The sequence below is a fragment of the Miscanthus floridulus genome, chromosome 2 (genome assembly GCF_019320115.1).
Source record: "Miscanthus floridulus cultivar M001 chromosome 2, ASM1932011v1, whole genome shotgun sequence".
NCBI classification, from domain to species: domain Eukaryota; kingdom Viridiplantae; phylum Streptophyta; class Magnoliopsida; order Poales; family Poaceae; genus Miscanthus; species Miscanthus floridulus.
The window spans coordinates 147,595,447-147,667,535 of NC_089581.1; the positions used below are offsets into that span (position 1 = coordinate 147,595,447).

Genomic DNA, 72,089 nt, shown 5'->3' on the forward strand with positions numbered 1-72,089 from the left:
GTCCAATTCCGTCTGAGTTGACTAAGCTGGCAGGTTTGGGCTATCTCAATCTCTCTTCCAATGGTTTTCGTGGCGCGTTGCCTTTGGGTTTCCGGAATTTGAGGAAATTGAAGTACTTGGACCTTCACGGCAATGGCTTCACCGGCAAATTGGGCGACGTGTTCGCGCAGCTGCAGAGCCCAGTCCATGTTGATTTAAGTTGCAACCAGTTCTCGGGGTCCTTGGCATCGATCTCTGACAACTCATCTGTGGTTAGCACGCTTCAGTACTTGAATGTTAGCCACAATGTGCTGTCAGGGACATTGTTTGACAGTGTTCCGATGCCTTTGTTCGACAGCCTTGAGGTTTTTGATGCGAGTTTCAATATGCTCAGTGGCAGTATCCCGCAGTTCAGTTTTGTGATCTCCCTCAAGGTGCTGCGCCTGCAGAACAATAATTTTTCTGGCTCCATCCCAGAAGCATTCTTTAGGGAGACCTCTATGGTGCTGACTGAACTTGACCTTAGTTGCAACCAACTTACAGGTCAGATAATTTTCCTACTCTTAGTCTCATGCTTATCTTAAACATTGCATTCAGCTCGCTCTTATGCATGTTTCTTTCCCCATAACATTTTCCTAATGCTTAAACCAGCATATTATAATGAGACACATGTAAAGGATTGATGTTAAATCATTGACCTGCCACCATCTTCTTTTTTCCATAGGCAGTATACTTTTGTTTTGCGACTAAACAATATACAATTTTAAAGCATACAATAAGTGTGGATCAGCTGAAACATCTATTACACATGAAGGGAAATTGCTCATTTCCTTCTTCTGAAGTCACCATGAAAGTTTCTAACTCTAGTTTACTGACTACTGGTATACTAATTGCCATTATACTCCAAAGATACATTTGCTGTTAGTGATTGTTCAATTTTGAGACTTCCAATGTGCACAGCTAAAGCTATGTTTTTCAGCTAGTTGTCTCACATTTTATACTCCTCCTCCTCCTCCTCCTCCTCCTCTCTAGATCAATGACATCGAAAGAGAATATATTTGCTGATCAAGTTTGGTCATTCCCAGCTATATCATAATAAATTAGTTAGGAAAATGGCAGTAGGAAATTTAAGTTCTTGACAACATTTTCCCTGTGGTACCTTGTTGTTTGCATTTTTTTTGGAGGTGTTGATTGCACGTTTCAATAAGATAGTTTGTGAGATTCGTAAATCTTTTTCGTTTAAATGATAATTTTTTATTTAAATTCCTAAAACATTTCTTGCCTAACTTTGGCACTGGCATGCATGCTACGTTTTCAACCATTTATAAAATGTATAGCATTTAACAATCATAATGCTGGTTGCATCTATTTACTGTGTCCCCTTTTTTTCTTATACAGGTCCGATTAGACGTGTGACATCAACAAACTTGAAGTACTTAAACTTGTCACACAATAGTCTTCAGGGAACTTTACCAATCACTTTTGGAAGCTGTTCAGTAGTTGATCTGAGTGGAAACATGTTATATGGGAACTTATCAGTTGCCCGAACATGGGGAAATTATCTCCAGATGGTTGATCTGAGCTCAAACAGATTAACAGGAAGCTGGCCAAATGAGACAACCCAGTTTTTGAGGCTGACATCTTTGAGGATTTCCAACAACTTGCTATCAGGAGAACTGCCAATTGTTCTTGGAACCTATCCAGAGCTGATTTCCATTGACCTCAGTCTTAATGAGCTGCATGGACCTTTGCCTGGAAGTCTGTTTACGGCGGTTAAGCTGACTTTTCTAAATCTTTCAGGCAACAGTTTTGCAGGGACTCTCCCACTTCGAAATTCTGATACCAAGAACTCGACTTCTATAGACCTGTCCATTCTTCCTGCGCAAACTTCAAACCTCTCATATGTTGATCTTTCAAGCAATTTTTTGAATGGCTGGCTGCCAGTGGGCATTGGTGATTTGAGTGCATTGACATTACTGAACCTTCGTCAGAACAACTTTACTGGCCAAATCCCAAGAGCAATCACCAAACTGAAGAATTTGTTATTCATTGACTTATCAAGCAACAATTTCAATGGTAGCATACCTGATGGCCTCCCTGATGATCTGGTCGAATTTAATGTTTCCTACAACAACCTGTCTGGCTCTGTTCCAAGTAATTTGTTGAAATTCCCAGATTCATCTTTCCATCCAGGGAATGAATTGCTTGTTCTTCCTCGCTCCGAATCACCAAATGGCTCTGACAAATCAGATGAGGGCAGACACGGCTTGAAGCGTGGGATTCTATATGCATTGATTATCTCTGTCGTTGTATTTGTTACTGGGATTATTGTGCTTTTGCTTGTTCATTGGAAGATCAATAGCTGGAAGAGTAGCGATAAAGGTACTGGCCAAGGTAAACAACATGTGAATCAAGGCCAGAGTGCTCAGAGTCAGAGAAGTGCAGAAACTTCAACAAGTGGAGTGCAAGATGTAACATTAGGATCGTTACCTTCTGCAGAGTATGGAGCTGTTCCATTGCCTGGCAAGGAAAGACAGCATGAAGCCCAAGATGTGCCAATTGATGCTGCTTATTTCAATGAACCAGCAGGTAGTAGCTCAGCCATTAAAGACAGCACAAAGTCTTCGATGCCTTCTTTGTCATCGTCACCTCCTGATGCGCACTCCCAGCATCATCACTGTATCCTTAGAGTGCACTCTCCTGATAAACTGGTTGGGGATTTACATCTTTTCGACAATTCAGTTGTGTTCACGGCTGAAGAGCTCTCTCGTGCCCCTGCCGAGATAATTGGCAGGAGCTGCCATGGGACATCCTACAGGGCTACTCTTGACAATGGGTACATGCTGACAGTGAAGTGGCTGAAGGAGGGCTTTGCTAAGAGTAAGAAAGAATTTTCCCGTGAAATAAAGAAGCTTGGTAGTGTACAATATCCCAATCTTGTCCCGTTGCGTGGTTACTACTGGGGCCCCAAAGAGCACGAGAGGATCATGATATCAGACTATGTAGATGCGACATCTCTGTCTACCTACTTGTCTGGTAAGATGGTTCCTTTCCTTCACCCCTTTACTCAACATTTTCTGTTTCGTGCTCAATATGGACGTTTTCTGATGCATATTTCTTTCTAGAATTTGATGAGCGGAATCTCCCACCCCTATCAGTTGGACAGCGGCTAAATATTGCGATCGATATTGCCCACTGTCTAGATTACCTGCACAATGAGCGGGTGATTCCACATGGCAACATCAAGTCGTCTAACGTCCTGATTCAGAACTCCACTCCATCTGCTCTGGTAACTGACTACAGCCTTCACAGGCTGATGACTCCGATTGGCATGGCCGAGCAGGTCCTAAACGCTGGTGCCCTAGGATATTCCCCACCTGAGTTTTCAAGCACCAGCAAGCCATGCCCATCTCTGAAGAGCGATGTGTACGCTTTTGGTGTCATTCTGCTGGAGTTGCTGACAGGGAAGATTGCTGGCGAGATCATCTGCATGAACGACGGCGTGGTCGACCTGACCGACTGGGTGAGGATGCTGGCTCTGGAGGAGCGTGTCTCAGAGTGCTATGACCGGCACATCATGGATGTTGAGAGCTCGGAAGGCACCCCGAATGCGCTGGATGGCATGCTGCGCATAGCGATCCGGTGTCTCCGGTCCGCATCCGAGAGGCCGGAGATCCGAACGGTGTTTGAGGATCTCTTGTCCCTATCGTCGTGACCGTAGTTCTTGATAGTGTACATCTCGTACTTACATGAGCTTGTGGAAACTTGGAGGGTATACTAACAATTGCTAGGATTTTGGGGGTGATGTGTGTGTAGTCTCCTTGAGAATTCATTGTTTGGGTCGCTCTTTCTGGGAATAGTTGATTCGTTTTTACCTAGTTCACAATTTTAGCAGTAGATGATTGCGAGAATAAGTTTGTGCATTGTGATTTCAGACATCAAAAAGGAAAGGAAAATAAAGAAAGTCTTATTGATTTGTTGCTCTCCCGTGGTATGTATTCGTATGTAACAGTAATCAAATTCCCAAATATTTACAGTTAGATATTCCAAGATTCTCTTTCAGAGCATGAACTTGTAATTCAGAAGCCAGCGCCTTTTGTGAATATAATATATTTCTGACCTGGAGCCTTCAGCAGAGGGCATATCATCTTAATAATGTTGCTTGATGCTTCCATGTATCATCTTAATAATGTTGCTTGATGCTTCCATGTATCTGATTCTTACAGAAACGGGCGATTCTTGCTTCACACATAATCAAGGCTGGAGAGGAATGCAGCAAGAAGATATGCTTTTTCAACAGAGAGAGGGAGGTTGGCAAAAGCACTGCCCATTTTCGAATTTGCTGAGAGAGGATCGAGCTTTGTTCCTAGATGTTGCTAGAGGGCTCTGCTCCCTATGTCCCAAAATATATGTCGTTCTCACTTCCTGATAAATAACTTTAACTAATTTTAAATAAAAAATATTAATATTTATTATACATAATTAATATCATTAGACAGATCTTTAAATTTATTTTTATAATAAATTTATTTGGAAATATAAATGTTGCACGTATTTTCTATAAATCTAGTTAAACTTGTGGTACGGAAACAAAAAACGACAAATAATATGGGACCGAGGGAGTAGGTACATTGAGTTGATAGTGCCAAGATGAAGCTCTACTAGTATTGTTGCGCGCGCATTCGCGCGCCCGTGGTGAAGTAATGGTAGACATGCGAGAATAAACATATGTACCAACATATCTTATATGTTATTGCTGGCTCTAGTCTTAGGTTCATTGGTCCATTAGTATAAGGGGCGCGCCCATTCTGGAAAGCGTGAAAGCGTGTGGACTCTGTCGTCAAGTAGCTAAATAACGTGGTTTTGCACCTGGTATTTTTTTTGACTATTTGATAAATGAAATAATCTCGATATCCATATGACAAAGAATAGATGTGACTCGAAGACATAATATTTGGTGGTGGCACATTACAATAATATATAATAGATTGACATAAACACATGTTACATCAGAGAAAATAGAACATACATAAGCTGCTCAGAGCATGGCTACATTTTTTTTTTTTGACTTAGAACAAATTCTACATCTTGTGCATGACTACAATAACCTTTAGTTTACAGTCTTCAAAGGGCTGGAAGAGGCCTTTAGGCTATCCACAATGTCAGTCACAGATGGCCACTGAGATCATCAAACCAAGCTTGCTCAAAGTCAATTTTGGTACGGGCAGCATAAATAAAAGCTCATTTGAGCGCCTGCTACATGCTGCAAGGTGAAAAGCTAAAATAGAAAACTGAGAGGAAACTATGAATAAAACTACAGTGTACATCTAGTAACTATAGCACTCTATCTAAAATGTACTGGCTCATCTAGGTACCAAGCTGCCTAGGTATACACCAAGCTGCCTAGGTACACACCTGAACTGGAGATTGGAATCACAAAACTTGCTTGGATCATCAGAAAGTCATTGGATTAATATCACAGTTCACTCAAATCTGACTAAATTTTGGTATAAGTAACATAGGTGAGCTCATCATTTCATCTATTTCATTTATATAGAGATAGGATTATTGTCCAAAAAAACCGCCATAGTCCAAGCATCATGTTATAGGAAGTTCGCACTGAACTGAAGCTTCTCTTGGCCATCATAAGTGCTTCAACAGGTGTGGAAGTGCATTGAGCTGGGTAACTGGACAGAACTGCTATGAGCAATATAAAATAATATCCTAGAATGAAAAAAATAGCAACATCGGTTGAATAAAATTAAGAGACGAGCTTAAAAAGTGAAACAACATATACAAAAAAATGAGCAGATAAATGTCTTAAGCAGAACAATGAAGGAAAAATTGTATACCATTTGTTCATGTAGTACACAGGTAGCATGGATGGAAGTACTAACTGACCTCCTAAAAGAAGTGGTAATCGCAGAGGTTAACAAAGGTTTTCCCATCGCTGCCCTATTTCATTAATTTTCTCACAATCGTTGAGGCCATGAAAAGCCCCTGAAGTGACTTGAGCAAAATAATTGTCTCATCCATGTCCCATATGTAACTTTGATGACATCCATTTTGCTCGTATTAAAAGACCAGACAGCTGTAATCCAAAATTACAGGCAACTACCTAAAATCACATGAATTTTATTTAGCATATAATGAAAACAAGGCCCCTCAGGATCATAAAGAATACTATTTTTTGGCAATATATTATTGGCTGAGCATGATAGAGCTGTTAATACCTTCCTTTCCCCACTATTTGCATAGGACTGCTACATGCAGGTGCTGGTGTTTAACCACCTGCCATAACCATGGTTTCTAACAACTAAAAGCAGTCTCGCAATAAGCAAGGACCAATTTGCAGTAAATACTAAGGGACAGGTAACTACATGAATATATGTAATCTATATGATCACGATGATATTAAGATGAATGACAAAAACGAAGTACAATTAATTTTAGGAGTGCCTGGTGGAAGAGACACCTTCCAACATAGCTCAGTTTCATATTGGATACAATTTACTTACATAGAGTGCTGTCATACTATAATTATCTTGGTGAATAACTTGCATGAAACTGAATAATGATGAATAACTATGTAGGCAACCTCCTTTCGTTAAAATTCCTTCCAACAACCAACCAATGCAAGATGAGTCCAAATTGTTTCTACATGCAATATTTTCCAACAGGCCGGCCAAGTACTATAACAATGTATTTTTCTCACAAATTGCTCATAAATCAATACACTTAGCACAAAGCATGAAAAGTAATGTGGGACAAGCAAAGGTAAAATGCATAAATAATAGTAGACAAAGGAAACCTACGAAAACAACACATGCCGCAACCAACCATGAATTATATAACAGATTGAAATTAACCAAGATGGCAAGTGGACATCGCCAACACCGAGGGCTTGCCAACACCGCTGGTCATCCCAGCTATTTCCCCGAGGGGGTCCTATCAAGCTACGACGGGCCGAGAAAGAAATGTTATTTTGTAAGAAAGCCAAGTGCTGATAGCAGTATCTGACACATTGTCCATGTGTCCATCCCTAAGAGATATACTCCTAGACTGTGGAGTGCAGAAATAATTTATTTAATGTAGCTCAAAGTAGAAGTATTATCCCAACCTTTCTTCTTTGAACGACAACAACTATTTGGCAGCTCGCTTCCCAATGCCAAGATCATGGTGATAGAATCGGCAACATTCAGCAGACACACCTATGCTACTGCTGCTGGGGAAGCAGCTGCCTAAATCAGTAGAGAAGAAATGCTCATCAGACTGAACGCTTGGAATGAAAGAGATGGTAGATGCACTAAAGAGAAACTGTAGGGTCAGAAGCATATTACTGAGGGATACGTTGGCTTAGAATATAAGGAGAACTTTCTTGGTTGCCATCTAAACTTGGGAAAACTACCATAATTCCAGTCAGGAAAAGATAGTTCCTCTCAAACTGCTGAGAACTTGAGATTGCTAGGTAGCACATACTAAATTACTCAAATCGACAACAACAGATAATAATAGAAATCTGTAAAACCTATGCAATACGGCATGTTAGGGATCTTCAAAGATAATGAGAAATTCAATAGAGAAACTGATACTGAGGGTGTCAATGTACAAATGCAATGCATTTGGAATTATAAGTTCATCAAGGAAGCGAACAGGGCAGCAATGGTGTAGTACCTTGTAAGCATTATTTTTAGCCTCGAAGATAGCGCACCGAAAGTAGACCAGGTAGGTAACCAAGGTTGACGTTGGAGCTTAGGAAAATCTATAGAGAGGAAGGTAGCTCCACTTATCAAGATCATATCCTACATAGCAATAGGGAAATGAGAAGTACAGTTAGGGAAAACCGACATTGAATAGCGCAGATCCAAATTAATTTGTGATCAAGCACTCTGGAAAGCTCTTTTTCATCTCTCATGTCTTTCAAATGAGAACACAGTGTGAAAGCATTAGTAAATCTGAGTAAAGAATGCACCATGTTTAGGCCAAGCCAAAAGTATGTCAAAAAGCTGATTCAGTAGAGACAGGCTGAGGCGATTCCACGTGGAGCAGCTGACTTACCTAAAAACCAAGTTGGCTAAGCTTTTAAATGGAAACGTATTTGTACCACAAGAATGACCGGTGCTTTTTCACAAAAGCGCAGCTTGCAAAATAGTAAGTAACACCCCAAAATTATCAAGGGAACATGAAAAGATGGAAGACCGGGAGTAAACCAGACATCCAATTATTAACTGTAAATATGTGCTCACTAAATATTTGTCGGTTGAAACAACCAATTAGCAGGTAAAGGTGGCATGAGGATATAGACATAGAGTCTTCTTCCCAGAAAAATATATATTTTTAATAGTTTTTGATATCTGATAGAGCAGAAGGAATGGAATAAGCTGTGTAGACCCACTTTAAGTTACTATAATATAGCATGGGGAATGAATTAGGAACCCCAGAGCCATCAACATGAATTTAGGAGCACAAGATGGAAGCGGCAAACAATATAGTAGTAATGATAACAAATTAATCTCCACAACATACCTTGCGATGTGCTGCTCAGCTGAGTCGCAAGAAGTTTGGGGGTTAAGATGTTTACCTGCAATGCAGAGAGGAAACCTGCATTATGCCAAGCAATGAGGTAACTGCAGTAAAGCCAAGCAGCTAACAGAAAAGGGAATCGCCCATCAAAATGGAAACTAAAAGCGTGAACCACGGCCTCTTTTTTTTCTTACAGAAACATAGCAATATTATCACAGTCCATGAAACATCTATTCAAATGTAATTTTACAGTAACAATATTATTTGTTCACAGAAACAAAAGGTATGTTGGCTTATTTATTCAAATGTAATTTTCCAAGGTATCAGAGAAAAACATCTATGGAAGAGATGAATTTAGAATTAAAATAGAAGGAAACCCGAGTCTGCAAGACAGGGTCAGACTGGAATCTGAGAATTTAGCTGGGATATATGGAACTAAACTTATAATTTGGAATTAAAATAAAAGGAAACGCAAGCCCACACTACAGGGTCAGACTAGAATCTGAGAATTTACGTGGGATATATGTAACTAAACTTACATCTGATCTGTAACGGACTGCTATAAGACTGCCCAACCCAAAATTCCTTTCTGTACACACATCTGAACCTTCTAGAGATCACTGCACGCTGACCTGAATAGTCACCAAACTACATGCAAACTGTAAGCTATCTCAGTTAATGCACTTCCCACTGGTTTCTGTAAATATTTAAGAATCTAAACCAGGTTGATGTCTAATTAGACACCAATACGACTATGGCTTCTCACACACTGTTCTTCTAATCCCTCTTTGATACAAATTACCATAGCAGAAAAATGCTCGCAACCACATAAACACTAATAATAAAGAATGAGACAGATGTCTTGTTAATTTAGTTTATCTGCAAACACACTTCAAAGTAAAATATAGACAAGACAACTGCACTTAACTACAAGAATAGAGATATGTATATTAGGTAGGGTGATCACAAGATCAGGCACAAACCTTGAAACATTATGAAAAATTCAGGTTTCAATTTTTGAGATCCAATAGCTATTCAGAGCAAATTGAGCAAGGAAGACATTTCATCATGAGGGACGGTAGTATGAGGCCATCGTTCTCTGCAGTTAGCAATCATTTGGGACATCTTAGATTGGAACCCATGACTATGGAAAATCAGGAAAGGGTTAATTCAAAATTTTCAATGAAGCCTATATATCTATTGCAAAAGATGAGGAGGGCCTAAAAATCATTAACAGATGCTGCTGCTTGTATACCTTTACTTATGCATAATCTGTCGCTGCTGTAAGTAGGTATTCCTGCTCCTTCTTTGCCGCCTTTGTTTTGACCAACGCAGAACCAAGATTTGTGCCCCATGGGGTTCCCAGCTGCTGTTACGAAATTCATCAATTACTCTCAGCAGTTTCGCATCCACTTGTAATCATGCTTGTTCCAACCTGAATGAAAAAATGGCAGGTCCATTCTAATTAATAGATATCCTCATGGCCAACCAATCAGGCTAGAAACACATGCTATAGGTTTTCATTCTTCATACGAAATTGTTCGCTGCTATAGAGTACACTGGAAAATTTGGTGGCAGACAAATTGTTTACTGACTTCTTTTGGTAGCTGTCCAAATTAAACAGGAACTTAATACTTGGAGCTATGTGAACCATGGTGTGCATTTTATCAAACACGCAAGCAACTATTGTCCCATTCTTACGCTACAAACAACAAAATATGCAGAACCATGATCTCAAAGAACCAGCCCATAGCATAGTGCTTCATTGAATCATCAAAAACATAAATGGCTCACATCTATACTGCAGATGAACTCTGAATATTCGTGAAAAAAGAGCTCGAATTGGTTAGTACCTAGAGAGATAAGGCCATTGAAGAGTCGCTGAGCATGTATGACGCAATTTCTGTGCTAAGCTGCCTTATCCAAAAATTAGAGAAGTTTAAGGTTTGGGTGCTCGGTTTCGCGTAGCAGGAAGGGAAGCGAAGGGGCCGATGTACCTGGATACTCGTCGGCGGCGAAGGGCGCGATGAAGAACAGGACGCCGAGGAGGTTGCGCGGCGCCTGAATGCCGTCTGGCCGTACAGACAAACCCTAGGGTTTTGTCGGGCACAGGAGAGTGCACGGGACCCATCTGAGGAGTCATTGAGGAGTCCTCGCGGAGGATGGGGGGGAGGAAGGGAGCCACCGGGCTCCAACCGTGCCAGCACGCCGCCTGCAGGCAAGCATCGGTGTCACGCGCTCGCCACCGTCTCGGGAGGGAAGGGGAGAGGGGAGGAGGAGACGGATGAGGAGGAGGAGGAGGGAGGGAGGGAGGCCGCGGCGCGGCGCTAGCGCACGGCGCCATCGTCGTCGCCCCTGTGGGCGTCGGAGAATGAGGGAGAAGAGAGGGAGGAGCTGTTTTTTTTTCCTTTTTTATGGATGGATCGGTAGGGGCAAAGAAGTATCTGAACATTGGAAGAGAAGGGAAGCTGAGTATATATTCATTTGCCCAGATTCTGACAAGAAGCAAGAGTAGGTTGATTCTTACGGAAGAGAGAGCGGGTAGAAGCTGTACAGTAAAAAGCAGAAGCTGATTTGGTAGAATCTCGCGGGAGCAACCTAAGCCATCGGATTGCAAGATCCAACGATGGAAAAAACTACGGCGACGTGGATGGCGCTCCCGGCGAAGGAGCAGGGCGGCCTTGTCTAGGTAAATATCATCCATGAGTAGCCTACCTGGTTGATGAGATTGGATAGGCTTAGTTTTCTATGGAGCCCGAGCCTAGGGCTTTAGGTTGGACCAGAGGGCTTGTTGTTGGTGGTGAAGCTCATTATCCTTTCTTCATCTTCTCCACCAAGCTAGAGGGTGGGAGGCCCCTCTAAGCTCAAACCATGTCCAAGGGGAAGACCTTGGGGCTCCTTCCATCAGCTTGGTGGTCTTTTTGGCGAAGGGAAAGACACGTAGATGCCTGGGATGTACGTCATTCTCAAACGATCCTTTTCTAAAAGCTTCTCTTCGTACATACTCCCTCCGTCTTTTTTATTTATTTTGTTACTCTCACTTCTGTAACAGAACCGACCAAATTATAAGGACGTAAGTACAAAAACAATCACCGAAGTGATTAAATCCCTGTACTTAAGCTCCCATAATTCCGGTAGTCCAGAAATCACGAAGGACTTCAAACAACTCCCGACATACAAACCAAGACCGTAGTGATTCAACACAACACATCATTCGTTACAACATTTCACAAGTGGCATTCGGATTACATCCATTAGAGTTCAAATAAAATATTACAAACCAAGTTCAAATTTGCGGAAGCAACATAGTTTAGTACATAACTTCATAGTTTCAAATACATTGCCAGATCTTAGTCCTATCTCACCAAAAGCATCTTCAGGTACGAGAACTAGGAGAGACCACGCCCAACGGTCTAGTCTTCATCCCTAGCCAGGAGAAGGCAATACTTACAACAACTAAAGTAGAACTAGTCATCTGCAACAGGTGGGAGATAAACCCTGAGTATGAGAAGGTACTCAGCTAGACTTACCCATCAAAACCAGAAATAAAGGACACCAAGGGTCATGCAAGGCTTATGAGGTGGGCTAGCTTGACACAGTTGCATAAAAGAGCTTATGAATATAGTGACCAATTTAAACTTAGCATCAAGTTTATCATCATTTACCTGTCCACTAGATTAGCACCTGTACTAGAGCACTCACTTATTAGGAGCAACCAATATTAACCATATCAGGTATAATAAGGCTGTCATCATCATACCATCATTCCTGAACCATTATGTTATTTAGTGTATCTACTTTGAAGATAAGTCCGTCAAGTTCTCACTAACCGGTGAGAGACGGTGACTCGAATCAAATTACAACTCAGCTGAGGGGGTATTCCTAACTCTCACCCTGGCATACTTTGCAAGGGTAGCCGTGGGTCACCTTTGGTACAACTCAGGAACCAAATTCGCGGGTTCGATCAGCGCCAGCACTCTCAGGGATTACCCTTCTGCCAGGACGATTAGGACTTTTAAATCACCTGCCCTTGGACTCACGCCTACGGCTCCCTTTCGAGACATACTTTATACTTATCGACTCTTGGCCTGAGTTGAGCTACTCGGCTTCATGGTCAGTCTCCAGACCCGGCTAACTAAGAGAGAGGCATGCGTTCAACATGAACAAGAAAGGCTCCAAGATTCGGTCCTTAAGCGACATAGACAGAGTCACTATAAACCGGCAAGCCTCCGCCCGGTCTTCAATTCAAATTAAGACAGATTCTTTTCCACGATAGCAAATATAGCCAACCATGCCATATGTATATCCCTATAGCTTCCAGGTGACAGGAAATCACCTGACTTCTACCGCGTTTAAGCAGGGCTAAGCACTACACGAGCCTAAGCTACATAGGATTCAGGGTATCAATATCTAGACAAGGATTGGATAACCAATGCAGCAAGTGTTTGCATCCAACACCTAAACTTAATGCAACAATATATATATAACAATAATACTTTAATTGCATTTCAGAAGTTAAGAGGCTTAATATGCTCTAGGGCTTGCCTTTCACAAAGTTGCACAGACGGTGATCCGGGCACTCAACGACGACCTCGTCTGGCACTTCTCCCGAGGTCTGCACCTCCTGAACCTTCGGTGTTGGCTGTTACTGCTCCCCGCTCGGTTCCTCGAATTCTAGCAGTGTCACTCCTTCTGGTATACCTATTGCATGCAGATGCACAAGATAAATATCATGAATGCATAAGGAATGACATGATGCTCATGATGAATGGATAACAATAAGTATTTAATGAAAACATCACTGGACACTCGTTTACCGATTAAGAATAGCTCTATTCAAATCACTTTAAAACATGTATCTAACTTACTCGAAGAACAAGATCAACTTACCTAACTTGCATAACCTAAGATAAAGATGCTCATCTTCAGTTAAAGGCCTAACACCTAGGAACATTACCACAAGCTTAGAAATAGTAAAGGCATACTTAAATCAATAGTTAAGGTTTCATATGCAAATGAGCAGTTCCTTAATTCAATCACAACAAGAGTTCTACAAATTCAAATGACTTGCAAGAGGACATTCTGAAAAGCTTATGAAATTCTCTACAAATCATTTGTAAACATCAAAGCATGATTCTTACGTTAACCAAATTGAATTAAAGTAAACATAGAATCTGTCCAGAAATGACAGGTTTACTAAATTAAATATTTAGTGATGATGCAAAAGCATAATTGGACTAAACCAAGTTTACCAACTTGTTGTGCATACCAGAGGAACATCAGAAAGTATAGTGCCAACTTCTAAATAAATTATTTAATGTCCTTTTCTAATTTATTTAGTTAATTAGGTGATTAAAGCAACATATAGTAACACTATACAGAAAAATCTACAAAAATTACAGTAGCTACCTCATGCTTCACATAGACTACCATAAAATTTTCAAAGCAATTGGAAAAGCAGAACTTGCTGTATCAAAAATAACAGATGGCAGGTCTATTTCTAGCATAATTAGGAAACCCTATTAAAAAGTATCAAGCAATAGATTTCACATTTTTGCTAGTATCATTCTAGCATAATAATAGCACTCACCAAATTTTACCTTTACTGGATCTATAGAAAAATTATGAAAATTCACACAAGATCCATCCATGCAAACAAAAGAATTACCTAACTCCTACATATAGTGTCCAAAGTGTATGAAAATTTAACTACAAGCTATTCATGATATGAGCAGTACACCATAAAAATTTTATGCCATTTGGAGCTACATAGAAAAAGATATAATTACCCCTATTTCCCATATGGTTAAAAGAGATAATTAACAACTTCATTTTTCATAACAGAACATGGCATAAATTATATTTTTAGTATAAACTAGACATTACCAGGGACTCAACAAAATTGGAACAACATCATTTGGATCTACCAACCAAGAGATATACATTTTTGAATCTGTACCCAAATCTGTGAAAAAGAATAAAACAAAACAAAATGGAAACCCTATCCACTACTGCTGGGCTGGCCCAGAAAAACATTGCGGCCCGCAACGCACGCGCTCGCACACGCCAGCGCGGCCCAAAAGCACAGCGCGGCCCACGGTCGGCTCCCGCCCGCGCGCGGCTGCTGACAAGCGGGCCCCGCTAGTCAGAGAGAAAGATAGGGGAGGGAAGAAGAGCGACGACGATAGCTCGTCGCCGGTGGCAGCTCCGGCGAGGCCACCGATACCAGTGTGTTCACCTCACCTGTGCGCACCTAGGGGTACCATCAATTGCAGCAATTTCGGTGGCTAGGGGGAATGGCGACGGCCATGACGGCGCACGGCCGCGGGTTGGCCAGCTCCGGTGAGCCAACGGCATCACGGCCCTAATGGCCTACCCTACGAGCATCAGCATCACTAACTGGACCTAAAGCAAGGGAAGGAGGGGGCAGTAAGAGGCTCAAGCGGCACAGCCACGTGCGAGCTCGGCCGGTGGCGAACATGGCGACCCGGTGGAGCCGCCTTCACGGTGAGCCCTACCTGAGGCGAAGACGAGGTTACGGTGAGGTCGAGGACGTGGAGGGGCTCACAGTGGTGCTGTGGTTCAGGGGAATCGAACAATGGCGCTCGGTTTAGGGTGATTTGGCTCGGTAGCGTCACGGTGTTCCCGGTCACCGCGCTTGTGTGGAAGAGAACGGCAGAGGGGGAAATGGCGAGAGGAAGAGGGAGTGAGCGAGGCGCTGGCTTGGCTTTCATCTAGGAACACGGCTCGCGACGTGGAGGCGCTAGCTGAGCATGCACGCCACGCGGTGGCCAGCCTCTGAACCGGTCGGCCACGGCGTTCACTGAATGTTTTCTGAAACGCCTGAATCAAGGTCCGGTGGCACGACTGACAGCGCCGATTCATCGCCTCAAATCTCATAATCCAGCCCGAGTTAACGGTAGGTAGTAACAACAAATTTGTAGAGCTACAGGAGTACTACAACATTATCAATTGGGGCTTGGACTAATTCGGTCTGGATTGGGAGATACACGGTCGCAAAGAGGGGCTCATGAAACTGTAAGTCGGGGCTTGACTGAAGAAAAATTTCTAAGTCTGAAATCAGCAGGGAAACCTGACTTGTGGGCCCTGTTTGAGCATGTTCTATCCATTTTCATGAGATGGTCATATTGAGACTTTTGTTCCTTGATAAATTGGCTACAACTTTGGTAAAGGGTGCACATCCATGCAAGGTCTCTAGGTTGGACTTTTTAATCAGTCAAATAGAGTCACTCTATAGGTCATCCTATAGTCAAACCTCCACCTAGAGGGCAATTTAGTCATTTTGGTCCTCATGAACAATGTCCCATCAATTACCCTAAGTGTAGTTAAGGTGTATTAGACCATAATTAACCACTCTACACAAGTGCTACACCAACTTCTAAGTATCACATGTGATGAAACAACAAAACACTCAATTTACCCTAATGTTGCAATTCCATGTTTCACATGTTTCATGACTTTGTTGTAATTTTAAACTTGTCGTATTACTACCATGTTGCCATGTTTCAAGGTATGAGAAACTCATGTTGCATTCACATGTTGCACTAACTATCATTCACAAGCAATCAAGTATGAAACAAACATAATTGAGAATGTTGCATATACATGTTTCAGTAACAATGGCATGATAAGATAGATGATGCACATGTTTATGAAATGAAATGCAATTTATGGGAGCCAAACACCTAGGGTGTTACAACTTCTCGAAAAAGCAAACATACTCAACTTTGATCAATTATATAAAAAATATTAATATCTATAGTACATAATTAGTATCATTAGGTAAATTATTGAATCTATTTTCTTAATAAACATATTTAAAAATACAAATGCTGATAATATTTTTTATAAATCTAGTAAAATTTAAGAAAATTTGACTGACGTGAGTATCGTAGCGGCAGATAAAAAGGGTAAGAGGGACTACACACTCACCCTCTCCCCCGAGGGATGCAGCTGATCGCCTATGTGTCCAAGGCATTTTACATATCAATGAAAAAAATATTTAGCCAAAAATAGAAACGATTGTGTTATTACTTTGTGGTACGAATCTTATACTGTACATTCTACCATAACAAATTTAACCAATTGAGCTCAGTCTGTGGTCAAACGGTTTCCAAATATAACGAATTCATATTCATAGGGATATATAAAAAAATAAATATTACTGAAATATGCAGAAAAGAAAAATCCCTTGGATAGTTTATAGTTAGACACCTTTGGACATTGCTGCCTAGACAAGTAGACAAACGATCCGTATCTGTCGCGTGGTAATATTCGCCCTTGTTCTTGAGAACACGCAAAGGCGCAAAGGCATACTTAAATTCGTTAAAAAAAACAAAAACGAATGCTCACGTTCAGCTCGTTTATCCCTGGAAGGCTGGAATACGTCAATTTCGCGGCAGACGCCCTCAAAACCCCCACAAACCCCCTTGGGCCTTCGCCACCGGCCATCCTTTCCTTTCTTTCCTACTCCAATCCGGCAATCCCCCGCACCCTCCAGGAGTCCGGGCTCCGGCCTCCGCCCCTCCACCACTCCACCCTCTTGTCCCCGGAACCTTCTCGATGCTTCTCTCGCGAAGGTTCTCCTGCGCCCTCGCCCGCGCCCCCTCCCTCGTACGGGGCCGGCCCCTTCCTCTTGCGCCGCCCGCACCACCCCTCCGCCCCCCCGCCCCCCGCCCCGCTGCCTCATGTCTTCCTCCTCCGCCGGGTGGCAGCACTCCTCGCACCGCCCCCCGCCGCCGCCTCCTCCTCCTCATCTCGGCGCTGACAAGGTATTTGGGTCACATGCTTAGATTATTGACAGTTTTGCCCCTTGGACCGCCTAAGCGCCTTGCGTCCTGTCCTGTGCCACTGCACTGCAGGACCAGCTGTTCAGGGGGCTGGAGGCGGCGCTGGGCACCACGTTCAGCTCCGAGCCGCTGGCGCCGCCGCCGCAGCCGATGATCCTCGTCATCAGCGGGCCCAGCGGTGTCGGCAAGGACGCCGTTATCAAGGTCACACTTCATTGCGATCCCTAATCCCACTCACCTTTGCTGCGGGCCATTGGTTTCTGATTGGCTTTACAATGTCGGGTATGGGTTGTTCTGCAGAGGCTGCAGGAGGAGAGGGAAGGGATCCATTTCGTTGTCACCGCAACGAGCAGGGCGATGAGGCCAGGTGAAGTTGACGGGAAAGACTATTACTTTGTCAGTAAGGAGGAATTCCTGACGATGATTGAGAGGGAGGAGTTGCTTGAGTATGCACTTGTTTATGGGGAGTACAAGGGGATCCCCAAACAGCAGGTATTTGATCGTGGTTATATCATTACCTGTTTGCATCAGGACGATTTCTTGCCTGCAGATTGGTGTGCATACACATGCTGGATAAGTTAAGATTTAGGAAAAGCAGTACCTAACGGTTTACGATTACCATATGCACTAACAATGGTTTACTTATGCACTTATGATGTTATGACTATTCAGTACGAACAACTCAATCTTCTGTATCATTGCGGAAAAATGTGTTATGGCCTTGTGGGTATGAGTGGTGTGGCTGGAATTTTGCCAATGGCACTGCAGACCTAAGTGATGTGAATAACCATAGAAGTTAGAAATTCAGTGGAGAAACCATCATATCGCTATCAATTTTTTTGCCCCAAAAATTAAATGCACACGAATTTGTACAGTTGACCTGATGCCTGGTAAAAATCAACTTATATCACACAATAATTAAAGACCGTAAACATTGCCTGGTAAAAACTTGTTCCATTATCTTTATCTGCTTGGTGCGTTGCTACTTGCTAGGTTTGTTTAGTGCTTTATATACAGGGATAGTTACAGTATATTTCAGAGCTGTCTAGATTAAAATATTCTTATGGCTTACCCAAGCTCATCCCATAAAAAACCAAGAAAAGGGCACACTCCACTTTATATGCGAAGCAGAGCAGTTCAAAGTTCAAACCATGTAGGTCACAAATATCACTACAGTAGAATATGTTTGCAAATGTCAGCTGCCTTATTTGCTACATATGTCAAGTGAGTTATGGGGTACAGCAGGGAATACCATACCATGACTTGAGCATGCTGGTGACTAGTACATGTGCAATGTGTTTAGTCTGCTGTTTGATTTTTGCCTACTATAAACTGATCACTTGGAAGGGCGGGCCTGGTGCAAGCAGTAGAGTCTTACCGCCTGTGACCGGAAGGTCCCGGGTTCGAGTCGCGGTCTCCTCGCATTGCACAGGCGAGGGTAAGGGTTGCCACTAACACCCTTCCCCAGACTCCGCACAGAGAGAGCTCTCTGCACTGGGTACGCCCCTTTATAAACTGATCACTTGAATTTGATCTATGGTGCTTGATTGAAGGTTCAAAAATCTCAATGTCTTATAGAGTATTGCTTTAGTTCTATGGATTTCTGCAAAAATGTTGCTTACTGGCTTTCTAGTTTCACTGTCTCTAGCATTCTGTAGTGCTGTGTGTCGTTTACTCACTTTACTCAGTTTCAGTTACATCGACTTGATTGAAAGAATCTGCTAACATGTATTGACGTTAATTTCATAGGACTCCCTAGAAATGAAATGAAAATTGTGTATTTTGGGTTAAAAACCACAATGGACTGAATGCAGTCCACCTACATATTAGAGCCAAAGAAATTATGTCCGTATTTTGGGGTAAAATTCTAGACATGTCTGACGAAGTGGTCCTTTTTTTGTGCGAAAACTGAAGACATGGTCTACCTACAAAAATTTCTCATACATGTTCCGTTTTTCATCTAGATTCGTGACTACATGGCTAAAGGCTGTGACATTCTTCTGAGAGTGGACATTCAAGGAGCAGCAACTTTAAGACAGATACTTGGTGAATCTGCAGTTTTCATATTTTTAGTTGCTGAGAGTGAAGTGGCACTTGTTAAAAGGCTAATCCACCGTAAAACAGAAACATCAGATATGCTTCTTGTCAGAGTTGCAACAGCCAGGGAGGAGGTGAAACGCATGAAGAATTTCGACTATGTGGTTGTAAACACTGAAGGGAAACTTGAGGAGGCTGTTAAACAAGTGGAGTCTATCATTGATGCTGAGAAGGCTAAAATTCACAAGCGGCATGTCAATATCTAAGCTAAAAATCATGTGATTTATGCCTAGTGTCTTCATCTGTTTGAAGGAAATTATCTGTCCAAGTTTGCTGAAGTGTGAAGAAATGACTTGGTTTCAGTAGCCAGAAAGTTCAATGGATTGCTGACATGTTCTATTTAAGGAATTTCCCTGACCACAACCAGGGCAGTGCACACTCTCTGGGATATATACACGATTCTCTTGTTATTTGTCTCTCTTTTTTTTCTTTGATTTTTAGCTCTGAAGGGAGGATCTGAAGGGCTGTACCAAACTAGTTCTGGGTGAATCTTAAGTGATGGACTATCCATCTCAATTTCGTACTGACTAGTGTTGTTGGGCATGCTCAAGAATTTTTTTTGACTGTCGCATGCTCAAGAAATCTGTGCCCCAAATAGCAAAATTGCTAGTTTGGCTGCAAATTGAATTGCCTTGTTTTTTCCCAGTGCCAGAATAGGTGTTGCTGGAATTCTTCCTCTTGCTCAATGTGCTCTTAATGAAGTCTTGCATATCTGTTGGGATTTTTTTTTTAATTTTAACCCTTTGTTGAATATAATTTTAAATCTAACACCGTCGGTTTTTTTTAAAACTAACACTTTTGGTCGTCTATTGCCCTGGCGTGACAAAATGTCTGTGCCGCGCCATGCATAGTGGCGTGGCATAGGGCTGACGTGGCGTGGGCCGGCCTGGGGGCCCGATGATGTGTGGGTCCTGCCGCGTCACCGACCTTGGCGCGGCAGTGCCGTGCCTTGATCCGTGGCGCGGCTGGACCAGATATATACCGCGTGCGAGTCCGCCCGCACGCACCCCTGCTCTGCCCGCCCGAACGTCGCCGCCAGCCGCACGCGCTCGCCCGACCTCGCCTCGCCCCGCACGGCACGGCCTCGGCCGCTCGCCCACGCCACGCCCGGCCACTCCTGCCGCGCAGCGCCCTAGCCAGTCGTGCCACGAACGCCGGCGCGTCAAGGCCGTCCGCTCCTAAGGTATCTTCCTCTCGATTTCATATTTTTTATTATTATTATCTAGTATAGTTAGTATTTTTTGTATCCCTACGGTACCCCCACGTGTCCTCGCAATCCTCGAGCGGCCGGCGCAGAAGCAAAAGAGTTGATGATAGTCTGCTAGTACTAGCATTTCTAGGAGCATGTAGGGGCATCGAGGCTATTTTCATTGAGTATTGGTGTCTTTGCGATATCTTAGAACGACTATTGTTATGTGACGGAGGAAGTACCCCTTCCATCCTAAATAAATGCACATCTTGCTTTCTGAAGTTAAATTTTTTAAAAAATTTAACCAAATTTATATAATAGCATACTAATATTTATGATACATAATAGGTACTATTACATTAAGCATGGAGTATACTTTCATAATAAACTTATTAGGAGATACAAATATTGATACCGTTTTTTTAGTTTTGATCAAACTTAAATATATTTGACTACTTGAGAAGTAAGATATGTATTTATTTTGAAACGGAGAGATTACTTGTAATTTTAGAACCAAAGTTTTATATGGATTGATTATGTATTTATTATCTAGTATAGTTAGGATTTTGGGTTTAGGGATTTAGGCTAGTTAGGTTAGTCAATTTGTTTGTGAACTTACTAATGTTAACTTGAATTTTGTTAATTTAAATACTCTAATGCTTTGTTTATCAATTTGTAACAGGATGGCCCCTCCCACGCAGCACATGTTGTACCCCATTCTTGAGGTGGAGTACGACGACCAGCACCGAGCACACATCTTGAGTGACAACGACGCAGAGGTGTCCTTTGCCTCCTTTGAGGCTCCGCACTCACACCAGGGCGCATCAGTGGGACGAGCGTTATACGTCGTACATACGGCGTGCCGGCTTCCTCGAGCTTGTCCATGTTGTCAATCACGGTCTTTCGCCCCTTGACCTAGCACTACTTACTACAGCTGTAGACAGGTACGAGTGCATTCTTTATATATAAACTTTCTTGTAACAAATTGGAGGCAACTAACAGTCGTTCTATTCTTATAACAGGTGGAGGCCTGAGACCTACACGTTCCACCTACCTTGTGGCGAGATGACATTGACGTTGTAGGACGTGAAGACTATTTTAGGCTTTCGGTTGGGGGGACTTCCAGTGATAGGGATAGTTGACAACGATCACTGGAGGGAGCTGGTGGCTCAGTTTACTGGTTTTCTTCCACCGGACGACGATGCTTCCAAGAAAAATAAGTGAGTAATTCAAGCCTATTTAATACTTGCATTGGTTTACAGCTGGCATCGAGTCTTATTTTCTTTGATCAATTACAGGAAAAGTTCCGGTGTTTCATCGTCCTGGATCACAGAGCGTTTTGAGTACTTGGACCCACAAACTGAGGAGGCACAAATCGACAGGTTCGCTCGAGTGTGGCTCTGGCACTTTCTTGGTGCTTTCCTCTTCCCAGACGCCTCGGGCAATACCATTAGTTGGATCTTTCTTGACATACTTCGCCAGCCGTGGGAGAACATAGCGGGGTACAGCTGGGGCAGCGCAGTCCTGACATGGACGTATCGACAGCTATGCGTTGTCTGCCGTCGCACCTCAGGACATGCGAACCTTGAGGGTTGCTCCTACCTACTCCAGGTTTGGTGGCTCTATGTGGGGTCCGAGGAAGGGTGTCAGTGGCAAGTCTTACCCTCGCCTGTGCAATACGAGGAGACCACGACTCGAGCTCGGGACGTTCCGGTCACAGGCGGTAAGACTCTACTGCTTGCACTTGTCTCTCAATTTTAGTCTTTTGCTAAGGAGCATACTTGTATGGCCTCACATTGACTGGTTGAGCTCCTTGAATTAGAGTGTTTTGGTGATCATAGGCTCTAGAAGGAGGCAACTCAGTTGGCTCTTGAAACAGCTTATCATACTTCTGAATGACCACTGCAAGTTGATCTTGAAAGCCAGACTGGTCAATTACAGATTCCATTAGTGCACTGCTGGGGGAAATAGAGTAAATATCCAAAGGAATGACAGCTTGTTGTATTTCTAGCATATGAGTGACTAGATGATGGAACAACATCCTTCACACCACTCAAAGTGATTCTTCTACCCATGTGTGTGAATTTCATGATTTTCTTTTTCCAATGAAACAACATAGGGCTATGTGCCTCCAACCAATCAGCTCTAATGATCATGTCATAACTATTAGTCCATAGGATCACTGGCTCAGGTGAGTCGACCACTCACTAGTCTTACCGAGCACGACCGAGGATATCTGACCACACACACTATGGCTAGAGGTAGAAGAAGAGGAAGAACAGAGTACACACACGCAGTACAGGCACCAGCGTTGGCTAGAGCCCAGTATAGAAGATGGTAAAACTGAACTCTCTTTGTTGAGTTGCAGTGACAAACTATATATATAACTCTATTCATCTAGTCCTAGTACAGCGCATATGCTGCAATAGTAACTAGATAACACAGTAGGACCGACTTCTGCGCCTGTCCCTGTATGTGGCTATAGTCCGGCAGATGAGCTGTTCGGCGCCTGCCTCTGCAGTGGCTACAGTACCATAGCAGGGGGCCTTTTCAGTGCCATCTTCCCTTGCTGTGTGTTCACACAAAAAGCAGTAGGTTATCTAACAATTCTTTCCCTAATCCTACTGCTATCCCTTGTACCCTCCATGCCGATCATCTCCTTCAGCTCCGTGAGTCGAAGACGTTCGAGCGGCTTGGTGAGGACTTCCGTGAGTTGCCGACCAGTTTCGACGAACTCGATGACGATCTGCCCTCCATCAACACAGTCCCTGAGGAAGTGGAACTTCACGTCGATGTGTTTGCTCGGGTCGTGCAGAGCCGGATTCTTCGCGAGGGCGATGGTGGGCTAGTTGTCCACCATCAATGCTGCTAGGTGAGCTTCCGCACCGATCAGCTCGCCCAGCAGCCGGCGCAGCCATACAACTTGGCACGCCGCTACGTACTCTGCCTCACACGTAGATAGCGCCACCACCTTCTGTTTTAGCGACAACCATGAAATTAGAGCCGATCCGAGGAAGACGAGCACGCCAGAGGTGCTCCGTCGTCCGTCGATGTCCCATGCCATGTCTGCATCACTAAACATTGTGAGCTACAGCCTACTCCTGCTAGTCTTTGGAAAGATGGTCCCATGATCTACCGTCCCCTTGACGTAGCGTAGTAGCCACTTTACTATAGCCCAGTGATCCTCTCTGGGATCCTCCATGAAGCGACTGACGTAGCCCATGACAAACGCAATGTCTGGCCTCATGTGGACTAGGTAGCACAGATCGCCGACGATGCTCTAGTAGAGTGTTGCATCCACCTTCGTCGTGGTGCTGGCCTTCGTCATTTTCAACCGCTCCTCCATTAGAGTCACGCATGGCTTGCACTCAGCCATGCCGCTCCGCTCCAATAGCTTGAAGGCATACGCGCTCTGACAGAGCGTAAGTTCCTCCTTCCCCTGCCTTACCTCAATGCCGAGGTAGTAGGAGAGTGCGTCAAGATCGCTCATTCGAAAACGAGTCGCCATCTCGCGCTTGAAGCTGTTGATGTCCTCCGTGTGCGCGCCAGTGACGATCAAGTTATCCACATACACGCTGACGATGAGCTCCTTCCCCCGTCGCCGTGTGTAGAGCGTGTGCTCGGTTGCGCACCGCTGAAACCCAAGCTCGTCCAGCGTGGCATCAAGCTTGGCGTTCCATGCTCGTGGGGCCTGCCACAGCCCGTAGAGCGCCTTGCGCAGTTGGAGCACCCTGTGCTCCTCTCCCTTGACGGCGAAACCTAGGGGTTGCTTGATGAAGACCGTCTCCGCTAGCTCGTCGTTGAGGAAGGCCAATTTAACGTTCAAGTGATGGACGCGTCAGTCCTTTGCTGCTGCCAAGGCTAGTAGCAAACAGACCGACTCCATGCGCACTACTGGCGTAAAGACCTCCTTGAAGTCTATGCCCTCGCGCTGAAGAAAGCCTCGGGCGACGAGGCGCGCCTTGTGCTTGACAATGGCGCCGAGCTCGTCCCGCTTGACCTTGTACACCCACTTCAGGCTGATTGGACGGCATCCTGGAGGTGGATCGACGAGCTGCCATGTCTCGTTTTCCTCGATCGCCTTCATCTCCTCCAGCATCGCCCGTCGCCAGTTTCCGTCGCGCTCAGCTAGCGCGAACGTGGGTGGTTCCTCTGCACTGACGAGCAGCAGCTCTTGGTCATTGAGCAGCCAACCAGCCAATCCTGAGCGCCCCTGTGTCGTCGACGATATCGTCCAGCCTACGGAACCGCACCTCCACACCTTCGTGGAAGGCATCCACAAACTCAGTGATGTCACTTGGAGGTGAGACGAACTCAATCAGTGTTGATGGAGTTCCTTATTCTGCCGGTGTGCTCAGCACTACTTCTAGACAACTCGTCACTACTCCTGCAGTGCTCGGCACCACTGTAGGAGTGCTCAGCCTCAGTCTTGGAGTGGTCGGCACCACTGCAATATCTCTTGGCTCTGTCACGGGAGTGCTCGACACCCGTCCTGAAGTGGTCACCACCACTGTAGAACCTCCCGGCGCCACTCCTGGCGTGCTCGGCATCCTTCCAGTAGTGTTCGACACTCCTCCCTGAGTACTCGGCATCTCTTCCAAAGTGCTCGGCTCTGCCGCAGGAGTGCTCGGCACCCCTTCTAGAGTGCTCGACACCTCTTCCCCAGCGTCTCCACCACCGTGGATGACCAGGTGCTCGACGACAAAGGTGCTAGTGAAGCCGCCAGCTTCCCCCGTGCTCGGACTGCTCCAGTCCCAAGCCGCCTTCTCGTCAAACACGACATCGTGCGAGACAAGCACCTTGTCTCCGTGTGGGTTGTAGAGCTGGTACGCCTTGGTACCCTCCTCGTAGCCCAGGAACACTATCAGTGTGCTCTTGTCCTCCAGCTTGGTGAGGATCGGCTTCGTCTTCCTAACGTGGTCGATGCAGCCGAATATCCGGAGGAAGGACACGCTCGGCTTGATCCCATACCAAGCTTCGAACGGTGTCTTGCCTGTTAGGGCCTTGGTCGGAGCGCGGTTGAGGATGAACACCACCGTAGCCATCGCCTCACCCCAGAACCTTGTCGACATGCCTTTGGCCTTCAACATGGATCGAGCCATGTCGACCACCATCTGGTTCCGCTTTTCCACCACACCATTCTATTGTGGCGAGTACAGCGCGGTGTGGTGTCGCACCACACCATGATCCGCGCAGTACACATCGATCTCCACCGAAGTGAATTCACAGTCATGATCAGTCCTCAGCACGCAGAGCTTCTTACCGCTCTCGGCCTCCGCGCGCATCTTGAACTTCTTGATCACCGCCATCGCTTTGTCCTTGCTTGTCAGGAGTTGCAGCCACATGTAGCGACTGCAATCATCCACGAACAGGAGGAAGTATCGCTGACCACCGTTTGTAGCTAGCGTGATCGGCCCACAGAGGTCACCGTGGACGAGCTCGAGAGCGTCCTTCGCACGATACTTGGCCACCTTTGGGAATGGTAGCCTCCTCTACTTCTCGGCCAGGCAACTATCACACAGCTCGCCTCCATGCTTGATGTGGGATAGCCCTTGGACCATCTTCACCAGCCGACCAAGCGCGTCGAAGCTGAGATGTCGGAACCGGACATGCCACATCCACGGTTCCTCGGTGTGCCTTACCGCCAGGCACACCGGCTGCTCTACCTTTAGGTCGTGCAGGTACAACCGGTTCAGGGACCTCTTCACCTTGGCAAGAAGTCGCTGCTCCCAGTCCCTGATCCTAAGGACTCCGTCTTTGATTAGTATCTCGCTACCGCGCTCATCCAGCTGACCAATGCTGCTGATGCTGGAACACAACTGTGGGATGTAATATACATCCGTTAGCGCGCAGTGCTCCCCGTTCTGGCACTTGAAAATGATGGTGTCGTGCCCTTAGATTACCACCCATGTGCCATCACCAAACTTCACCGTACCGGTAACATCGCCGTCGAGCTCAGAGAAGGATGCCTCGGAGCCCATCATGTGGTTGCTGGCACCAGAGTCCAGATACCACCGTTGCTCCTGGTCAGCGCCCACACGTTCGAGGTAGACATGGGCGCGTGGTTTGTCGAGGTTGACAGCCTTTAGGGCCTTCCTAGGTCCTTCTACCGTCGTCGTCTCTTCCTTCTCCTCGGCCTCGATATCGTGCAGTGCATAGAACGTCGCCATCAGTATAGTGGCCTCATCATCATCATGAGCTTGCGCATCAGCCTTCTTCTCCTACTTGCGATTTGGGCACTCCCGTGCCCAATGGCCTGTCTTCCCGTAGCGCCGACAAGTGTTGGGGTCGACCTAATTCTTCTTCTCTGAAGAAGCCTTGTCGCGGCGCTTGCCATCGCCACCATAGCTGGAGGAGGCTGCCTTCCCAGAGTTTCTCCAAGTAGCCCACTCCTTTTCCGTCAGCAGCAGTTTGCCGCTGTCCTTCGTTGTTGTTGCCTGCTCCAGGCGCTCGCCCACCGCCCACAGACGGCCTGTGACATCCTCAATGGTGAGGGTGGACAAGTTCAACATCGTCTCTATGGAGAGAGCGATCTAGATGTACTTTACCGACACAGAGTGGAGGTACTTGCAGACTGCCTCATCTTCGTTGATGGTGACGTCATGGCTCTTCAGCTTGCTGATGAGCGTCTGCAGGCGGAGGGAGAAGTCCTCCACCGTTTCACCATCCTTGAACTTGAGGTTGGCGTACTCCTGCTTCAGAAGCTGGGCCGTCGTCTTCTTTGCGCGGTCGGAACCGACGCGCATTACCGCAATAGCCTCCCACGCCTCCTTAGTTGAGCTCTTCGCCCCCAACGGCTCCCTATACTCCGCCGGTACAGCAGCGAGGATAGCCTCCAACGCTGACATGTCATCTTCCTCATTCTCGGTGCCCTTGTCAACAACATTCCAAAGCCGTCGGGCTCTGAGCTTGACCTTCATGGTCACCGACCACTCTCCATAGTTGGTGCGAGTCAGCGTCGGCCAACTGGTGCCGCTGACCTCCTGTACCGTACGAACAATGACCTCCGGTCGTGGCTGGGCAGCCACAGCAGTGCCACTGCTGTCGCTCATTTCTGAACCGCCCATCATCGCTAGCGGTTAGTGTGGCGATGACGCTTGTACGGCTCCGATACCACTTGTTAGCCCACAGGATCACTGACTCAGGTGAGTCGACCACTCACCAGTCTTGCCGACCACGGCCGAGCACGACCGAGGCTGTCCGATCACACATACTGTGGCTAGAGGTAGAAGAAAAGGGAGAACAGAGTACACACACGCAGTACAGGCACCAGCGTTGGCTAGAGCCCTGTATAAGAGATGACAAAACTGAACTCTCTTTGTTGAGTTGTAGTGACACTATATATACAACTCTATCCATCTAGTCCTAGTACAGCGCAATGCTGCAACAGTAACTAGATAACACAGCAGGATTGACTTCTGCGTCTGTCCCTGCATGTGGCTACAGTCCGGCAGGTGAGCCGTTCAGCGCCTACCTCTGCAGCGGCTACAGTACCACAGCAGGGGGCCTTTTCGGCGCCGCCTTCCCTTGCTGTGTGTTCACACAAGGAAGCAGTAGATTATCTAACAATGAACTCCATCTTCTTGTACCTATAACCATAGTGTGTGGTCGGACAGCCTCGGTTGTGCTCGGCCGTGGTCGGCAAGACTGGTGAGTGGTTGACTCACCTGAGCCGGTGATCCTGTGGGCTAACAATAACAACTTAATGGAATAACTCTGGTGTCATACTGGAAAGTGTGTCCTTGAACATGCCAATGCAATTTTGGAACAACACTATCAGATACCATTGGTGGCCCATCAACAGCAACAAAATTGAGGGTTTCACAGTCTTTCAAGGAATGTTGCAGCTTAGAAGCCACCTGGGTGCTAATGAAAGTTGCAGCACTCCCAGAATCAACTAAAATGAGAATCTCTTGGGAGCCAATGTGACCTCTCAGTCTCAAAGTCCTATTCCTTTTCTTCACATCAGCAATGGAACTAGCAACTGGCTTCACTGCCATGACCACCTAACCAGCCTGTGCTTCAGAATCCTCCTCAGAAGAGCTGTAATCCTCATCAGGTTCTACTTGTACTGCCTCAAGCAATTCTTGGATCACATGCAAAGGTATTTGTGTGGGGCATTTATGATTTCTCCCTGTCCACTTCTCCCCACAAGTGAAACAAAGATTGTTAGCTCTTCTATGAGCTCTAAGAGCCAACAGCTTGTCTGAAGTAGGATTGGGCACAGAATTATCAACTGCCTTCCCTTCCTCCTTTCTTTGCCTTGATCTATCTGAGCTGTTACTGAACTTGAACAGAAATCTTCCAGAGTCCCAATGATCAGACTTGAACTGGGATTTGCCCCTGGCTGCTTCTAACTCAGCTTCCTGCAGTAAGGCCAGAGTACCTGCTGTCTCTAAGTTGGGTGGCCTATGCAATGTGATGGGAGCTCTGATTTCCTCCTTCAATTCTCCCAAAAACCGAGTGACAAAGAAGACATCATCATAAGAAGGATTGTACAACAAAATACTGTGAGCCAATTGGTCAAAGCTCTTCTGATAATCTGCTACAGAGCCTGTTTGACGAAGGTTCTCCAGTTGCTTCATGTGCAAGGGGTACTGATCTTTGTCAAAGTGGGCACAAACCGCTGTATGCATAGCCTCCCAATTCTGAAACCGTCCTCTCAACTGAGCAGTCTGAAGCCAAAGAGCTGCTGAGCCGATGAAATTCAAGGTAGCAAATCTTGTCTTCATTGCTTCTGACACCCCATAGATCTCAAAATACACCTCGCACTGCTCACGCCATAGCCTTGGATTGACACCATCGAACTTGGGGAAATCCATCTTGGGCGTGGATCCGGCATGACATGTATGAGAATGCGAACCAGGAACAAGATTTGCAATATGAACAGAGAGGTCTGGAATCGTACACTGGGTGTTAATCGGCAGAGGGTCGGTTCCCGGAATCGGACCGAGAATCCCTCTGCCCGCGCCGTGCCCGTTGGGCTGTTCCTTAGAGGAAGCAGACGGGTGCTCCCCTGGCGATGGATCGCGGTTGAGGTCGACGCTCCCAGCAATCCAGCCTGCCGGTGGAGGCGGCGGGGGAGGCGGTGGTGGAGTCGGGTTCGGCGTCTTCTCCAAGTGCGTGATCCTCGCCGCCGTCTTTGGTGAGCAACGAACCGAGCGAGGTGTCGGTGGTGGCTCGCCAGGCCTCGAACTCCGTCATCTTGTCGAGCATCTGCTGCATCATAAGCGTCAGGTTGTCGACGTTGCTCGCCATCTTCGCCTGCAACGATGGAGCTCTCTTCTTCGGCGCCAGACCGGATTCAGCGACCAGATAATCGGGGAAGAAAAAATTCCGCCGAGGATGATGGCTCTGGTACCAATTTGTCACGAACTAGCACGGATTTGGAGGGATTGAGGCAGAATCCGGGGTAGGATAGCAAGAATTTGAGGGAGCCGATGAGCAAGAACAGCAAGAACAGGGGGCGAGCGGGATAGAGGATTGGGGAAGCAATTCGGAGTTCTGTTATTCGATAACCGTTTCAGCTACAGCTACAAGGCATATATGCCACTCCACCGCCTACCAACCTGGGCCGAGCCCCTACACCTACTCGGGCCAAGCCCAGAACAAGACAACCCGCGAGGCCCAACTTCTCTTAGCCACTTGATTTCTTCCTTCTCCTTCCCGCCTTGCTGGTCATGACACCCAAGCCTCTAGGCTAGTTGGCCGTCAGTTGGGCCAATAGCCCAACCTCCCAAACATTTACGTTTCTCAGGCCTGCTTGCATAAATACTGCTCGCGTGACAAGGAAGGAATGACAAACGCGGCACGGGCCCAACCTGACCCAACCCAACAACGCTGCCGGGCCCGGTGCCAGTTGCGGCTGGTTTACGTTACGCGCAGGCGCAGCGTGCCACTTTTTTTTGCCGTCTGCCGCTTTTGCGCTGCCACTCGCTGTCGCCCGGCTTGGCCGCGCCCGGCTGCCGACCCTGGTCCAAACCGCAGCAGCCCCTTTCCCTTCCACCTCCGTCTCCGGCTCTCCGCGTGCGAAGTCACCGAGTCAACAGCAGCACCTACCCCGCCTCCTTCCACCTCCCAAAACCCAAGTAGGCTTTGCCCTCGCGGTCGCAGCCAGCGAACCCTAATGGAGATTGCGGAGGCCCTGCAGGCCTACACGGGCCTCACGCCCGGGGCCGCCGCCACCATCCTCGCCCTCATGGTGGCCACCTACCTCCTCGTCTCCTCCCTCTTCGTCGCCCCCGCACCCGCGCCACCTCCCAAGCCGCCCCAGCAGCAGCGCGAGGGGGAGAAGGCACAGGAAGGGAAGGAGGAGGAGGAGGAGCCGATGCCTTTCGTGTACCCGGACCCCGTGGAGGTGGGCGAGGTCACGCTCGAGCAGCTCAGCGCGTACGACGGCAAGGACTCCGCCAAGCAGATCCTCATCGCCATCCGCGGCCAGGTCTACGACGTCTCCCGCGGGAGGTGAGGATTGCACTCCATTCTGCTCCCTCCGATTTGGTCGGGATGCGGCCTGATACGCTGCTCATCGAACAGAATCTGCTACTGTAACATGATTTCGTTTCAAGCGGAAACTGTTTATAAGAATCCAATACGTAGTGCTAATTGCACAAACTAGTTAATAGTTATGAGGTGGCAATGGCTGATCTACGTTTGACGGTGAGATGGTCTGCATTAAGGTGAAGAGCTTGAGCTGCTGTGTGTAGTTTTTAGGTGGATTGTGATTTGCCAAACTAGTGACGCGAATGGTCCATTTGATCCAGAAACTGTAAGGCATTAGTCTGATATAAAAAGCACCATGAGGCCTGAGCTTATATTAATTCAAATGCGGAGCAGGTGCAGACATATAACTATATTGGGTGCTACTTAGACCTGTGAGTTATGGTTTATTAGTACATCATGTGCCTGAGCACATGCTCAAATGGTTTGGTTTAACTAGAAAATGAGATGCAGATATTATGATATTATGTCAACGGTGAGTATTGTAGGCTGTAGCTCAATTTTTGTTATGGAATGACATACAGAGATGCACCAGTATCTAGGATTCTAGGTTAGATGTTTCATGTTTGATGAGAAATATGCACCAGAATCTAGGTTAGAGCATCTCCACCAGACCTCTTATATTGCATCTCCTATAAATTGCTTCAAGAGAGTACCCTAAAATCAAGTTAGGATATAGGAGATTATTGCTTCCGCAGATTACCTAAAATTTGTCTCCTATATTTCTTTTAGGGATAGGGGAGAGGGGGTTGTCTCCTTTATTTAGGAGAGAGGGTGCTTCTTTTAGGAGATCTCTTAAAAATTATAGGTATAGGAGATGAAATAGGAGATTTGCTGGTGGATATGCTCGATCTTTCATTTTGATGTAAAATATTTTATCAGGTCCAGTATAGCTATATTCTAAAATTAGTCAAGTATTAAATCTAGTACATTAGTTTCCTTGATTGTAATACTCAGTGGATAGATATTTAGCATTCATCTTATGGAAGCTATCAGTTTAGAATTTAACCTATAGTGCAATGTTAGGGAGGACAACACCTTGTTTAGCTTCATTATAGAGAAATCGGAATTGTAAAACAAAAACAAGTTTTATGCTTACCTTGTCTGGCTGAACTACTTCTAGCAGCTCTGAAGCTAAACTCCCTTGTTTACTTAAGGGCTATCTGGTTTCTGTACCTTATAATATTTTGATGAAGTTTTCATTTGGACTCCAATTGATGCTTTCTTCTGAAATTACTGGGTCCAAACACCATCATATTTAGTTTACACTGCATTTTAGTTTTGTATCTGTTGCTATGGTATCCTGGTGTACCAAACTCCTTTACTGGTTTTCCCCTTATCTTCTGCAATACCGATATTTACATATCTGATTGCTTTATGCATCTTGTTTCTTCAGTTCCATTTGTTTGCTCGTTGCTGTCTGGGTGATATAGTTTATCATGTGCCATCTCACCCCTTTCAGCCCCACATTTTTCTAGAGTGTAGTACTGTATTAGTGTGTGGAATCATATACTACTGTAGTTTGGTCACTATTGTTTATCCTGTAGCCTGCAATCAGTAGTGTATATAGCTACTGTCGGGTACCCTTGATTCCTTGCTTTGTTTAACTAGGCTGCTGTTTCAACAGGCAACAAGCATATTTGTATTTGTTGAGACTGTCTAGATTCTAGAAGTGATACTGTGGTTTTCTAGTGGGGTGTTCTTTTGGCCCATATACTGCCAAGGAATTAGGTATATAGGACTATGTCCTTCAAATAATTTTCCACAAAATGCTTCTGTTTGGATTCCAATTCTCAGGTTTGAGCTTGACACTTGTGCAATGTGTTCTGAACATGCTTCCTACTGGCAGATGACATTTGTACTAAGATTTGTTTATCACTTTATGCACAAGCAGAATGTATGCATCTTACCAGATTCTTCAATTTTCTCTGATAACTTTCATACACAGTCTCGTTCGCTGGTCTGGACGGGTTCAGCCAGCCGGCTGGTCCCCCTCACGCGTTACTGTTCATCAAACCAGCCGAATAGTGTTTTTATCTTACAACAAACCAGCTGGAACAGTGTTTTTCAGTCAAGTTTCAGACCAGCGAACGGGGCGGGCTAGGCTCTGTTGCAATAAGACCATTCGTCATTACCGGATATATATATATATATATATATATATATAAAACGTGGTTTTCCCCCCTTGTTCACAGAGTCATGATTGTGTTCCCTGATATTTTTCCCTCAGGCTCTTTTATGGCCCTCAGGGACCATATTCCTTGTTTGCTGGGAGGGATGCAACCCGGGCCCTGGCATTGATGTCATTTGACCCAAATGACCTCACCGGGGATTTGGACGGCCTAAGCCCCGATGAGCTGGAGGTGTTGCAAGATTGGGAGGAAAAATTCAAGGAGAGGTATCCGAGGGTGGGTCACCTTGCCTGTCAAGACGCAGCAGGCAGCGGTCAGAACACTGCTGGGCTTCATCACGAGGAAGGGGATGCCTAACTCTACTGGTTTGTCTCGCGCTCACTTGTGGGTGACGCCGCTGTCGTAATCGGTTGCTGTATATGTATGTGCGATTACTAACTAATGTACCTGCTATGTCCCATTTCTTTTGTGTCTGTAGCGGCTAAGGAAATTTTGAGTGTCAAAAAAATTGGAGACCTAAGGAACAGCCCATGTTCGGCTCTTGGTTGTATATTCGTGATTTGCGTCATGATTCGTGGCTTTGTTGTTCATATACAACAACAACGATCCTGCTGTCAGCTAAAGCACCATAATTTGCGGCCTATGCATAGCCTGATTACTCTTTTAGCGTTGGCGGAAAACAGCATCAGCATGGCGTCCATTCTTTTGCCAGATTCCCTCGCTTTTCCACGCATATGATGCGTCTGCGATTGATGGTTGTTTGAGTCGGCCGGCTCCTTCCGCCCCCAGCTCGCGGCATTGACGCCAAACTGTCTGGCCCGTTTCTTTCTTTTGTGGGTGCTGGAGCCTTGGGGGTTCGTTTCGTTCGTTCGCTCGTTTATCTCCGTCTTGCTTGCAATCTTGAGCCCTGTAGGGGGTAAATGCAGTGTGATGACCAGCACGACGCAGGGTCGGGTCCGGCTAGCTACACCGTGTCCACTGACTCCCGCCGTGGTCCGGGGCGGAGCAGAGGAAGATCGGGAGGCAGGGGAGCGCACGTCTGCTCACATGGCGTGTCTCAGGGAGCACGGGCCCCGTCTCTCCCTTCTCTTGGCATCTACTCCTATGTGCCACAGGCGTTGGGCAGCAGGCAGCGCTATCCATCTATCCGTCGCGTCATGTGGCGGCAGGGCTCGGTCCAGTACAATCTGGAGCCCTCTCGCGCCATAATCCACGCTACGTTGCCAGCGCCACCACTCGCTCGGCCGGCTCAACCACCCCTCGTCCTCTTCTCCTCCTCTGTTGTGCCCTCGCGCCATAATCCAAGCGGACGGAGACGAAGGCAGTCGCGAGCCAGCCAGAGAGGACTGATTACTGGACAGGAGGGCCGATCCGGAGATTTTACACACCATCTGCCTGTGCCTTTCAGTGGCCGACCTACCAGACGTACGTTCTGGGCATCCCTTGCCCTCCGGAGTCCGGACCCGCGAATTTTCTCGAAAACTTGCTTGCACTTGGTCCTCCCCAGCGAGCGACCCAGCGCCAGCTTCTTTTTTTTTTTTATCCAACGTACAAGGATACCATACAGGGACTCGTACAAATATAGGCCCTGCTCGGTTTACCCCATATTCGGTTTGTTCGGTTTCTTTTTTTAGCCGGAACAATGTTTTTCTCTCACAACAATTCAGCCAGAACAGTATTTTTAGCCAGTTTCAGCCAAGTTTCAGACCAGCGAACGAGGCCATAGATACGTTGACAAAGGATACAGAAGACAACTGTTCCGAGCTAAAAGCACAAAGGTCCCTAAAAAACAAAGAAATTACAAACCATTCCTTGGAACCCCTGCAGCCCAAATCCTCCCGATTCCATCGCCGGAAGCCAAACGCCGCCAACCACAGGTCAACCAGAGCTCCATCGCCAGCAGGCTTTAAGAAGAGCTGCAGTAGACACCCGCCATCTTGGACGAGATGAAGCAAACGCTGAGGATCCACCGGCCGGGGACGCGCCCCAAGATGCAGACTCGACATTGCCGCCTTCCGCACAAACCGAAGCTGCCTCTCCATCCTCAGAACACAAGGCCAGCGAACTCACCTCCCGACGAGCCGCCAGCACCGAACTCCTATACAGGGGATCCACAAAGGGAACCCCTCCTCCACGCCCTCGTTGACGGCACCGGAGCGGAGCACCACCAAGACAGGAAAGAGAACGAGAGGATCTTATTCCTTGACACCACCGTCGAAAACCTAAACTTAGATCTACTAGAACCTACACCTCCGACCGGCAGGAGGCTAGCAGTCTCCACCACCTCGTAAAAGACCGAAGGCCGTCGGAGGCGAGGAAGACCGCCGGCTTCTAGGCGGAGACCGGAGCACTCACTTTCGCCTCTCTGGATTATAGCAGGATGAGAGAGTTGAGACGATCCGAGTCGTAACCCAGCGCCAGCTTGGTATGGTAGGATCTCGCTCATTTGGTAGATCGACCAGAACATGTTGAATTAGGAGGGTCCAGGTTGCCATTGTTGCTACAAAATATCGTGGCAGGCGTCGGATGGATGACATCAATGCCGCTCCATGCTTTGGGGTATCAGGATCGCACGGTATGGCTCCGACATTGACGTCTTATAGTACTACATGGCTATACACAAGGTGATTCTCCGAATTTCTCCTAGCAAATCCTGTCGTTTTACACGAGGCGACGAGCTGACGAGGCTCTCTGCCTGTCCATGCTGCTCCATGTTTTCGCTGGTCTAAAACTTAACTGAAACTGGCTGGTTTTATAAGAGAAAATGTTGTTTGGCTGGTTTTGATAAACAGTAAAATAAGTGGACATCCAGCCGGCTGGTCTGATTTTTTTCAGATCAGCGAACACGCCCGATCTATAAAATAGCAGGGAAAAAAGTGCCATCTGCTCGTCGCTTATTATTAGGAAGGGATCCTCAACGCCATTTCTCATTGGTATCCCTAGATTCAATTCAATGCTTGGCTGGCCATCTTGCACGGACAGGCTGATTGCCTGACTAGTAGTTTTCGACATAATAATGCATCAAAGTGCACTCTGGACAGCCCTCGGAAACGCTATACCCATATCCGAATCTACGTCAGGGAAGAAGCCCACAGGTGCCGGTGCCGGTGCCAGCGCCAGCGGATGAAATGAAAGCAACGCAGGACCCCTCAACAATCCTAATTGAAACAGAGATTTCTTTGTGAGCAATTAAAAAAGATCGTAATTTTCTGTGAGCCACTGAAAAAGTTCAGTGGTCTTCAGCGCCACTGCTCCGACTTTTTTTTACCCTCCATACCACTGGCGTCAGATTGGCTCATAACGGTGTCAAACTGCAGGTGTAAAAAGTCAAAAATACCCTTAAATCTAAATATATCATTAATTTTTTTAAGCATCATACATTCTAACGGTGGGTTATATATATATATATATATATATATATATATATATATATATATATATATATATATATATATATATATATATATATATATATATATATATATATATATATATATAGCACTGTTCAGAGCAGTTGTTGCATTGGCTGGTAATGGTATTAGCACAAGTACGGACAGTTCACGGCTAATCATACAGCCCATATCATGAATCATGCATATATATAACCAGTGTCGTGTTGTGCTGTAGTATACATGCATGATATGCATGTTCTCCCAATCATACGAGAGTCAGTAGTGGACCGTGCATCTGATGGCATGTACAACCCACCGAGCTACCGCATTATTGGAGTTGTTCTCGCGCGCCCTGCGTGCAAAAGCTGGCCACGGGAGGACGAGCACGGCCACGACGACCTGGCTCCTCGTGCGCAGTTGCACGCACAACGCAACGCAACGCAACGCAATGCCAGGATATTATTTTCACGGGTGGGTAGGTTTTTCGTTTGTTTTATACCCCGTATATGTTGAAATGTATGCATGAAAGAGTGGGCTGGCCATGGCCTAGAAATTTTCTGGTTCCTAGCATTGTTTTCACCAAAGAATTGAATTGTGCAATCCCAATTCACCTATTCTAAACCGAATGTACCTATCAATTAAAGTGCGCTCTGTTAAACTGCATGCACCGATCAATTTATCAAAAAAGAGAAACCTAATCTAACGAGAAAGATTTCTAGGTGGTGGAGCTCTAGAGTTCTGTCCTGTGACTGAGAGAGCGAGGCCCTGTGTTTTGGCTGTAGACTGTAGTCGTGTTTTGCTCGTTTGGTGGTTTATTCCTCCTCTCGACTGGACCGCGATGCACGGCTCCGGCTGCCGGCCGCCCTTCCTTTCTTCGTCCTGTTAGTTATACACCGAGCGAATTGAAACGCAGAGGACGAAGCAGGAACCGCAAAGTGAATGTCGTGTCCTGGCAAAGCAGGAACCGCAAAGCGAATTGCTTCAGCCAGCCCCTCACATAGACACTATTTATATAAACAGCCAGCAGTATTTTTCTCTCACATAAACGAATCAGCCAACCGAACCAGCTTGATAGGTTGGTTGCGTTACTTACTTTCTTTCTTTTTGAAAGCGGTTGGGTTACTTTCTTTGTACGGGGGGTTGGGGAGGGTGCTGCTGCTGCGGTGGAGTCGTTGGGATGGAGACCTGTCAGTCGTGCAGAGCAGGCCAGCCACGGTCCTTCCATGACCATGCACGGTACCTGCTCGCCTCCAAGGCTCCAACGTACGGCGTTCGTATCGCATCTGCCGAAGGAACCAACGGAGAATACTCGTCCGTGAGAAATTATGGCCCTAATAATGCTCACCATAGTGAGTAGTGACAATGTGTTGAGCCGAATACCTCAGGAATGTGTCAATGGCAGTCGCACGGTTTTGCTGCACACTGCGTGACAATGATTTCCTAAACTAAATACTATATACTCCTTTTGAGTATATCGCAAAGGCCAAAGGCTAGCTGTTCTTAGGCCGCCTTAATTTGCTTGCTAGGGAGAATGGGAGATTAAAGGGCCTCTCCCTTCCGTTCAAATAGAATACGGTTAAAGGACCCCATCATCCTGTTCAGTGCAGCATCAACAACTCGACTTGGTTTTGGTTAAGAGATATGATTAGTGGGAGGGCCGCTTTATGTCGGGGAAAAAGGCTGTACATTCGATCTCATAGATCTCGTTGTCGCTCTACCCCGTCCCCTCTCAAGTTGTTTGCAACTGAAAGCATCTCGTATTGTTTGCGCTTTTTGGTTGCTCACTGCTCTGCGCTCTGTTCTAAATTAGAAACACGTTGTCCGTACCGGCTGGGAGGCGTCGTGTACCCGAATGCTGATTCTCGTGCGCGTGAATAAATTTGGTTAATTGCCGTTCAAAATCTGTAAAAATTGACTATTTATTAGATAACGACTATGTCTTCCATCCGTCATTAACAATTATTTCTAAGTTAAGTAAAAAAACAATTATTCTAAGTCACACCATTCTAAATTTAACCAAACCTGTATAAAAAAAATAGAGCATCATTTTGTTAAAAAAACAAAAAGGCCCCCACAATTCAACGGGTGATACAAGCAATGACGGAACCCTAGCAATGTCAGGTGTCTCTCTTTCTACCCTCCCCAATGTCAATGTCTTTGCCATCAGCGGAGCACACCACTAGTAGCCTGTGCAGGTGCTAGGATGACAGCGGCGGAGCTACATCTCCTCGAATCAAGGCGATGAAGATGTTGCGTGTTCCCAACTCCCTTGGGGTTGCATGGGCGGCGCCAGTGATGCTCGGATCCATCCATGTGGGCTCGGTCGGCATAGATCTAGCAGTGCATGCCCATGGCAATAGTCGCTGCTAGTGGTTGCACTAACAATTGTGGCATTGACAGTGAATGCAGTGATGTGCCAGACTTAAAGAGGTGCGGTGGCATCGAAGGAGGCCGTGCACAATGGCGTGGTGGCATGGTGGAGGTCATAGCACCGCTGCATTGGAGGAGGCTGCGTGTAGTGGCTTGGCGGTAGGGTGGAGGTGGCCACTTGCGGAGGTGCGGTGGCATCAAGCTAGGTTGCAAGGCGTTATTGATGGGGTAGTCGTTGTCTTTTTATTGTGGCAATGGCGGTGTTGTGGCATGTATTGTGCTGTGTTGGCAGGATAGCTGTGTCCTTGGTGAGCGATGGACCTAGTGGTGGTTTTCAACCCAAAGCTAGGCCAAGGTTTTGGACCGGGCCAACAATGACGATGTTTTGGACCACTTCATTCCCCTTGGAGGTTGGAGCGTTGCTGAGGCACCGTCATCTCTTGGCGGGATCTGCTTGGTGACAAACATGTCTGAAGTCTCTTGGCTGCAATGTGTCTTTTGGTGTCACATTTCTTCCATAGAGCATCACTTTAGGGGTTCAGGTATCCTATCTTTCCACTTTGGTGGTGGCGCATTCAAAATGGCGGTTGTGCTCTCAGCTGTCACATCGATTGCAAGTTCTGTATGAGGGACAAGTGGATCCATCTTCTCTCTGTCTCTCTCCATTTGCACTCCTAGCCCGTGCATGCTTCTGGTAGTCCATGCACTGTGGCAAAATCGCCCGAAATAGCATGCTTCCGGAGATGCTCGTCTTCCACCAGACACTAAGCTCCCCGAGAGTTGGCTACATCAGACAGTTTTCGTCGAGCACACCACAAGGGAGAACTCGAATAATCCACATTTTTCCTCCAGGATCCAATAATGAGAACGAGTTTACAATACTTAGTCCATTTCATATAACAAGAGTTCTTAGAAATACATTATTACAATACTAAGTTCAGAGTGTGGAATTTAAACAGCGGAATTACAATAAACATCTAATGGTAGAATATAAGGATCCATCTGTGCCCACCAGAAGAATCCTCCACACAACAGTTACTCTTCAAACTGCACCTGCAACAGGGGTAAATAAACCCTGAGTACACAATGTACTTGCAAGACTTACCTGACTAGTGAGAATAATTTCCCGACTTCAAAGGATATGATAAGCTTTATGGTTTGCTAGGTTTCCTTTTTGCGGAAAGCAATACTAGTACTAAATCCTTATGTATGTTTCTTATTAGCGGTTATGATTAGTTCATTATCTAACCATTTTATATAAGCACATGTTCTACTTTCAAGTAAGAGTTGAGCAAACAGATTCATTTCACCATCTTTCATCTTTCAGTTCTTACTACGGTGCTAGATTGTAGATAAGTCGTACCGGATTACCCAATGATTCGTGAATCAATGTGCCCAGCTAGGTACCCCAAAACACATGCTCCGCTTGTACCCCAGACACAAGCAGGACCAACCCATCACTCTCTTATCAAGGGGTCTAGGTCCCTGTCCAAACTTGGACTCCAAGCCCCCACACCCGAGTCCCTGACTCAGTGTGGTGCTTAGACCTCCACCATCCCCGCCTCCAATCAGTCGGTCTAGAAAGAGCTGGAACCCATGACAAGAGAGCACCAAGCCTTCCTGTCTCCCATAAATAAGTATGTGCTCAGGATAATAAGTCTGTGACCTGACTAGAATCCAATGCAACGGTCGGTCCTTAACCGACATGGATAGGGAAAATAGTATAACCAAGCTATGTCCCGTTGGCCGCGGGACACAACCTCTTACACCCACCAATACACGTACCATATCCCTACGCGGTCTTCATTTATTTTCACCATTTTATCATGAGAGTGATAATAATAATCACCTATTGTGAGTAATGGTAGGTTACTCACGCTACCGAAAAACCTAAGCATAGCAGCTACTCGACCTAAGCTAGTAGGACTCATAGGTAGGTATATCTATGCATGTAGTTTCAATATAAATCCTATAATGTAAATGCACATCATATATATATATTTCCAGTGATTATTCAAAATAAGAGTTATGCACCGGGGCTTGCCTTGGGTAGGCGTGGTGTCAGCTCTGTTAGTCAGTGGCGGCTCTAGGACCTCCTCCTGCATGAGAATCTTCTCATCGTACTCTTCAATCACCTCCTTGAACTTGTGATCTCCGATGGTCATGATCTCCGTCAACTCGTTCTCTATATGCATGCGATAATGATGCAACACTTAGCATTAAGGCAACAACAACTCCTAAAATAAGAATACACATGATAAACTACTAAGCTAGCTCTAGTGACTAGGATACTAAACTAACTATCATCTTCATGAAGTAAAGTATTGGGTTCAACTAACAAACAGCTAGCTTTACAAATGAAGAATATATCTTTATTTCTACTAATGATTTAATGTATATTTGAAATAAAGAGCATTTAAGTACCCTTATGTTAAGTCTATTCTACAGCTACAAAAATTACAGTGAGCACATAATAATACAATGAAGCTACTGTAAAACTTTCAAAGCTGAAGCTATCACCATTCTACCATAAAAATTCCTACAATTATTTAACCTAATCATATTAAGCACTCTTAAATGATTCAATAGCCACTGGTATCAACAAATATGTATATGAACTAACTACACTAACAGATAGGGCACACAATTTTAGGAACCTAACAAAATTGGTTTCATAATTTTTGGACATCTATAAAATTTGCTATAATTTTCCAAATATTAGCTCAAAACTAAATTAGAAAACATTTGCTAATTCGCTGGAAAAAGGAAAACCAATTCTCGCGCGGCCCATCCACGCGGCCCACATGTGTAGAGCACGCGCGCATGCGCGGCCCGCAGGCGCGGCCCATGCGAAGTAGGCCCACGCGCGAGGTGGCCCGCAGCGGGAGAGTCCCGCACGCATCAACATTTTTTTTGCAAAAGAGACCTTGCAATTCCCTCAATTCGCAACCAAGGACCAACACTATTTTACTTACTCACCGACCCTCTTACTTAACCCCTTGGCCTTTCTCTAATTTATCCATGTGCACGTGGTGGCTCAATGCACGGCGGTGCGACGAGTAGTGGCCTAGCACGGCTGCACTGGCCAGCTAGGACCGCCAATGGTCTGACGGTCATACTGGCCTCCATCCCTAGTTCAACCAGCTACACCTAGCGATAGCGTAGGGTAGCGAGATGCGCTAGAGCTAGCCACGATGATATGTGGTCGTCCACGTTGGTGGCGCAACCGCCCCAGCGAAGTCAAGCATCAACGAACCCATCTAGCTAGCGAGTGAGCATTAACAGGCTACCATGAGCCTAGTTGAGTTGACCGTTGGCGAAGAGAGTGACAGAGAGGAGCTGGCTACGTGTAGCCAAGCCATGTGGCGGTGCACCGCGGTGACATGGTCGTGTCAGCGGCGAGGTGGGGCTGGCAGCGACTAAGCCGAGGCACGCATGATGAAGAGGAAGGCAAGGCACACCTACTGGCATGGGCAATTGGGTTTGGGTGGAGGGATGGGAGGTCTGCCATCAGTCATGGCCATGGCGTGGCCTTAACAGCATGATAGACTTGGTAGCACTGCAGCATGTAGGGCGAGCGGCAGCGCGGCACGGCCACGTAGCAGCAGCGGTGACCTCACACGGCAGCGCCCATGACTATTCCCATGGTACACGGCTAGCCCAGCGTGGCAACACGCGGCAGCGCATGAGGCCCACTGACACAGCGACATCAACCACTAACGCGCGGTGACCGCGCCCACGTGGGGGAAGCAAATCAGAAACCTACTGTGCACGGATTTTAAAGCTTCTACCATGACCAAACCGTTACTCCTAAATATAAACAGTCTTCACTACACTCAAGATGGTATATTAGGCTACTTAATCAAGCTATAACACTACATCGCTCTTTAACCCAATTCCTCAAAATAGTTTGCTAAACATAGCAATGTCTAACTGTCAATAGACTTGGAAATTTTTCTAAGTTTCAAGTTGAACTCTATTTAAAATTGCATTTCTAAGCTATTGGAAATATTAGCTAGCAAGGCTATTTTTCAATAGCAAGTATTTCATCTACTTCTAGAAAGTTCACACTCCAAACTTTATTTAAGCTCCATATATAAGTTCTATAGTAATTTTACTCAATAAAAATTGCTTTACAGCCATACTTGATAATTGTACGAATCATGGAATAACTTTTTGTTTTGCATTCTTATCGATCGTTTTAGTTGAAATACTTCACCTATTCGTTTCATCACATGCATTACCCCATAAGTATGATGCTCATGGCATGTTTTAGTAAATGATTTAGGGTGTAACACCGAGGATGTTACATGCACTTAGTGATGTGAGATCTGGCTTTGTAGTTTTTGTACATTGTGCTTGTGGCTCAATCTTGTCCAAGGGATGGCTCGTTTGGTGCTTTGTTGCCTGCCTCAACTAGGTGTGTGTTGTGTTGATGGCACACGATTGTTTAGTTCTTAACCTAATAGATCATGGAAGTATTGGTTAGAGCGAATTCAAAGGAAGGTAATATAAATGACATCATTTTTTAATGTGTAATGCAAGCAGTAAGTCCAATTTTAACCATCCAGTTAGGAAATATGGTTGTGCACCTAACCATTTAGTTTCAAATTCCTCTCACGTCTTAAATTTAAATGCCTATTTTTTGAACAGAATTACTCATACGTAGTTGCTGAAAGCCATAGTTTGGTTTTGGATAATTGATGAAACCTATGGACTAACCTTTGATCTAAGTGTGTGAATTAGATGAGGTAGTCCAATCCAAGTGGGGGAGCAAGAAGAAGTCCATGGAGATGAAGATGAACATGAAACCAAGGAGATGAAGGAGATCAAGGCAAATGTATCAAATAGGTTTTTGTTTTGGCATTCAAGAGACCATAGAGGGTGTGAGTGTGTTTAGGATCGATAGTCATACTATAAAGAGGGGAAATCTTTGGCTAAGCAGTTATCAAGTGCCACTAGGTGACATGATTCTTGCATATGCATTAGGGACCTAGTGTGCTAACAATTAACCCTTGTAAAATGCTTTGAAAAATGCTAACACATGAGCACACATGTTCTACACTTTGTGGTTAGCAACTTGGAAGTAAGGGTGAAGAGGTTGAGGAGTTAGAAAAATAAGAGGAGGCACTGGTCATGTTAGTTATCAGATGCTGGCTAGGCCAGGACTGGACTTTGACCAAGCTGTGTCTAGTCAATGTATGGCACTTGGCCAAGGGTGCGAGGGTGCGACTGGACGCTGATGTGGGATGCAGGGCTAGCGTCGGATCATGCGGTCCAGAGAAGGTGGTGTGTGGGATTGTGAGTGGATGCAAACAAGGGCTGCGATCGGACATGCAGGGGCTGTGTCAGGTCACACATGATGTACGCTGACGTAGGCACCTCATGCGCACATAGAACTGAGGGGAAGAGCACCAGACGCTGTGCTCATCAGGTCACCTCTAATCGAACATGTCCGATCAATAAAAATCAGCTCTAGGAGCTTACTGGAATTGACCAGGCCCTGAGGAGCGTCAAGTCCGATCGCTGCTCAAGTGAGTCAGGTCCTAACTTAAGTAAACATGTGATTAGGAGATGACCATTGGAGATGAACGGGCGAGGTTTGAAGGAGGGACGTGTGGCGTCCATCGGTGCACCAGACGCAGGTGACCAGAAGCTAGGGTGCGTCCGGTCAGGTGAGTCTGGTCGTGTCTGCATAGAGCAATGGCCCTATTCGTTTGGTGGGTCTATAAGTAGACCATGGCTGGCTTGGGGGCTCATCTCTTGACACTTCCTTGTGAGCCTAAGCAAACACCTCCTACTCATCTCTATCATTGATTCATTATCATAGTGAGATTGAGAATTATTCCTAGTGCATTTGCTTGAGTGATTACATCTAGTGGTACTTGGGGATCATTGTGGTTGCGGATTTCTTGTTACTCTTGGTTGTTACCGCCACCTAGGTAGCTTGGAGCAGCGAAGGAGCATCGACACGGGTTGGTGATTGTCCGTGGCTATCTCCCGGTGATTTGTGAGGGGTCTTGTACCTTCCCCAACGAAGCGCCGAAAGGTAACTCTAGTAGATTGCTCGTGTCATTGAGTTACCTCACTTGTGGGTAGGTTCTTGAGGCGTCCATTTATTGGACTAGGTTTGTGAAACACCTTAGCCGCTGAACCACCAAGTGTTGGTCGACGCAACGGGGACTAGCGTTCCGACAAGCACGTGAACCTCGGAAGAAAAATCATGTGTCATCTTGTGATTGGATTTCTCCCTGTAATTGATTGACATTCATATTGATTGATTCATCACACTTGCCATGGCGGTATAATCACCCTACTCTCCCTTGTATTACTTTCTTTACATTCTTGCCTAGTGTCAAGCTCTTTAGTGTAACTAGTTGTGAGTGCTTGTTAGTTTGGTTAGTGAGGCTCTTTAGTTAGTCTTTGAGAGCTCACTAACTTAGCGAGTAGCATCCTAGGCTTGTATGGAATTAGTGATCATAACAACTAAAATTGTTGGGTAGGTGGTTTGCAACCCTTATAGAGCTAGAGCAAAATTGTATTTCGCCGTTTAGCGTACTAATAAATTGCTCTAGTGATTTTGTAGAGTTTTATATAGACTATTCACCCCCCCCTCTAGTCATATTAGGACCTTTCAGTCACTTGCTATCCTATTTATCTGTTAGTCGATGGGTCAATCACCCGCGCCTATGCGTCCGACTGCGCCCGTGCTCGACCGGTGCCCACGCCCGAGCCTAAGGTTCCGACAAGACCTTGCGCGGTGTCGGGTAAGTTCAGTGCCTTCTCTCTCTTCGACTCATCTCTCTTCTTCCTCAACTCTGGCGGGCATAGAAGGAGGTTCAGGGGGAGGAAGGTTGGCTAGGCGGTGGGACAATGACAGGGTGGTTTATGGGCCCTGGCGGTGGTGGAGGTAGCCGGGCCAGGTCATGGCGGAGGCGTCACGACGAGCTTGCTGGCGCCCTACCCTAGGGTTAGGGTGGGCAGGGTCGAGGGGCGGGGATAGGAGATGGGTGGCACGGTGTAACACCTCATGTGTTATGAGCTTGCTTAGCATCTAGGTTAAGGTCAATGAAAAAAACAATTTATATAAATAAAAATAAAATATAACTTGTGTGTCGTACTTAAGTAGAGATGATGAGTAAGTGGTGTAGTTGAAAATGCAACTTTAATTTTTGAAAACAAATTTTGTTAACTAGTGTTCTTGAGAGCTCAAAATCAAATCCGAAATTTAATCTAGAACTCTTCGTGAATCAGCAAGAAATTGAACTTATGTTTAAAATGCCATTTTTGTGAATTATATTGAGCAAAATAGTTTAATGGTGCTTGAATACTTTGCTCCTATGGGTTAGTATGAAGTATGGACTATTGCGTGAAACACTTGTTGGTTGAAGTTAATAAGGTTTAGACAAATTAAAAATTGTGGCAAAGGTGTTAATGGCTTTTAGTGCAAGCCGAGCTCTGGACCTTCTAAGACTAGAAGGAAGAAGACAATGTCATCTTGGCATTTACATTTTAACTAAAATACTTAAGCACTAGCTCCATGATTTTGTTTTGTTGGTTGCCTCTAAGTGAGTGCTTTAGCAGGGTGTAGTTCACGGATGAGTTGGAGTTGTTGTGGCATCGCAAAAATTGCCCTAACATCCTAAGAACACGCTGTGACCAGGCTGTTGGTGCTCCGTTCATGAACCAGTGCTTAGCATGATGAACCCATGTTGGCACCTATCTATCTCTCTCGATGCTCACTCTCCGGCCATTCTCGTTGCTCGGACGAGAAGCCCTTAGTACCTATTAGGATCTTGAACTCTTGTTTTAATCTCAATCGAGCTCTAATCGATTGGTTTTTATGCTTTAAAATTTATTCATGACCTCTCCTCGTGCTGGCTGGTTTGGTGTGCATGGTCACCATGCTCAGGAGTGCGGCGTTGCACGGGGGTCATTACACGCGCGCACCGCGAATGACCTTGCCGGCGGCTGTCTCATCGCCGCCCGTGCTGTGCATTGGGTCGAGCCGGTCGTGGCCACCTCATGCTAGGCCAGACGAGCTATGCCTTGGCTCATGTGCACACGAGCGCTACACCGCACCGCTGCACTGTGCCGAAGTGCTACCACTATGCTATGCCGGTGTAGCCACTGCGTGACCACTGTCACCGCGAGCATGTGCCATCTTGATCGATGAGCTACGCACAGGGCCATGCTAAGGCCACGGCCATTGTGTTGTGTCTATGTGGCAGCTGCCCTGCCCTACGATTCAACTACCGTGAGCTGTGCCGCCGCCACCATGTCTGGGTCAACCGACCCTAGTCACAGGGTGACGGTGACGCCTCTCTGCTTGCCCTAACTCGCTACCGGCCATGGGAGATCCCTACTCAAGTGGGGCTGCTCCAATGCAAAAGCACATGACATGTCTCTTTGTCACATCATTCGTGCATGCATGCTCATACTGCTGCCATCAATCGGGGCCGCCCTATCTTAATCCGATCGAGCTCACTCGTGTGACCTCCCCACAACCATGCTGAGCGTAGATCCACCGTTCCTCCTTCTTCCAATCACCAGCTCAAAGCCTCCTAGTCTAATTCCTCATACCGGTGAGTAGCTTAGAAAGTTAGCTAGGTGTCGCATTCTCATCGATCCCAGCCTTGGTCTGTCAGTGGTCAATTTTGGTTTCTCCTTGCCGCCAGTCATGTGCACCGCCATGACTAGAGGGTTGGGGGTAAGGCCCATAGGAGTGGTAATAATTCAAGTGCTCATAACCCTGAGTTTGCCTTCACTGCCTCCTCCCGGTGCTCGCGCTATTTTGGCCAGGGTGCTCATCGTTAGTGGGGTGACACATCGGTGTCCATCGTAGAGCGCTGGCACCCCGCTCAGTCGCATGTGGCCAGCTCTACTCGGACCGCCTCTGACAGAGCCATCACCTCGAACAAGATCACTATAAGCTCCTTATGCTCAGCTGCTCAATGATTAGTCTTCTAGCTACTCTGGCTCAATGGAACAGTCATGTCGCCGCCATGGATAGCCGCTCGGCGCTGCAGTTCACACCAGTGCGCCTCCGAGTCCCTAACCACCACCCATCCTTGCACATTTAGCCGTAGATGCTGGTCAGCCCCTTACTTCCATCATTGCACACCTAGGTTGCCCGATGTAATCGCCCTATGCCATCGGCCGCCATGCCGGCGAGCCCGAGGATCCCCAGGGACCTCCCCATTGTAAAGGCAAAACCACTATCGGTGGAAATAGTACACATAGCATTCGCATTAATCTCTAGAAGCTCGGGGGGGGGGGGGGTCTGCAAAATAGTTAAATGCGCGCGGGTGCCCTCGGCCTTGGGCTGTATTGGGCCGCCGCGACGTGCGCGCAGCGGTGCTCGCGCGGGGCTACTAGGCCGAATCAATGGGCACCGGCCCTTTTATTTTTCTAAAGTATTTTCTAATTTAGTTTTTAAGATAAACCTGTAAATTCAATATAAATCTATGTAGTTAACCAAAAATTGTGAACCTAAATTTGTTAGGTTCCCAAAATCAAGATATGTCTACTAGTATAATTGGTTCACATAGCTTCATAAGTATTTTCAAGAGTGATCTAATTAATTTTAGGTGCTTAATATTGTTAAAATATAAACTTGTAGGAATTATTGTGATAAATTGGTGATAGTGTTGGCTCTAAAACTTTCACTATAAATTCCTAACATTATTAGATGTTCAGTGTAATTTTTGTAGCTCCATAATAATCAGTTTGCTAAGGTAGCTAAATGAGTTCCAGTTCAAATATATATATGTTTAATCGATAAAATGCCAAAACACCCGGGGATTGTAAAACTAGAACATTTTCCGAGAAACGACGCCTTACTAGACAACGTGAATACATAGTCTAGTATGTTAGTCGTTAGAGCTAGCTCGTTAGCTTGAGAAGCGTCAACGTATTTTAAGAGTCGCGGTTGACGTTGGTTAATTTTGTTTTCTGTGTTGCATCCATGTATATCATAATAGGAACAACGATGGATCATGGAGTCATCTAGAGTAGCAGAAAAGATGGTGCCTTGATGATCATGTCACCATGATGGAGTGTTAACCTTTGGTTATATCTTACCTAGGCAAGCCCCGATGCATAACCTCTAATATATTTTGCACTTTATTTTATGCTTGTACAATAAGTTTTTAGGAGTTGAATGAAACCCACTTGCATATATATATATATATATATATATATATATATATATATATATATATATATATATATATTATCCTTATATATCCTTATCCTATGAGTCCTACTAGTATGCCAGGATCATGTAGATTGCTATGCTATAGGATCCGGTAGAAGTCGAGTGATTACCTGTCACTCGCGAGAGATAGGAATTATATTATTTTTATTATTATCATATTACTATCACATGGAATATATATATATCAGGATGATAATTGGAGACCAGATAGAATGGTACTTTGGATCTGGACTTGGTTAGGCATTCGAGCAAGGCTCGGGTTGCATTTGTTCCGCCTGTGTCGATTGAGGACCGTCCATTGTTGTGGATGGTAGTCAGATCACAGACTTATTATCCTAAGCATATACTTGCTTATGGGAGCAGGAAGGCTCGTTACGCTCTTGTTGTAGGTTCTGGCTCTTTCCGGACCGATTGATTGGAGGCGGGGAAAGGTGGAGGTCTAAGCACCATACTGAGTCTAGGTCTCAAGTGTGGGGGCTTAGAGTCCAAGTTTGGATGGGGACCTAGACCCCTCAACATGAGTGGAATGGGTTGGTCTCATTTATGCCTGGGGTACAAGCAAGGCATGTGTTTTGGATACCTAGCTGGGATACATTGGTTCGCAAATCGTCGTTTCTATGAGACGGTACGACTTGACTATGGTCTATGTTGACGGAATATCGTCGGCAGTCCATCGAGGGGCACCCCGCGATGGTAGATTGATCGGTAGAGGAGCGTGTAATCGAGAACAAGAAGGCAACAGAGACACACGAGTTATATAGGTTCAGGCCGTCGGTACGATGTAATACCTTACTCCTGTGGTCTGTTGATTTGTATTAGCTATCGTATGATTTGCCGTGAATTCGTAGGGGGTCCCTGCCCGCCTTATATGGTCCGGGGGGCAAGGTTACAAGTCGGTTAGATCTGAGAGATAACCGGAAAGTAATAACATATTACAAGAGACATGGGATCGTATATATCCTATCAGATCTCGTAACATCTTTAGGATATCCTCTCCATGCCTTGCGGGGGTCGCCGAATAGAATCGTGCCCCGCAAGGCTCCTTCTTGTGGGCCAGACCGCCCCTGGAGGCATAGCCCATGTGACCTGCCGTGGGTATCCGGGGTCGTACCCTCCACAGCTAGTCCCCAAGCGCCTTGTACCCGTTGCGCAATGCCATCTTGAGACTTTCCGAGCAGGTGCGATCCAAGACCGAGTTGTCCAAATCGTGGTCCGACCACCATAAGGAGCAGCCGATCAGTTGTGAGCAACAACCGAGCAGTGTACAACATCGCCGAGCAGTGTGTTCCGAACACGGCTTATCATAAGGGTGTAAGGAGCTCAAGTCCAAAATTAAAAATTCCTGCATGGTAAAGTGAAGTGTGCCCACTTAGAATCCGAAAACAATGGTAAATATACCTGGTTTATCCTTTGGATGCTCGGAGGCTTTCAGAAAAACAAACACATTCACCACAAGATGAAGTGTGCCCACTTAGTCCCCGAGCCTGATAGTAGGTGACGTAGTCACATGGTGCCAGGCTCAGAAATTAGTGAACCATCCGAGCAGGTAGCCAGTCCTCGAGTTTCTGGCGTAGATATCGAATAAATCAAATTACGGCGAGAAATTCGGAGTAATGGCCGTTCAGTATCAGTTACTAAGCCTCATTAGAATGCGGAGAATTCGGAGAAAGTGGCGGTGATAAATCAGTGGCGTGGGCTACTATGACGCGATAGCCCAAGTTGCGGCCCATCAAACCATTTTGGAGGAATCGATGTAGCGCTGATCGCGGGAACGATTTCCCAAAAACCCTTAGAGTTAAGGCAGAGTGGGGGAACTGCTTTATAACTGCGTTGCCACTCATATCGCCTCCTACCTCCGTCAAACCACCCTGCTTCCTACCTTCGCAATCCCTATGCTTCACCTTCCGCATCAATCGCGAGCATTCCCCTTCAACCCTAGGACCAAACCATAGGAGATGGCGTTGAAAAAAGGAGCCGTAAAGCCAAAGAAAGTGGCCACCAGAGGTAGCCGCGATGAGGAGTGGGTGCCGTCGAGGACGTCGGCGGCTGATCTCGATAAGATGGTGGCGGTGGGCGTTATCCCTGACCGTCTTACTGCTGGATGGCGGCCAGCTAGCAGTGAGCCCTTCCCGACACCACATACTAATGAGGCTGTAGTATTTGAGGATTATTTCTGGCGAGGGTTAGGGTTTCCTATCCACCCCTTTCTGAGGGATCTTATGGAGTTTTGGGCGATTAGCCTCTATAATCTACACCCCAACACCATTCTGCATGTTTCTATCTTCATCCATTTCTGCGAGGCATTTCTTGGTGTTCTGCCGCACTTCAACCTCTTTAGGCACTTGTTCTGTCTGAAGAAGAAGGGGGGCAGCGATTCAAAGGTGGTCGGCGGCGTGTACCTGCAGCTCAGGGATGGGATGGCCAGCGAGTATATCAACGTTCCACTGAATACCTCCCTAAAAGGTTGGAACTCTAGATGGTTCTATATCAAACAGAGTCACCCGTTGATTCGATGCGACGTCCACTACATCCCGGTTAACCACAGTAACTGGTCGGAGAGACCCAACAACACTGAAATGGAGCAGGTAATGGAACTTCTAGAATTGAGTAAAGGCTTGGAGCTTAGGGGTGAACTGGTTGCAGCTAGTTTCATAGTTCGGCGCATCCAACCCTACAAAGAGAGGGCCCACCCGATGTTCGACTTTAAAGGTGACAACGACGGTACCCGTGAAAGCACGGACCGCCTGTCGAAGAAAGAAGTGATGGACCATGCCATGGATCTGTTTTCTTCGAATGTCTCGTTCAGCTGGCCTAAAGGGACGAAGGCTTTCAACTACACCAACCCGCCTCCTCAGGTAACCATTTCGCTTTGCGTCTATCAGGCAATAATTGCCGAGCATAGTACTGACTCACTTATGAAAAGATTCATTCGCAGGATAGGTTAATATACTTTTCAAACATGCCAAGAGCCGATTGGCCAAAAGGAGTAGATCCTCGGCGGCCACTGCAGCATGAAGAAGGTGAGCTGAGCTCCTCATCGGATAGTCCATCCCCAGTGTCAGAGAAGGTCCATAAGAAGAGACCGGCAATAGACGAGCCGGCCCAAAAAAGGAGAAAAACCACCAGCTCTCATGCACACAAACAAGGAGGCATCTCTCTTGGAGAGGACCAAGCAGTTCAGCCACCACGAACTGCTGTGCTGGAGTGGTCAGACGATGACGAAGACCAGTCAACACCTCCGCTGAGCACGATGGAGGCGCCAGCGGATAGTGTCGCTCCCAAGCATTGAGTAGGGGAAAGTTATGGTCGGGCAACGGCAGACGCCCCGGCGATGCAAAGTACCGAAGCCCCCGAACAACACATGGGAGGTGGGGCCGCCGAGCACCAAGAAGAGCGATAGCCCGCTGCGGAGGCGCAGGAGTCCTCCCACAAGGTCGACCAAGCAGTCGCGCCTAGGGGGTCAGGCAGGCACCGCCGATTCAAGAAAATCAATCAGAAGACCAAACCGTGAGTATATTTGCCTTGGAGTAATTATATTGTTCTTTGATTTCACCTTGTTACTGAGAAGCCGATATGACGCAGTGCGACGCCAAGGCCCGTGACCTCAGAAGAAAAGATGACGACTGCCCCTGTCCAGGAGTCCCTGAGTGTTCGGCGAGCAGAGGACGAGCCAGCCGTCGCTCCCAGCAGACCTAGCGATGGTGAATCGTTGGCGCACACGATGGGCAAGTCAGCGACCGCAACCACGGCTACGACCGAAAAGGTCATTATCATGGAAATGGAAACTACAGCTGCTGTTGATGCGCTGGAGGTTACAGACGCCACCCCGTCAACTACTGAGGAGCAAACGTCGTCCCCCGTAGGGGCGCCAGAGTGGTCGGAGCAGCGGTCCAACCACAGAGCCCCCCGAAGGTGCCTCAAGCGATGATGGATGAGGACGAGGTCGTGGAGATCGAGCGCACCGCACCTGAGCCCCAGTCCGTCCGGATTCTCCAGAAACGCGGGGAAGAGGTGGTAGTCGTCGAAGAAGAAAACACCACCAGAGAGATAAAGAGGTTGAAATCCGCCATCGTCGGAGTTATGACTCAAATCGAGGTGAGTGTCACGCCAATAACACCGATAAATGTTGTCGGAAGATCAAGGTTTATCTTTTGCACTGTTAACCCACAGGGGATAGCTTGGACAGCTGAACAACGGCATCAATTGATAAAGAGGATGGAGCCCCTCGCTAAGGAAAATAAGATACTCCGGGAGGCTTTAAGTCTTTCGGAAAAAAGTATTCAAAGGGCCCATCGGGAGCGGGACCTTGCGGAGTCGAATTCACAGGACCTTGAACATCAAAATGGGGTTCTGTCCGAGCGACTAACGGCATCGTCCGAGCAACTAAAGAGGACATCCGAGGAGCTGGCAATTGCATCCGAGGAACTTAAGAAGATGTCCGAGCAGTTGAGCAAGAAGAACGTAGAACTCGATAGTAAAACTGAACAGCTCGACCGGAAGTGCCAGCTGTTGGAGGATGCATCCAAGCTAAAATCGGGTATTCTTTTTCACATAATCTGCTTTGTAGTAAGTCGCCGTATTGTTTTTTGTCTTATCTTTTTGTGCTGGCAGAGCAAGATGCATAACTCAACCGGCTTCGCCCGACTATTGAACAAATCCGACAAGAGAAAACGAAGGAGTCGAATCGAGCCGACAAACTAGCCGAAGAATTGAAAGGTAGGCTTCCCCTGATCGGAAGTGACGCCATAATTCTTTTCTTTTCTTTTTGTTTTTGTCGTGACGAACCATTGTAATTCTTGTAGATTATTGACATAAAACCAAGGCACAGTTCGATGTGCTGGTGCAAGAGGCCAAAGTCCAGAAGGACAACTTCAACACTATAACTATCGCAATAAAACCAGTGCTAGACTGCATCAACGTTGAACCGGCGCCCCGTCCTGATGGTAGGCAGCAAGGGCCAGACACCATCGTACAGAGATGCAAGGTGGCGTGGGAAAACTTCAAAAACTTCAACCGCGATGCCGTTTTGACCGCTGCTACTCATGCCCTTGTGGTTGTTCGGTCCCATTATCCGTCCATCGACATCCAGTCGATAGGTGGTGGGTTTGCCGATGGGCTGAGTGACGCGCAGACCCAGCAGCTGGAGGATGACGTTGAGGATGTGGCAAAAGTGCTTGTCGGCGATATAGACTTGTTTGGTGAAATCGAAGCTGTTGGCGAAGCTTAAAGAGCTGCTCGGATGTTACCTCCTGTATTACATGATTTATCTGGCTAAGAAGAATCCGTGTATTATGGACCCGATGCTCTTTTTCCCAATATAAGCTGTGTTTGATCTTTTAGTTTTCACTGAACTAAATGCCTTAGTTAGGTCATGATCCGTAACACATAACGCGGAGCCCATGCGTATGTTGGAGAAATAGGCATTGTCATAAGACCGTGTCCTGCCGGCCAACATGCCGAGCACCGAGCTCATGGTGCGTTTGGTGGGGTGTTAGAGCCTTGTTGCCCTCCAGAATTGCTATTGCGAAAAAACATTCTGCCCAGCAGCCAACGTGAATAACGTGGCTAGGGAAATGGCTCAAGCGGCGTCCGAGCGATTAATTCATAACTGAAATCTAGGCCTTGACTAGCCCATAGTCCATAACGTTGAGCGCGGAGGCGCTGACATGTGTAGGATGAACAGGCATGGCCAAGGAACCGCAGCCGACCAACCATAACGCAAAGGGCGGAGCCCCTAGGCACGTGTAGGATGTAGTCGGGGACTGGGTCATTTCCATAGATAACAGAAGGAAAAAAGGTGTGCTGTTTGACGATCGGTGGGCTATGTTGCTAAAATTGAAAGTGCAACACCGTCGTTGTTTTTGTAGGAAAACCTACGCGTCCCGGAGGAAGCATGGTAGGCGATTTTCGAAAAAAATCATGTTCGGTGATTGGGAGTTAATGTGCTCGGCGATTTGGAGAAATCGTGCTCAGCGATTTGGAGGAATCATGCTCGGCGATTTAGAGGAATCGTGCTCGGCAATTTGGAGGAAACGTTCTCGGCGATTTGGAGGAATCATTCTCGGTGATTTGGAGGAATTGTTCTCGGCGATTTGGAGGAAACGTTCTCGGCAATTTGGAGGAATCGTTCTTGGCGATTTGGAGAAATCGTTCTCGGTGATTTGGAGGAATCGTGCTCGGCGATTTGGAGGAATCGTTCTCAGCGATTTGGAGGAATCGTGCTCGGTGATTTGGAGGAATCATGCTCGGCGATTTGGAGGAAACGTTCTCGGCGATTTGGAGGAATCGTGCTCGACGATTTGGAGGAATCGTTCTCAGCGATTTGGAGGAATCGTGCTCGGCGATTTGGAGGAAACGTTCTCGGCGATTTGGAGGAATCATGCTCGGCAATTTGGAGGAAACGTTCTCGGCGATTTGGAGGAATCAGTCGTGCGTATTGGAGGCCATCGCGGTGTGGCTTACATTTCGCTAATGGTAGTTGAAGCTTATGATGAAGGAAAAAATGTAGACAAATTATGGAAACCAGAACTTTATTAATATGAAAGTAAAGAATAGATATCTATGTTATTTCATGGGAAGAAACGTATAAGGTGCTCTATGTGCCAGGAGTTGGGAACATCAAGTCCATCTAGGTCGCATAAACGATAAGACCCTGGTCGAGTGACACCTTTTACGATGTAAGGGCCCTCCCATGGTGAAGACAGCTTGTGAAGCCCTTCGGTTTTTTGTTTCCGACATAAGACGAGGTCGCCGATCGTGAACGAACGACCTTTGACGTTATGGTTGTAATACCTCCACAGACCTTCGAGGTACTTGGTTGTGCGAACGCAAGTAATCAGATGTTCTTCCTCGGCCCGATCAATGTCTTCTGTCCAAACAGCTGCGGCTTGGTCTTCGTCATAGTTTTCTACTCTGGGTGCTCGGAATGCAATATCCGCTGGAAGTATGGCCTCTGAGCCATAGACCATAAAATATGGAGATACGCCGGTACTGCGACTAGCTTGAGTGCGCAGTCCCCAGACCACAACTGGTAGTTCTTTGAGCCATCTGCCTGGGTGCTTCTCTTCTTTCTGATAGAGCCTTTTCTTGAGGGCGTCGAGGATCATACCATTAGCTTGCTCGACCTAACCGTTAGCTCTAGGGTGAGCGATGGAAACGTATTTAACAGAAATGCACCTATCCTCATAGAAGTCCCAAAAATGATGGCTGGTAAAAGTTGTCCCAAGGTCGGTGATGATGCTGTTCGGGAGACCAAATCTGTGTACGATGTCCTCAAAGAGCTCGACTGCTTTTTTAGCAGTAGCTGCGACGAGTGGTTTGTATTCGATCCACTTGGAGAACTTATCGATGGCGACGTACACATACCGGAAACCTCCTAGCGTAGGTTTGAAAGGCCCGATCATATCCAGTCCCCAGCATGCGAATGGCCAGGAAGCTGGAATGGTTTATAATTCTTGTGCCGGCACATGTATTTGCTTGGCGAAAAATTAACATCCCGCACATCGCTGGATGAGATCTTCTGCATCGGTAATGGCCGTGGGCCAGTAGAAACCTGCTCGGAAAGCTTTGCTGACCAGTGTTCTCGAAGCCGCATGATTGCCACAGGAGCCAGAGTGAATTTCAGATAATAGCTTCACACCGTCGTCTTGGATGATGCATTTTTGTAGTATCCCCTCCTTGGCACTTTTCCTCATCAGGCTACCGTCTACCAACACGTAGTGCTTACTTCGGCGAAGTAGTCGTTCGGTTTCGATTTTGTCGGTGGGTACTTCGCCGTTGGAGAGGTACTTGATGAACTTTTCCCTCCAATCGGTGAGCTATGATGGTATCGTGAGCACCAACTACTCAGCAGGGGGTACTTCTACAACTTCCTTGTCTTCCTTAATGGATGGTGTCAAGAGGTCCTGAATGAAGATCCCCGCTGGAGCCGTGGTACGAGAAGATCCTATCTTCGATAGTTGGTCGGCTATTTGGTTTTGATCCTGTACCACATGGTGGTACTCAATGCCGTAGAATTTTCCTTCCAGCTTCCTAATTTCAGCGCAGTAAGCGTCCATCTTCTCACTAGAACAGGACCAATATTTATTGAGTTGATTGATAACCAGCGCGGAATCCCCGTATACCATAAGGCGTTTGACACTGAGCTCGACGGCTATATGGAGGCCGTGGAGACATGCTTCGTATTCCGCGGCATTGTTAGAGACCGGGAAGTGTATGCGAAGAACATATCGGAGTTTATCCTTTGTCGGTGTGATGAATAGAATGCCCGCACCGGCTCCATTAACATTAAGGGCGCCATTGAAGTACATCACCTAGTGCTCAGGGCAAGTGGCGGCGATGGGTTCTTGGATTTCGGTCCACTCAGCGATGAAATCGGCAAGCGCTTGCGACTTTATGGTCGGCCTGCTTCTGAAGTCAATGGAGTAGGTGCCGAGCTCAACAGCCCACTTGATGATACGACCGTTGGCCTCTTTATTTCGGAGAATGTCTCCTAGAGGGAACTCGATGACCATGATGATCTTGTAGTATTCAAAGTAATGTCGGAGCTTGTGTGAGGTGATTAAGATTGCATATAATAGCTTTTGCACCTGAGGATAGCGAGTTTTGGGCTCATTAAGTACCTTGCTGATGAAATAGACCGGACGCTGTACCTTGTAGGCATGTCCAGTTTCCTCGCGTTCGACGACAATAGCCATACTGACAACTCGAGAAGTGGCGATGATGTAAACCAGCAGAGTTTCATCTGGTCGTGGCGCTGTCATGATTGGAGGTTTTGTTAAAAACAATTTGAGCTGCTCGAAAGCTGTGTCTGCCTCCTCCGACCAAGAAAAAAGCTCGGAGGCCTTGAGAAGCTTGAAGAAAGGCAGCCCTTTTTCACCGAGGCGCGAGATAAATCGGCTTAATGCAGCCATGCAGCCTATGAGCTTCTGTATATCCTTGACGCACGTCAGCCGTTTCATGTTGGTGATGGCGAAGACTTTGTTGGGGTTTGGTTTGATGCCCCGAGCGTTGACGATGTAGCCAAGTAGGATACCAGATGGAACTCCAAAGATGCACTTTAAAGGGTTCAACTTCCATCGGTATTTGCTTAGGTTGGAGAAAGTTTCTTCAAGGTCGGAGATAAGATTGTCGGCGGTTCTAGTCTTGACGACCACGTCATCGATGTAGGCTTCGACGTTGTGGCCGATCTGTTGGTCGAGGCACATCTGGATAGCCCTCTGGTAGGTTGCGCCGGCGTTCTTTAGTCCGAAGGACATAGTGGTGTAACAATATGCACCGAAAGGCGTAATGAACGATGTTTTAGCCTGGTCTTCCTCCTTGAGGGAGATCTGATGGTAGCCTGAGTAACAGTCGAGAAAGGAGAGCAACTCGCAGCCGGCGGTGGAGTCAACAACCTCGTCTATCCGAGGCAAGCCGAAGGGGTCTTTAGGGCAGTGTTTGTTAAGATCAGTATAATCAACACACATTCTCCATTTTTTATTCTTTTTCTTAACAAGAACAGGATTAACTAACCAATCTAGATGATACACTTCTTTTATGAATCCGGCTGCTAAAAGCCGTTTCATTTCTACCCTAATTGCCTCCTTTTTGCCCGGCACGAATCGTCGAAGTTTCTGCTTGATCGGCTTAGCGGTCGGCGAGACATTCAAGGAGTGCTCGATCTTCTCCTGTGGTACTCCTGGCATGTCTACAGGTTTCCAAGCAAACACATCGGCATTGGCACGTAGGAAGGAGACGAGCACGCTTTCCTATTTGGGGTCAAGGTGAGCCCCAATTTTCACCGTCTTAGAAGGGTCGTCGAGGCCGAGGCTGATCTCCTTGACTTCCTTGGACTTGGCGGAGGCTCGGGGAGGCTCTAGGATCTCCATGTCATGTGCAGATGCGGTCTTGGCTTCGATGACCATGCTAGCCATCTGGATAGAGAGGTCGGTGGCTTCAGCGAGGGCAAGACTTTCCGTCTCATAGGCGTAGGTGACGAAGAGGTTGGCTCGCAGAGATAGGACTCCAGCAGGTGAAGGCATCTTCAACACTAGATATGCATAGTGTGGAACGACCATGAACTTGGTCAGAGCTAGGCACCCTAGTATGGCGTGGTAGGCAGTGTCAAAGTCGGTGACATAAAAGTTGATATGTTCCACTCTGTAGTTGGTTGCCGTGCCGGACTGTACTGGTAGGGTAATTTCCCCTAGTGGTCTGGATGCCCTGCCGGGCACCACACCCCAAAAGGAGGAGTCTAAAGGCGTGAGGTCTGTTGTCCTGAGTCCGAGCTCCCTTAGGGCCCCAGCGAAGTGTAGATTCAAAGCGCTGCCACCGTCGACGAGGACTTTCCTGAAGAGCACCTTCTAAACAGTCACGTCAAGGATGAGGGGAAAACGCCCTATGTAGGGTATGTCTGCCCACTGGTCGACCCTACTGAAGGTGATGGAGATTTCGGACCATGGGCGATAGCTAGGGTTGGCGGTAGTTTCTTCTAAAGCTATGGCGAGCACTCGTCGAGCGGCGAGCTTCCGTTCCCTTCTGCTTTCATTGGAGGCGAGACCCCTGAAGATGGTGGCGACCACCTTGTCGTGGTCCTGGAAGGCGTTATTATTATCCCCTGGTGGTCGGCGTCCTCCGTTCCCACCATTGTCGTCGTTGTACTTTTTCTCCTGGAATTCCTTAGCCAAACCAAGGCAATCTTTCATCTTGTGTTTGGCGTTCTTGTGCAGGGGGCATGGACCGTCCATAATCTTTTTGTACTGCTCGTCGTAGTTACGCTTTGCGCGCGGCTCATTGATGTTGGCGACAAAGTGATCTGGTTGACGGCGGCGATTCTGACCAGGTTTGAATCCATCTGGCCGATCACGTCCGCTGTCCCGGTGGAAACTACGGTCGTCGTAGCGGTGATCATTGTACTGTCGGTTGTTGTTGCGGTCGTCGTGGCGGTGAACGTTGTGCTGTCGGTCATCGTTGCGGTCGTCATGGCGGCGAGATGGGCGATTAGTGCCCGTGTCTTCGTTAAAACGCACCTCCGCTTCCTCGGTGTCAGCGTACTGATTGGCTGTTGTGATCATCTCGCTGATGCCGGTGGGTGGCTTTCTATTGAACTTAGAACAGAGTTCTCGGTGATGAAGTCCTCGGACGAAGGCGGTGATGACTTCGGCCTCCATGATGTTGGGAATAGAATTCCTCATCTCAGAGAAACATCTGATGTAACTACGGAGTAGTTCGGATGGCTTTTGGTTGATGCGGTTGAGGTCGTGCTTGGTGTCCGGACGCCTGCATGTGGCCATGTAGTTATTGGTGAAGACTCTCTTCAGATCTTCCCAAGAGCTGATGGAGTCCGGGGTGAGGCTTGTGATCTAGCTCATGGCGGTTGGCGTGAGCATGATAGGGAGATAGTTTGCCATGACGTTGGTGTCTCCCTCAGCGGCTCAGACGGCGGTGGCGTAATCCTGCAGCCACTGAGTTGGGTTCATCCTTCCTTCATAGGGCTCGACTCTAGTGATTTTGAAACCACGAGGCCACTAGAGCGTTCGGAGTGCCCTAGTGAATGCAGGGGGCCCTTCTGGGCTGTCAGGACCAACATCGGTAGTGTTGTCGGCGACGATCAGCTCCAGAGCTGCGTCCGAGTTGCCGTATTCCTGCTTGTACTCCTAGCGACGTCGTACTTCATCTTCATGGCGCTCAAAACATCGTTGGTTGATACACCATCGTGTGTCCCAAAGATTGTTGAGGTGCACTCGGGCGTTCTGTTCGACCTCTTGGTCGTGCTGGCGATGATGCTCGGCACGGTGGCCTCCAACTCCCTCCTAGGGAGGTGGTGACTAGTCGACGAAGCGGCTTTGACTGGGGCGGCAATTAGATCTAGGATCAATTGATTGGCGGATCGCGCTTGTGGAGCACAAAGGTCTTTGAACTTCTCAGATCTCGTTAACTTGATAGTGTGCCGCTTTAAGCATGGCGGCGACCTTGGTGAGCTCGGGCGTCTGCAGGAGGTGAGCGAGTTCGTTGGCGGCCATGGCCAAATTAGCGCTCGAAGTCTTGAAAACGTCGTGGCCATCAACGCGAAGGAATTCTTCGTTGAGGTTGCGATGAAGGGGCCTTCCTTGTGAATCGATCTGGTTATCATGAGCGGCCTCGGCCATCGCGATGGCGCGTTCATTGTTGTGGCCATATTGCTTGCAGGTGTGTCATCCATAGGTGTCACATGTGTCACATTGTGCACGACTGACCCACCCTTGTTTAGGTGTTACTGCTGCACTATGACCTTGTGCTCCGTGTTAGTCTATGGTTCACTCTTGTCATGACTCACGTCTTTCCATACTCCTTTCTGCGCTCTTATCAGATCTTGGCCCTGTAGCCATACTAGTCATTAATGGCCTTGTACATTGCTCGCCTCGAGCGCACAAAAATTCTGGCTAGTTTATTTGTAGTAACCCCATGTAGGAACCGAAGGTGGACAACGCTAGGACCACTAACCGCTCTGCCATTACAAAAGGGCCTGGCCTAGCCATTAGTGTCACCATGCGGTGCACTTCAGCTCACCTAGCCCTTCCTCTTGAGCAAGCTCTTTGCTCAATCCTCCCTTGCAACCACCCTTTAGGATGGCAGAAGCTGGGTTAGCAGCTACTACCTGAACATTGATGGTTTTTCCAAAATCCTATATGCCACCCTACAAAAGCTTGGAGTCAAAGATCGTCCCGAGTATGAAGACCGTGAGTATGAGAAGAATAGCACTGAGCGATGTGAGGTCACCATCTATATTGGGAAGAGTGAAGAGTTCCCCGATATCACCGAAGCCTGGATTGTGACCGCAACCGGGTTTCGCTTCATCAACACCTACCAGGTTGTGGCCCACAAAACCTTGCGACACCTTTGCCAGATCTATGAAGAGCTCGTTGCTCATACTCCCATGAGGTTCTTTCCACCTTTGGAAAAGAATCGACGGGTATGGAGGGCTCGCATGGAGGCTTTACACGGGTGGGATGCACAAGAAGATAGTCCAACCGTGGTGCACTTAACCATGTACTTGCTTACTCTGGATGAACAGTATGACCGGTAGGCCTTGAAGCTGAGGAAGCATCTCCATCGTGCCAAGGAAGCTGAGATCTTCTCTAGGATGCTACAGGTGTAGCTCGCTGAAGCACATGCTGGTGTGGCAGCCGTAGAGAGTCATGTAACTACCATGTCAGAAGCCCTGAAGAAGGCCGAAGATCAGCATGTCCATCAGCTGGAGGAGGCCTACCTTGTCACCAGAGCTAAGCGTAGGATGTTGGATGCTAAAAGGCAGGATCCCTTGATCTTGGAGGGAATCCCTATCCACCTGCTAGAAAGGCGAAGAATCAATGTTGCAGCACCACCAGCACCCCCACCCTTGGAGGTTTCAGAAGGAGAGCTCTTGCTTCCCCTCACTCAGCCACTACCAAGAGAGGAGGTAGATCCATAGTCGGACAGTAGAAGAAACCACCGAGCCTAGGGATGAAGCTGTGTGGTCCAGCAAAGTTGATTAGTTTCCTTAGGGGGTGTATCCATAGTCTGTGGTGCTTCTTGTCGCTATCCTCCAGTGTGTAATCCTTTTGTTGTATTTCCTCCGTAGTTGTTATGATCATCAGGTCGTCGAGGGCACATAATGTGTCGAGAGTGGGAGAGTAAGTGCCTGTATGTTGTACCAGTGTAAGAGCGTTTGGAACATGCATGTTGTTTATTCTGTTGTGTTTGATATGTCAATTTACCCTTAGGTTCCGTTAGACTTGCTTAGGGTTCTAGAGACGACATCCAATAGTTACGAGAGAAGCAACCATTCCGATGCAAGCATAACAGTCAGAATTGGATAACAGAGGACACTGTATCAACTAATTATGGATGTCCTTGTAGAACATTTGAATCTACTTAAATTAAATCAATTGTGGGATTTGATTTCCTTGTCCCTTGTTGCAAAAGGAACCCTTGTTATCTGAATCTTTCCTTGCAATACTCCACTGATTTTGTGGTCTATGACCCCACTGCCTTTATTGCGTGTAAGTTGGTAATAGTTGCTTGGTTAATAGCTTATGGTGCCACGATGAAACCAAGGGCCCCTGTGGAATAGCTACCACATGGTGACATTGGTCGACACGTGCTGGTATCGAGGTTGTTGACCAGCACCTTTGTTAAGTTACACATTGTACCGCTCTTGTAACAAAATATTCTCCTTTAGAAAAATATACTTGTGTTCTAACTTGAAATCCACAATGAGTTGATGGAGTAGTGCTCTTTCAAGTAACTGAGTTATTATGGTTTTGGAAGAAGTGCGTGAATGTCTTGATCTCAGTCCATATGAAAGACAAGTGCATATTGTAGTCAAGGAAGGGAAGGAAAAAGAAGAGTAACAAGAAAAAGTTAGTACTCAAGTAGTTTGGAGTGATTGAAGCGTCTGAGTTGACGTCATGGCCCAATCCCTATGTCCGGTTTGACCATGCTACACACGCTGAGTTACTGTCGCTGCATGCCCTGCGAAAGCTATCGATACCGAGACCCACTTGCGTTCCACTCTTGTTTGGCTGTGCAGCACTCGCTTTGTGCACTCATGCAGTGCGCTTTCTCCCTCTTTTCCGCACCCTATTGGCTCTCGATCCTCACCCTTGTCCTTATACTGGACCCCCTCCTTTTTCTTCCTTTGGGGGACATGGCCGCTTGCACGCCTCCCCGTCGAGCGAATCCCCTCCCCTCCTCCTTTTTCCTCTCTCCACGCAAGCTCACGTAGGGAGCGCACCATGGCCGACGCTTCCCCACCTCATGAACCGCTAGTGTTTCCTTTCCATGTTTCCCCCACTTCCCGGTGCGTTGCACCACCACCTCCGTTCACCACTATAAGATGCCCTTGCTCTCCTCCTTCATCCCCATCCCCCCTCGAATCTGAAGCAGAGCTACAAAATCTAGTCATCATTTGTGAAACTAGGGTCGTCAGTCAGAGGTGATTGTGTAATCTGAGGAGAAGGGATCTGGTTTTTATCAAAGAAGTTCAAGTCCACCTCTGGTTAGATTAAGTCTTAGGGTTCACGATGATCGATTTCTCACCCTCGTGTTTCTCGATCTGTTGGACACACGCCATGTTTTGGTTGATCATTATCTTGTTGTTTCTCCATTGTCCTAGTCTAGCTTGACTTCTGCATTAAGCCTTGGTTGTACTAGGTTGCTCTTAACCGTGTGTCTCTAAATCTCTGTGTGGTTTAGTATTCGACGTCGTGTAATCTTCCATGTAATTTCAGATCTATGAAGTGTAATCGCATTTTTTCCTTTTTCTGATTCCTGTTTCAAATCTCAGGACGAGATTATTTTAAGGGGGAAGGTTATAACACCTCTGGTGTTACGAGCTTGCTTAGCACCTAGGTTAAGGTCAATAAAAAACAATTTATATAAACAAAAATAAAATATAACTTGTGTGTAGTACTTAAGTAGAGATGATGGGCAAGTGGTGTAGTTGAAAATGCAACTTTAATTTTTGAAAACAAATATTGTTAACTAGTGTTCTTAAGAGCTCAAAAATTGAATCCAAAATTTAAACTAGAACTCTTTGTGAATCGGTAAGAAATTGAACTTATGTTTAAAATGCCATTTTTGGTGAATTATATTGAGCAAAATAGTTTAATGGTGCTTGAATACTTTACTCCTATGGGTTAGTATGAAGTATGGACTATTGCATGAAACACTTGTTGGTTGAAGTTAATAAGGTTTAGACAAATTAAAATTTGTGGCAAAGGTTTTAATGGATGTTAGTGCAAGCCGAGTTCTGGACCTTCTAAGACTAGAAGGAAGAAGACAATGTCATCTTGGCGTTTACATTTTAACTAAAATACTTAAGCACTAGCTCCACGATCTCATTTTGTTGGTTGCCTCTCAGTGAGTGCTTTAGTAGGGTGTAGTTCACGAATGAGTTGGAGTTGTCGTGGCATCGCAAAAATTTCCCTAACATCCTATGAACGCGCTATGACCAGGTTGTTGGCGCTCCGTTCATGTTCTAGCGCTTAGCGTGATGAAACCATGTTGGCACCTATCTATCTCCCTCGATGCTCACTCTCTGGTCATGCTTGTTGCTCAGACAAGAAGCCTTTAGTACCTATTAGGATCTTGAACTCTTATTTTAATCTCAATCGAGCTCTAATCGGTTGGTTTTTATGCTTTAAAATTCATGCACGGCCTCACCTCGGGCTGGCTGGCCTAGTGTGTACGATCACCGTGCTTGGGAGTGCGGCATCATGTGGGGGTCCTCGCACTATTGCACGCACGCACCGTGTGTGACCTTGCCGATGGCTGTCTTGTCACCGCCCGTGCTGTGTGTGGGGCCGAGCCGGTCGCGACCACCTCATGTCGAGCCAGCCGAGCCATGCCTTGGGTGACATGCACATGAGCGCTGTGCTGCACCGCTGCGCTATGCCGAAGTGCTGCCTCTACGCTACGACAGTGTAGCCACTCTACGGCCACGCTATGAGGCACCGTCATGGTGGGGTTATCACGTGTGCCCACTGTCGTAGCGAGCGTGCGCCATCTTGACCACTGAGCAATGCGTGGGACCAGGCCAAGGCCACATCCATTATGTTGTGTCTACGAGGCTGTCGCCCTACCCTACGATTCAACTACCGTGAGCCATGTCACCGTCGTCGCGTCTAGGTGAACCGACCCCAGTCATAGGGTGACAGTGATGCCTTTGTGCTCGTACTGACTCGCTACCCGCCATGGGAGATCCCTGCTCGAGTGGGTCCGCTCCTATTCAAAAGCATCGTGCCAAGTCTCTTGGTCTCGTCGTCCGTGCATGCATGCTCATACTGATGCCATCAATGGGGGCCGCCCAATCTTAATCTACTTGAGCTCACTCGTGTAACCTCCCCACAACCGCGCTGAGCACAGAGCCATCGTTCCTCCTTCCAATCACCAGCTCATGGCCTCCTAGTCCAATTCCTCGCACTGGTGAGTAGCTTAGGAAATTAGCTAGGTGTCGCATTCTCATCGAGCCCAGCCTTGGTCTATCAGTGGTCAATTTTGGTTTCTCCACGCCACCGGTCATGTACGCCGCCATGACTAGAGGGTTGGGGGTAAGGCCCATCGGAGTGGTAACAATTCAATTGCTCGTAACACTGAGTTCGCCTTGACTCCCTCTATCTGGTGCTCGCGCTATTTTGGCCAGGGTGCTCATCGTTAGTGGGGTGATGTGCCGGTGTCCATCGTAGAGCGCTGCCGCCCTGCTTGGTCGCACGTGACCAGCTCTGCTTGGGCTGCCTCTGACCAAGCCATCACCTCGAACAAGCTCACTGTAAGCTCCTTATGCTCACCCGCTCACTCATTAGTCTTCTAGCTGCTTTGGCTTGTCCGAACAGTCGTGCCGCCATCGCAGATAGCCGCTCGCCACTACAGTTCACACCAGTGTGCCTCAAGTCCCTAACCGCCACCCATCCTTGCGCGTTTACCTGTAGATGGTGGTTGGCCCCTTACTTCCTTCGTAGCATGCCTAGGTTGCCCGGCGTAATCGCCCTATGCCATCGACGGCCGCGCCGACGAGCGCAGGGATCCCCAAGGACCTCCCCATCGTAAAGGTGGAAACATCCAAGGGTTTGATCGTAAAACCACTGTCGGTAGGAATAGTGCACATAGCATTTGCATTAATCTCTAGAAGCTCAGGGGGTTTTCTGCAAAACAGCCAACACGCGTGGGCGCCCTCGGCCTTGGGTCGTACTGGGCCACTGCGACACGCGTGCAGCTCCACCCGCGCGGGGCTACTAGGCCGAATCGATGGCCACCGGCCCTTTTCTTTTTTCTAAAGTGTTTTCTAATTTAGTTTTTAAGGTAAACTTATAAATTCAATATAAATCTATGTAGTTAACCAAAAATTGTGAAGCTAAATTTGTTAGGTTCCTAAAATCATGATTTATCTACTAGTATAATTGGTTCATATAGCTTCATAAGTATTTTCAAGAGTGATCTAATTAATTTTAGGTGGTTAATATTGTTAAAATATAAATTTGTAGAAATTATTGTGATAAATTGGTGATAGTGTTGGCTCTAAAACTTTCACTGTAAATTCCTAACATTATTAGGTGTTCACCGTAATTTTTGTAGCTCCATAATAATAAGTTTGCTAAGGTAGCTAAACGAGTTCTAGTTCAAATATATATATATATGTTTAATCGATAAAATGCCAAAACACCCGAGGATTGTAAAACTAGAACATTTTCCGAGAAACGACGCCTTACTCGACAATGTGGATACGTAGCCTAGTGCGTTAGTCGTTAGAGCTAGCTCGTTAACTTGAGAGGCGTCAACGTATTTTAAGAGTTGTGATTGCCGTTGGTTAATTTTGTTTTCTACGTTGCATCCACGTATATCATAATAGGAACAACGATGGATCACGGAGTCATCTATAGTAGCAGAAAATATGGTGCCTTGATGATTGTGTCACCACGATGGAGTGCTAACCTTTGGTTATATCTTATCCAGCCAAGCCCCGGTGCATAACCTCTAATATTCTGCACTTTATTTTATATCTATGCAATAAGTTTTGAGGAGTTGGATGAAACCCACTTGCATATATATAATTAAACGGTCTAAACGATCTTATACTTTTAAAAAAATACATATAATTATTTATGTGCATGTAAAAATCAAGTATTCTAGCATTTATACATATTTATCCGAGTAAAAATTAATTATTTTGGTATGTATATATATTTATGTATGTGAAAAGAATCAAATATAGATATTTATGCATGTAACATATCAAGTGTACACATTTATAAATATAATAAACTTAAGTATACAAATTTATCCATACAAAACTGAACTAGATTTACCTCGTGTTCGCCTAAACAGCCGTTTAAATAGCTGTTTAGCCTGTTTAATATTGTTTATATTCGTTCCGTTTAGATCGTTTTTCCCGTTTTTTTACCGTTTAAACGGCCAACCGTTTAATTTTTGTTTACCCCCTAAACAAAACAGTTTATCACCGTTTACCGTTTAGTGGCCATTTAATCGGCCGTTTAGGCGAACACTACGTTTAGTAATACTTCCGCAGATGCAAAAATGCACAAGCCAAATAAGCCTAGCATATCTTTGGAGTTTTTTATTTTTCTCCTGTCGGGTAAGACTTGCTGAGTACAATTGAGTACTCAGGATTTTATTCTCCTGTTGCAGGTGACAGATGAATGGTAAACGGCTCTTGTGTGTGGAAACCTCCTGATGGGCTCAGAAATAATCTCTTTCATGCGGCGATCGTAGTATTTATTTATAACCATCGCTAAAGGTTGTTGTAAGAAAAGTTTTTATAAACCGCCATCATATCTTCAATAGAAATATTCACTTGTTAATGCTTCACATATCATTAAATAACTTTCTTTCCGCTCAAACTCTGATCACATGTATAATTCTGCTATTGTATTAATCAATGTAAGAAATGGTTAAAAATGTTGTAAGCTTTATACTCCCATTTATCATCCTGATGGAAAAATGTAGAGTTTTGAGCTCTCCCTCGGGGTGTGCTTGACAGAACTGTATAGTTTAGTGTTCTCGCTTGGGTACTCAGTGTCTACTGAAAGACAAGTACTCTTGATATAGCATTAGATTAGACGGTTCTGCCACACGTGGCTAGGCAGCGGGAGCCGTCGGTCGCTAGTGATGGGGCTACGGGCGAGGCGAGGACAAGGACAATGCCGTTGACCTTGCTTATCTTTAGGGGAGGGTGGGGTTGTCAAGGTGATGGAGGGAAGCGGAGGGGGCCGCGGCAGAGGGGCGCGGGGAGGAAGACAGTTGAGGGGGCTAGCGCAGCTAGAGGTTGCAAAATTTCAAAGGCCTGCCCGCGTACCTTTTTTTTTAATTAAACGTCGTTTTATTTCTCTTATTATGTTCGTCATAGTTTTTTCGGGAACGAATGACAAGGTACTTACTGCTAATTACTGCCGGCGGCTACTGACTACTGACTGAGAGTACCGTTGCACAGATTCTGCAGGCATAGGATCGGGCGAGACGAGGAGGAATGGAAGATTAAACTAATCTGCTACTAGGAGCAGCAGCCCCAGAGAGGCAGCAGGGAACGGTAGAAAATACATTAGTACGTAGCTGATCCGAGTAACGGTAGGGGCGGGGCGTCCGGCGTCCGGCGTCCCGAGCCATGGATGGACTTCAACAAACGGTCGCTCTCCTCCCCCGCCTTTATAAGCGCCTCCGTCGCGCCTTCAATCGCCACCACCATCCTCTTCCTACCTCACCTACTCCTCCGCCCACCTCATCCGCGGGCTGTGTGTGAGCTGCCCCGCAACGATCCAATCCAAGCCACAGGACGGACAGGATGCAGTCCAAGCACCGGATCTTCGCGGAGGACCTGCTCCTCGCGGCGGAGGGCGAGGACCACTTCGACCGGGTGCCCGACTCCCTGGTGCTCCTCATCTTCAACAAGCTCGCCGACGCGCGCTCCCTCGGGCGCTGCTCCGCGGTGTCGCGCCGCTTCAACGCGCTCGTCCCGCTCGTGGACGACGCCTGCCTGCGCATCGACCGCGTCATCCCCGCCGACGCCGCTGACGGAGGCGACGCACTGGGCGGGCCGCGCCCGCGCGCCGTGCTCTCGCACCTCCTCAAGGCCATGCTGCAGGCCGTGCTCAAGCCCTTCGCGCACTGCGACGCCAAGTCCGCGGCGGCGGCGCACAAGCACGGTCAGCAGGGGCAGCAGCACCACCACCACTCGCCGGCGCAGGTGCTCAAGAACTTCAGCAGCATCCGCAACCTCCGCATGGAGCTCCCCGTCTCCGACGTCGGCACCGACGACGGCGTCGTCCTCAAGTGGAAGGCCGTGTTCGGCAGCACGCTGCAGAGCTGCGTCATCCTCGGCGGCACCAAGGTGGACCGGGCTGCTGCTGCCGCGGGCGCGGGACCCCACGCCTCCTCCGCTCCCCCCGCCGACGCTGGCGACGCCGCGGGAGGCCCTGACCACAGCGGCAGCATCCCGGAGTCCTTCTACACCAACGGCGGGCTCAAGCTGCGCGTGGTGTGGACCATCAGCTCCCTCATCGCCGCGGCCACCAGGCACTACCTCCTCCGCGAGATCGTCAAGGAGCACCCCACCCTGGAGCAGGTCGCGCTCACGGACGCCAACGGGCAGGGCACGCTCAGCATGGGGAGCGACCAGCTCAGGGAGTTCAGGGACAAGCCGCTCGCCGCGGCCGCGGCCGCCAACCGCACGCAGGTGCCCGCCTGCAACATGAAGCTCCGCTACGCGCCGCTGCTCGAGCTCTCCGACGGCACCAGGATCCACGGCGCCACGCTCGTGGTCATCAAGCCCGTCGGCGACTCCCCGGGCGGCGGCAGGAAGGAGCTCGACGAGTTCGTCGCCGGCGCCTTCGACGGGCCCTTCAGGGAGGCCGTGGCCGCGCTCAGCAAGCGCCGCACCTACTTGCTCGAGATGAACGGCTTCTAGTCTGCGCCGCCTCCGATGCAACAGCAAGACCTGTCCCCACCACCTCCATGGTATGATGGCAATGGCCATTGGCCAGTGAGCAACAGAGATTGCTCCACTCGCTTCAGCTCAGCTCGGTCCTAAATCTGATCGGGGGAATTCCTTCCTCCTCGCATCGCATGTCGCAACAACCAACGCTGATGCCTCCTCGTCCTCGGATTTCGTTACTGCCTTGGTATCCTTGTGAAAATAGTATATACTGTAGAATGGAGTGGGCAGCGCCAGCAGCCAGCTTGGTGCTATCATGAACCGAATGAAGCAGTCAGTCACATTTTTCAATCAAATGTTGTCTGTAAAGGTTCTGAGATGAAATCACAGTTTCAATCAATGAAATGAATGGGATGAAGCAATCACATTTTCAATCAGGTGTTGTCTTGAGACTACGGTGAAAAATCTTGAACGGAATTGCAGCCCGGCAATTCAAAACATGCCTTTTTGCCAAATGGAAACGAGAAAATCACACGAGATTTGCATATAATAAGGACTGTTTTTTTCCCCTGCGGGTAAAACACTTGACGAGGAATTGCAGGACTGACGAATAAATCCTGTATTGGTAGTGATGATCCGGATTGAACCTCTCCATATTTGGTTAAAATGAGCTACATAATGTTAGATTCTTAGGATCATCTAGGTGTAGATTAGAGAAAGAATCCGATACTGGTTGAATCAAAACGATCTTGAATATGAATCGGGTGAGGGAGAGAGAGAGAGGCACATACCTTCGCGGTTGTCAGAGGAGGTAGAGGAGGAAGAACGGAGTGCAGCCCGGTAGAGTCTAGAGGAGGGGGCGTGGCCAGCGGCGCTTCGCGCCACTTGCAGCCCGCTCGTGATCGGAGGGGCTTGTAGGGTTCTTCGGTGGGTCAGTGACGGCGATAAACCTCGTCACTCATGTCGTGGCCCACACCTCTCTTTATATAGCACTGTGTGACAGGGGCCCGTCGACCAGTGGTCGGTTAAGCGTCCCCGATCAGAACGCGATCAAGGGGTCTGATTGGCCGTTTGGCCAATTGGTGGAGATCAAACTAACGTTCTCCCCCTTCTCTCACCGTACGACTTAAACTTAACTTACTTACTTTATCTTATTCTCATTCCATCATAGATCAGTGCATAGAGCGTGCCTCATCGTCACGATCAGTTGCCATTAGATTTAACAGCTACAATGCATATCTCTATTTTGAAACAGATACTCAACTAGGCCCTTAGTATCCAGAAATCATAGGCTTTTCTATAAACCCATGTCGACTGTGTATTCTCTAAACGTACTGGGTGGTTAGCCTTTGGTAAGCGGATCCGCAAGTACTTGCTTGGTACTCATATGCTCAATGCTTTCAAAATAATTCTGGATTTTCTCCTTTACAACATATAACTCAATGTCAATGTGTTTGGCAACACACTTGACCTGTTGTCTTAGGAGTTAACTGCTT

General features: G+C 47.1%; 3 protein-coding genes and 1 pseudogene across 3 annotated transcripts in view; all 4 read left to right on the forward strand.

The window, feature by feature from the left end:
* Positions 1 to 4,070, forward strand: part of LOC136540021 (probable inactive receptor kinase At5g10020) — a 5,134-nt gene extending 1,064 nt beyond the window's left edge. The window contains exons 1-3 of the mRNA XM_066532006.1: positions 1 to 522; positions 1,378 to 3,015; positions 3,105 to 4,070. The exon at positions 1 to 522 is cut by the window's left edge and continues 1,064 nt beyond it. Coding sequence (XP_066388103.1) covers positions 1 to 522; positions 1,378 to 3,015; positions 3,105 to 3,694 — 2,750 coding nt within the window. The 3' untranslated portion in view covers positions 3,695 to 4,070. The remainder of the gene's footprint in view (positions 523 to 1,377; positions 3,016 to 3,104) is intronic.
* Positions 4,071 to 16,965: 12,895 nt separating this feature from the next.
* On the forward strand, positions 16,966 to 20,053 carry LOC136540022 (guanylate kinase 2, chloroplastic/mitochondrial-like; annotated as a pseudogene).
* A 10,481-nt stretch (positions 20,054 to 30,534) lies between these two features.
* Positions 30,535 to 33,798, forward strand: LOC136540023 (membrane steroid-binding protein 1-like). Its single transcript, XM_066532007.1, has 2 exons — positions 30,535 to 31,062; positions 33,329 to 33,798. The coding sequence occupies exons 1-2, from the start codon at positions 30,725 to 30,727 to the stop codon at positions 33,585 to 33,587; spliced, it is 597 nt and encodes a 198-aa protein (XP_066388104.1). The 5' UTR covers positions 30,535 to 30,724; the 3' UTR covers positions 33,588 to 33,798.
* Positions 33,799 to 69,324: 35,526 nt separating this feature from the next.
* Positions 69,325 to 71,024, forward strand: LOC136540024 (F-box protein At4g18380-like). The gene has a single exon (XM_066532008.1). It carries the CDS (start codon positions 69,505 to 69,507, stop codon positions 70,624 to 70,626), a length of 1,122 nt encoding a protein of 373 aa, XP_066388105.1. The 5' UTR covers positions 69,325 to 69,504; the 3' UTR covers positions 70,627 to 71,024.
* Positions 71,025 to 72,089: the final 1,065 nt, after the last annotated feature.

Excerpts from the sequence above, each read along its gene's own strand:
- LOC136540023 (XM_066532007.1), top strand. The coding sequence starts at position 30,725 with ATGGAGATTGCGGAGGCCCTGCAGGCCTACACGGGCCTCACGCCCGGG. Across the intron at positions 31,063-33,328 it reads TACGACGTCTCCCGCGGGAG|GCTCTTTTATGGCCCTCAGG; the intron begins GTGAGGATTGCA and ends TTTTTCCCTCAG.
- LOC136540024 (XM_066532008.1), top strand. The coding sequence starts at position 69,505 with ATGCAGTCCAAGCACCGGATCTTCGCGGAGGACCTGCTCCTCGCGGCG.